The sequence below is a fragment of the Hyperoodon ampullatus genome (assembly GCF_949752795.1).
Source record: "Hyperoodon ampullatus genome assembly, chromosome: 3".
Classification (NCBI taxonomy): Eukaryota; Metazoa; Chordata; class Mammalia; order Artiodactyla; family Ziphiidae; genus Hyperoodon; species Hyperoodon ampullatus.
In genome coordinates this window covers 48,685,116-48,757,204 of record NC_136916.1, presented here as the reverse complement: position 1 = coordinate 48,757,204, position 72,089 = coordinate 48,685,116, and the positions used below count along the sequence as shown (strand labels likewise).

The following is a 72,089-nucleotide window of genomic DNA, read 5'->3' as shown; positions in this document are numbered from 1 at the left end:
CCACTTATTAGTTGGTAACCTTGGGAAATCCCCTTTCCTCTTGTGGCCTGAGTTTTACAATCTTTTTTTTTTTTTTTTTTTTTTTTTTTTGTGGTACGCGGGCCTCTCACTGTTGTGGCCTCTCCCGTTGCGGAGCACAGGCTCCGGATGCGCAGGCTCAGCAGCCATGGCCCACGGGCCCAGCCGCTCCGCGGCATATGGGATCCTCCCAGACCGGGGCACGAACCTGTATCCCCTGCATCGGCAGGCGGACTCTCAACCACTGCGCCACCAGGGAGGCCCCTACAATCTTTAAAATGAGCGTGGGGTGGGGTGAAAGAGGAGATCTCTGAAAGCCCCTGATGGTCTCCTCTGTGTTTGCTACCTAATCTGAAAATGGATTTGTTCCTTTTCTTTGGCTCCCTCTGCTGGGCATAGAGCAGGAGAACAGATTTGTGGCCGGAGCCACTTCAGATTTAATTCAGTTACTTTTGAAGGACTTGCCCTGTACAAGGGCATGATGGGCTCCTGGTTACCAGGTGGGGAGACTTAGACTAGAAGTGATTCTGAGTCACTTTCTGATCACCATTGAGCAAAGCAAATGAAGGTCTAAAGCAACTCAAGATTCTATTGTATATATGGAAATCACAGAATCAGAAAATGTTATAATAATGGTAATCATGGAAATAATGAGAGGTAATATTTATTAAGGACTGACAGTAGGCCAGGCACTGTCTAAAGTACTTTGTCTGCTTTCATTTCCATTTCATTCTTAAGTAACCCTATCAAAGATTCCATTTATTATACACACTTTGTGCTGGGAGGGAGTTTAGAAGGCAATCCCCTCTGTTACCAGATGAAGAAATTGAGGCCCAGAGACATTAAGTGACTTATCCAGAGTCACACAGCAGACGACTGTTAGCAAAGCTAAGACCAGAAGCTAGTCCAGAAATATTTTTATTCCTTCATCCAGAGTCTCTAATTTAAAATCTGGCTGCAGAGATAGGACTAGCATACCAAGGAATAATTAACAGGAGGAGGCATGTAATTAGAAGCTTAGATTCTGAGAGTTGAAAGGAGCCTTAGAGGCTAGTATGACTTCCTGCTCAGACAGAAACTTCTCTCATATCCCTGCAAAGTGGGTACTTAGCAATTGAGTTAAAACCAACCTCTAGTTCAAATTTTGTTCCCTGGAGCTGTACAAGATGTATCTAAGCCCTCTTTTGTACACTGTCTTCTAAGAATTTGTAAACAATTGTTGTGAAGTTATAAAACATCGTGTCTATGCTAAAATCATCAAATTTATTTGTCCTTCATGATATACATGAATCTTAGAATAGAATTCATTATAAACCTCGTTGCCTCCTCCAGTGGCCTCCAATGAACGATACGTCCTGGTATTCATGTCCTGTGTAGTCTCTCTCATACTGAATTTTGGCTGTCCTTTGACATATTTACATAGAATGGGCAGAAGTGACTGTGCCAGTTTTGGTTCTAAACCTTAAGAAGGATGAGCAACTTTTATGTTTGTGCTCTTGGAAGCTAGCCACCGTGTAAGAAGTTTGGCTACCTTGCTGAAGAGGAAAGGCCCCAGGGGATGAGAAGCCACGTGGAGGAGAATTGAGGCATCAGTTCTGTAGGTGAAGAAGCCGTCTTGGATGTCCTGCCTCTGGAGGACTCCTGTCCAGAGTACTCCAACCCTGGCAACCAACTGACTGCAAGTGCCAGAAAGATTCCAAGCAAAACCAGCAGAAGAACCACCCGTCTGAGCCCAATCAGCACAGACTCATGAGAAATAAGAATAAACTTCTTTTAAGCCACTAAGTTTGAGTGATTTGTTATACAGCAACAGATAACTTGAAACAACCCATTTAAAAAATATTCCCAGAAACAAAATTGATATGTCTAGTGCTGAGGATGGAAGGAATAGTGCCTCTGTTTATTCTGACACTATTAACACTGTCCTGGATTTAATTTACATTTAGCAACCACATCACCAGATTGAACCATAAATCCCTGGCATTTGTCACAGGGTGGCTGTTTGGCAACTTCTCTCCAATATCTTCCTAAGTGGTGTTATGGACCTAAAAAAGGACTTCAAATTTTTTTTTCTTAGTAATGTTCATCTTGTCTGTTGTGATTCATCATTCCAGCTTGATGAGATTTTTAGAACAAATCTTAGTTCTGTCATCTAATATAATAATTATCCCTTGTGTCCTCTGCAATTTGACAAACATATCATACATATTTTATCAAAATCATTGATAAAATTGATGAATAAGACCAGGCAAATTCGATCCATTTTCAGGCACCTGAGTAGATTTAGATACATTAATTGAGCAACACTTTTAGGAAATGGTCATTCCAGCTAAAAAATCTCTTCAAATCTGTCATCCAATGTATAATTATCCCTCATGTCCTCTGCATATTAACACATACCATACATATTTTATCCAAATCATTGACAAAATGGTTGACTAGGACAGGGCAAACTCAGGGTCCCTTGGCAGGGCACTAACATCCTCCTGCTGAGTAGGGTTTTTTCCGCTGATTGAGGAGTACTTTTAGGAAACGATCGTTCCAGCTACGGGTCTATTTAATCTGTTGTCCACCAAGCTGCTTTTCTTTTGATTCACAATGGCATTGCAGACAATGTGCCTTGCTAAGTCAAGGAATATTTGGCCTCTAGCCTTTCCCTGAACTTTCTGGGTAAAACTTTCCAATAAAGTGGCTTAAATTTAGTCTGACGTGACTGGCTGTTAATCAACTCATGTGGGTTCCTAATGGACACCATTTATTTCCTACACAGTCAAGAGCAATATGTTTTAGAATTTGAGGAGCACAAGTTTTGTAGTCAAACACACCTGGGTTGAAATCCTGGCTATTTTTACTGTGAACTAAGGCAAGTTACTCACCTTCTCTGAGCCTCATTTTCCTCATCTGTAAAATGAGGATAAGAATACTTTCTTCATAGGTTTGATGCGATGATTAAAATGAGATTATGTGTGGAAAGCAGACAGCATCATGCCTGGCATGTACTAACTCAGCACATGTTGAGTTTCATTATTGTTACTGTTCTGTTTTTTAATTGTAATGATAAGTTAATCTGTAGTTTCTAAAACTGATCTCTTTCTTTTCACTTTTCTGAAAATTTGAATAACACATGCCTATCCCTAATCTTATGGCACTGTGTTGAAGAATATAATAAAAATAAAATAGTGCTGCTTTCTATCTGCCATCTGTTAACTTGAACCATCTGCCCAGAGCTGTGGGCTTATCCCTTTTTTGTTCTTCCTGCTCAAAACATCGATTAAAATGTGTCCCCCATCTCTGTGCCCAACTTGAACCTTTTTCAACCCCAGCATATTTCACATGACTCAACTGTTTTGGGGCCCCAACTGCCATCACACAGACCCTTTGGGGCCATCTTTTGTTCCTGCCTTTTTGCATAGGTGTGTCACCACCAGAAGCGGGTAAGTCCAGACCTAGAGGTCATTTAGGTCTTCCAGAATGGGGTAGAAAACCAGTCAACATCAAGAAATTATGAGATCTAGGATTAGGGAGCAGGACTTGGAGAAGCAGGAAAGCATCCTAGTCATGGGGAAACTAGGACACCAGGAAGGGAAATGAAATAGGATAATAGTAACAAGGACCTGGCTACCAGGTCATAGATCCAGGCACCAGGCTGACATAGTGAGAGACCAGGAAGTACAAACCCACCTCTAAAGTTGGTGCTACTAGATCTTGGGTTTGAGTTGATTCTATGAGTAGTATTAGGTGGCCTAGCAGTGGGGGTTACTTTACTGCCCCAGCAGAGTCAAGCAAGGTGCTAAGATATCCTCCAAGAGAATTTTCAAGATTCCTGCCACTTGCTCATCCCATTCAGTTCTTCCAGCTGGTCCTGAATTAAATCCTGGAGAGCGCCCCTTTTTACTTGTTTCTGAGTCTTTTGTGAGATTACCTTATTGTAAGGGCAGTCAGAAATCTATCAGATGCCTTTTTTTTCAGCAGGATGACAGTATTTGACTACAGCTGGGTGGTATCCAGGTAACTGGTGACCCTCTGAGTACTCAAAGTGTCAGTTTAAGGCTAGGACAAATCTGATAAGAATGGAGCGAGGCAGTGATGGGTTACACTTCATGGGGTAGTCATTTTTAATCCACTTTAATGACTCAAGGGAATGGTACTGGTTGTAACTCTCTGGCTGTCTGTACCATCAAGGTGCCCTTAAGTGTCACTCAAAAGCCATCTAAGACTTTTCCCATTTTTAAATCTTTTAAAACTAAAAAAATATTAAAAAAAATTTTTTTAAGGAAATGGAGAAATAAACTGCATCACAATCCCACCTTCTGGAGAAAATCTGTTAAAATTTTGGAGTGTATCTGAGCTAGTTTCTTTCTGCCCTCCTGTCGACCCCCGCCCCATCTACCCCCTTTCTTGTCCTCTTCTTTCTCTTTCTCTCTTTGGACCTCAGGGGCAGAGAGTTGAGTTATTTATGCTTTTCAGTGATGACGCATTATCAACATTAGCATGTCCTTGGCTTTGCTTCTATTTCACTTTATTATTTTCCCCCTTTCTACTGAATCTTTACTCTCAGTCCCCCTTCCAACCACTGGTGGCCATTCTAAGATGCTGTATTCTTGCATTTGCACTCATCATTGAAGAATATATTGTATTTACGTATTTTCAATTTACATACCTGGTACTTGCTATAGGTCTTGTTCTGTTTCTTTTTATTTTTTAATGCATGATCTGTTTATAGTGCAGATGTCCATCTGGCTCATTGCTGCTTACAGCTGCATGGTGTTTGGTAGTATATATTCACCACATTTTATTTGTCTGTTTCCCTGAGTGATGGACTTTCAGGTTGTTTCTAACATCCTACTGTCAAAAACAACACAGTAAACATCCCCATGTATATACCCCTGTGCATCTGATTATCAGAAGTATATAGACAGGAGTGAGATTGCTGAATCATAGGGATACACATATTTAGTAGCACTAAGGTGTTCCAGATTTTTCTTCAAATGGTCATAACATTCTTTTTATTGAGAAATGATTCACATTCCATAAAATTCACGCTTTTATGGTGTATAATTCAGTGGTTTTTAGATTATTCACAGAGTGGTACATCTAATTCCTGAACATTTTCAGTTCCTCCAAAAGAAACCTGATAACTATTAGCAGTCACTCCCCATTTCCTCTCCTCCCAGCCCCTGTCAACCAGGGGCTGAAAATCTACTTTCTGTCTCTGTATATTTGCCTACTTTGGACATTTCATATAAATGGAATCATTCTGTATGTGGCCTTTTGTGTCTGGTTTCTCTCACTTATTAAACTGTTTTCAAGGTTCATCCATGTTGTAAAATGTATCAGTACTTCATTCCTTTTTATTGCTGAATAACAACATTCTATTGTATGGAGATAAAATATTTTTTTAATCCATTCATCAGATGATGCACTTTTGGGTTGCTTTTTGGCTATTATGGATTATGCTGCTGTGAATATGTATGTATAAGTTTTTGTGTGGACACACATTTTCAATTCTCTTGAAGATAGACCTAGGAGTGAATTGCTTGCTCTTACGGTAACTTCACTTAATTATTGAGGACTGTTCCAAAGCAGCTGCACCATTCCATGTTTCTACCAGCAGTATATGAAGGATCTAACTGCTGCACTTCCTCACCAATACTTGTTATTATCAATCTTTTTTATTACAGCCAACAAAGTATGTGGCTTTGCATTGTGGTTTTGATTTGCATCTCCTAATGACTAATTATTTTGAGCATCTTTCTATGTGCTTATTGGGCATTTATGTATATTAATTGGAAGGAATGTCTATTTAAATCCTTTGCCCATTTAAAATTGGCTTATTTGTCCATTTATTGTTTAATTGTAATGGTTTTTTAAAAAATACTATGGATAAAAGTTCCTTATCAGAAACGCTCCCAATTACCATTGCAACAAAAAGAATAAAATACCTAGGAGTAAACCTACCTAAGGAGAAAAAAGATTTGTATGCAGAAAACTATAAGACACTGATGAAAGACATTAAAGATGATACAAACAGATGGAGAGACATACCATGTTCTTGGATTGGAAGAATCAACATGGTGAAAATGACTATACTACACAAAGCAGTCTACAGATTCAATGCAATCCCTATCAAACTACCACTGGCATTTTTCACAGAACTAGAACAAAAAGTTTCACAATTTGTATGGCAACACAAAAGACCCCGAATAGCCAAAGCAATCTTGAGAATGAAAAACAGAGATGGAGGAATCAGGCTCCCTGACTTCACACTATACTACAAAGTTACAGTAATCAAGACAGTATGGTACTGACACAAAAACAGAAACATAGATCAATGGAACAGGATAAAAAGCCCAGAGACAAACCCAGGCACTTATGGTCACCTTATCTTTGATAAAGGAGGCAAGAATATACAATGGAGAAAAGACAACCTCTTCAATAAGTGGTGCTGGGAAAACTGGACAGCTACAGGTAAAAGAATGAAATTAGAACACTCCCTAACACCATACACAAAAATAGACTCCAAATGGATTAAAGACCTAAACGGAAGGCCAGACACTATAAAACTCTTAGAGGAAAACATAGGCAGAACACTCTATGACATAAATCACAGCAAGATCCTTTTTGACCCATCTCCTAGAGCAAGGGAAATAAAAACAAAAATAAACAAATAGGGCCTAATGAAACTTAAAAGCTTTTGCACAGCAAAGGAAACCATAAACAAGATGAAAAGACAACCCTCAGAATGGGAGAAAATATTTGCAAACAAAGCAGCTGACAAAGGAATAATCTCCAAAATATACAAGCAGCTCATGCAGCTCAATATCAAACAAGGAACCCAATCCAAAAATGGGCAAAAGACCGAAATCAACATTTCTCCAAAGAAGATATACAGTTTGCCAACAAACACATGAAAAGATGCTCAACATCACTAATTATTAGAGAAATGCAAATCAAAACTACAATGAGGTATCACCTCACACCGGTCAGAATGGCCATCATCAAAAAGTCTACAAACAATAAATGCTGGAGAGGGTGTAGACAAAAGGGAACCCTCTTGCACTGTTGGTGGGAATGTAAATTGATACAGCCACTATGGAGAACAGTATGGAGGATCCTTAAAAAATTAAAAATAGAACTACCATACTACCCAGCAGTCCCACCACTGGGCATATACCCTGAGAAAACCATAATTCAAAAAGAGTCATGTACGATGTTCACTGCAGCGCTGTTTACAATAGCCAGGACATGGAAGCAACCTAAGTGTCCACTGACAGATGAATGGGTAAAGAAGATGTAGCACATATATACAATGAATATTACTCAGCCATAAAAAAGAAATGAAATTGAATTATTTGTAGTGAGGTGGATGGACCTAGAGTATGTCATACAGAGTGAAGTAAGACAGAAAGAGAAAAACAAATACTGTATGCTAACACATATATATGGAATCTAAAAAAAAAAAAAAAAGGTTGTGAAGAACCTGGGGGTAGGACAGGAATAAAGTCGCAGACATAGAGAATGGACTTGAGGCCTTGGGGAGGGCAAAGGGTAAGCTGGGATGAAGTGAGAGAGTGGCATGGACATATATACACTACCAAATGTAAAATAGCTAGTTTGAAGCAGCCTCATTGCACAGGGAGATCAGCTGGGTGCTTTGTGACCACCTAGAGGGGTGGGATGGGGGGCTGGGATATGAAAGGTAGAAGGGAGACTCAAGAGGAAGGGGATATGGGGATATATGTATATGTATAGCTGATTCACTTTGTTATACAGCAGAAACTAACACACCATTGTAAAGCAATTATACTCCAATAAAGATGTTAAAAACAAAAAAAGTTCCTTATCAGATATATGATTGCAAATATTTTTATCCATTCTGTAGATTGTGTCCTTGAAGCACAAAAGTTAAAGTCCGATTTATCTATTATTTTTTGTTGTTGATTATGCTTTTGGTATAAACCACTGTCTAATCCAAAGTCATAAAATTTTATGCCTTTGTTTTCTTCTAAGAGTTTTATAGTTTTAGCTCTTACATTTAGAGACTTTGATCCATTGTGAATTAATTTTTGTACATCTTACAAAGTATTGATCCACATTCATCTTTTGCATGTGGATATACAGATATCCAGTTGTTCCAGCACCATTTGTTGAAAAGACCATTCTTTTCTCCATTGAATTGTCTACGTACCCTTGTTGAAAATCAGTTGACTATGAATGTGAAGATTTATTTCTGGACTCTCAATTTGATTCCATTTTTATACGTCTATCCTTATCCACACTGTCTTGATTACTGCAGCTTTGTATACTACGTTGTAAAATTGGGAATCATGAGTCCTCCAACTTTGTTCTTTTTCAAGATTGTTTTGGGAGTGTTTGGGCGTGTTAACCATCTGTATTAATTTTCTATGGCTCCTGTTATAAATTAGCACCAACCTAGTGGCTTAAAACAACAGAATTTTGTTATATTACAGTTCCACATGGATTCACCAAAATCACAAATTTCACATGGATTCATCAAAATCAAGGTGTTGGCAGGTTTGTGTTCCTCCCTAGTGGCTCCAGGGGAGAATCTATTTTCTTGTCTTTTCTAACTTCTAGAGGCCACCCTCGTTCCTTGGCTCCACGATATGCTTTTCGATCTTCAAAGCCAGCGGTGGCAGGCCTAGTCCTTCTCATGCTGCTCTCTCACACATTCTCTCTTTTGAGGGAGGCACACCTCCCTCCCAAAATAATGTTTTGTAGTTTTCAGTATACAAGACTTGCACATCTTTCATTAAATTTATTTGTAAATGTTATTCTTTTTGGTACTATTACAAATGGAATTGTTTCTGTAATTTTGTTTTCAGATGGTTTGTTGCTAGTGTATAGAAATAAAATCTATTTTTGTTTTTTTGATCTACCCTGCAAACTTGCTAAACTCATTTATTATATCCAATGATTTTTTTGTGTGTGAAATCTTTAGGATTTCCTACAAGGAATGTCATGTCATCTCAAAATAGAAGTAGTTTTACTTTGTGTTGTCCAATCTAGCTGTCTTTTACTTCTTTTTCTTGCCTTATTGCTATGACCTCCAATAAAGTGTTGAATAGATGTACCAGAGTGGACAACCTTGTCTTGTTCCTGATCTTTGGGGGAAAGATTTCAGTTTTTCACCATTAAGTTTGATGTTGCTTTGTGTTTTTATGTAGATTCCTTTTATCCCATTAAAGAAGTTCCCTTCTATTACTAATTTTTTATAATAAAAGTGTTTTGAATTTTTGTCAAATGATTTTTCTACATCTGTTAAGATGACAATATATCCTCCCATGTTTTTCCCTAAAAGCTTAATAGTTTTAGCTTTTATTCTGAAGTCTATGATCCATCTTGAATTATTTTTTGTGCATTGGGTTATCCTGAAGTAGGAATCAAGGTTTCCTTTTTTCTAGTTGTTCAGTACCATTTGCTGAAAACAGTTTCCTTTCTCTATAGGATTGCATGGGCTCCTTTACTGAAATCAATTTACTGCATAAGCATGGGTCAAAGTCTGAATTCTCTATTCTGTTCCATTTATCTGTTTGTCCCTCCTTATGCCAATAGCATACTGTCTTGATTACCATGGCTTTATAGAAAGTCTTAATATTATATAGTATAAGTCCTCTAACTTTGTTCCTCTTCTTCAAGGTTGTTTTGGCGCTTCTAGCTCCTTTATATTTACACATACATTTTATTTTTTTAAAACATCTTTATTGGGGTATAATTGCTTTACAATGGTGTGTTAGTTTCTGCTGTATAACAAAGTGAATCAGCTATACATATACATATATCCCCATATCTCCTCCCTCTTGCATCTCCCTCCCACCCTCCCTATCCCACCCCTCTAGGTGGACACAAAACACCGAGCTGATCTCCCTGTGCTTTGCAACTGCTTCCCACTAGCTATCTATTTTACATTTGGTAGTGTATATAGGTCCACACCACTCTCTCACTTCGTCCCAGCTTAGCCTTCCGCCTCCCCATGTCTCAAGTCTATTCCCTATGTCTGTGTCTTTATTCCTGTCCTGCTCCTACGTTCTTCAGAACCATTTTTATTTTTTTTAGATTCCATAGATATGTGTTAGCATACAGTATTTGTTTTTCTCTTTTTGACTTACTTCACTATGTATGAGTCTCTATGTCCATCCACCTCACTACAAATAACTCAATTTCGTTTCTTCTTATGGCTGAGTAATATTCCATTGTATGTATGTGCCACATCTTCTTTATCCACTCATCTGTCGATGGACACTTAGGTTGCTTCATGTCCTGGCTATTATAAATAGAGCTACAGTGAACATCGTGGTACGTGACTCTTTTTGAATTATGGTTTTCTCAGGATATACTCCCAGTAGTGGGATTGCTGGGTAGTATGGTAGTTCTATTTTTAGTTTTTTGAGGAACCTCTATAGTGGCTGTATCAGTTTACATTCCCACCAACAGTTCAAGAGGGTTCCCTTTTCTCCACACCCTCTCCAGCATTTATTGTTTGTAGACTTTTTGATGATGGCTATTCTGACTGGTGTGAGGTTGCCTGAACCTCATTGTAGTTTTGATTTGCATTTCTCTAATAATTAGTGATGTTGAGCATCCTTTCATGTGTTTGTTGGCAAACTGTATATCTTCTTTGGAGAAATGTTGATTTCGGTCTTTTGCCCATTTTTGGATTGGGTTCTTTGTTTGATATTGAGCTGCATGAGCTGCTTGTATATTTTGGAGATTAATCCTTTGTCAGCTGCTTTGTTTGCAAATATTTTCTCCCATTCTGAGGGTTGTCTTTTCATCTTGTTTATGGTTTCCTTTGCTGTGCAAAAGCTTTTAAGTTTCCTTAGGCCCTATTTGTTTATTTTTGTTTTTATTTCCCTTTCTCTAGGAGATGGGTCAAAAAGGATCTTGCTGTGATTTATGTCATAGAGTGTTCTGCCTATGTTTTCCTCCAAGAGTTTTATAGTGTCTGGCCTTCCATTTAGGTCTTTAATCCATTTGGAGTCTGTTTTTGTGTATGGTGTTAGGGAGTGTTCTAATTTCATTCTTTTACCTGTAGCTGTCCAGTTTTCCCAGCACCACTTATTGAAGAGGCTGTCTTTTCTCCATTGTATATTCTTGCCCCCTTTATCAAAGATAAGGTGCCCATAGGTGTGTGGGTTTATCTCTGGGCTTTCTATCCTGTTCCACTGATCCATATTTCTGTTTTTGTGTCAGTACCATACTGTCTTGATTACTGTAACTTTGTAGTATAGTGTGAAGTCAGGGAGCCTGATTCCTCCATCTCTGTTTTTCATTCTCAAGTTTGCTTTGGCTATTCGGGGTCTTTTGTGTTTCCATATAGATTGTGAAATTTTTTGTTCTAGTTCTGTGAAAAATGCCAGTGGTAGTTTGATAGGGATTGCATTGAATCTGTAGACTGCTTTGTGTAGTATAGTCATTTTCACCATGTTGATTCTTCCAATCCAAGAACATGGTATGTCTTTCCACCTGTTTGTATCATCTTTAATTTCTTTCAACAGTGTCTTATAGTTTTGTGCATACAAATCTTTTGTCTCCTTAGGTACATTTATTCCTAGGTATTTTATTCTTCTTGTTGCAGTGGTAAATGGGACTGTTTCCTTAATTTCCCTTTCAGATTTTTCATCATTAGTGTATAGGAATGCAAGAGATTTCTGTGCATTAATTTTGTATCCTGCTACTTTACCCAATTCATTGATTAGCTCTAGTAGTTTTCTGGTAGCATCTTTAGGATTCTCCGTGTATAGTATCATGTCATCTGCAAACAGTGATAGTTTTACTTCTTTTCTGATTTGGATTCCTTTTGTTTTTGTCTTCTCTGATTGCTGTGGCTAAAACTTCCAAAACTCTATTGAATAATAGTGGTGAGAGTGGGCATCCTTGTCTTGTTCCTGATCTTAGAGGAAATGATTTCAGTTTTTCACCATTGAGGATGATGTTGGCTGTGGGTTTGTCATATATGGCCTTTATTACGTTGAGGTAAGTTCCCTCTATGCCTACTTTCTGGAGGGTTTTTTATTATAAACGGTGTTGAATTTTATCAAAAGCTTTTTCTGCATCTATTGAGATGATCCTATGGTTTTTCCTCTTCAGTTTGTTAGTATGATGTATCACATTGATTGATTTGCGTATATTGAGGAATCCTTGCATTCCTGGGATAAACCCCACTTGATCATGGTGTATGATCCTTTGAATGTGCTGTTGGATTCTGTTTGCTGGTATTTTGTTGAGGATTTTTGCATCTATGTTCATCCGTGATATTGGCCTGTAGTTTTCTTTTTTGTGGCATTTTGTCTGGTTTTGGTATCAGGGTGATGGTGGCCTTATAGAATGAGTTTGGGAGTGTTCCTTCTTCTGCTATATTTTGGAAGAGTTTGAGAAGGATAGGTGTTAGCTCTTCTCTAGATGTTTGATAGAATTTGCCAGTGAAGCCATCTGGTCCTGGGCTTTTGTTTGTTGGAAGATTTTTAATCACCATCTCAATTTCAGTGCTTGTGATTGGTCTGTTTATATTTTCTGTTTCTTCTTGGTTCAGTCTTGGAAGGTTGTGCTTTTCTAAGAATTTGTCCATTTCTTTCAGGTTGTCCATTTTATTGGCATATAGTTGCCTGTAGTAATCTCTCATGATCCTTTGTATTTCTGCAGTGTCAGTTGTTACTTCTCCTTTTTCATTTCTAATTTTATTGATTTGAGTCCTCTCCCTTTTTTTCTTGATGAGTCTGGCTAATGCTTAATCAATTTTGTTTATCTTCTCAAAGAACCAGCTTTTAGGGCTTCCCTGGTGGCACAGTGGTTGAGAGTACGCCTGCCGATGCTGGGGACGCGGGTTCGTGCCCCGGTCTGGGAGGATCCCGCGTGCCATGGAGCACCTGGGCCCGTGAGCCATGGCTGCTGTGACTGCGCGTTTGGAGCCTGTGCTCCACAATGGGAGAGACCACAACGGTGAGAGGCCTGCGTACTGCAAAGAAAAAAAACAAACAAACCACCTTTTAGTTTTTTTGATTTGCAATTGTTTCCTTCATTTCTTTTTCATTTCTTTCTGATCTGATGTTGATGATTTCTTTCCTTCTGCTAACTTTGGGGTTTTTTGTTCTTCTTTCTCTAATTCCTGTAGGTGTAAGGTTAGGTTGTTTACTTGAGGTGTTTCTTGTTTTTTGAGGAAGGATTGTCTTGCTGTAAACTTCCTTCTTAGAACTGCTTTTGCTGCATCCCATACATTTTGGGTCATCGTGTTTTCATTGTCATTTGTTTCTAGGTATTTTTTGATTTCCTCTTTGATTTCTTCAGTGATCTCTTTTGTTATTTAGTAGTGTATTGTTTAGCCTCTATGTGCTTGTATTTTTTACAGTTTTTTCCCTGTAATTGATATCTAGTCTCATAGCATTGTGGTTGGAAAAGATACTTGATAGATTTCAATTTTCTTAAATTTACCAAGGCTTGATTTGTGACCCTAGATATAATCTATCCTGGAAAATGTTCTATGAGCACTTGAGAATAAAGTGTAATATGCTGTTTTTTGGATGGAATGTCCTATAAATATCAATGAAGTCCTTCTTGTTTAATGTATTATTTAAGGCTTGTGTTTCCTTATTTATCTTCATTATGGAAGACCTGTCCATTGGTGAAAGTGGTGTGTTAAAGTCCCCTACTATGATTGTGTTGCTGTTGATTTCCCCTTTTATGGCTGTTAACGTTTACCTTATGTATTGAGGTGCTCCTGTGTTGGGTGCATAAATATTTACAACTGTTATATCTTCTTCTTGGATTGATCCCTTTGCCATTATGTAGTGTCCTTCTTTGTCTCTTGTAATATTCTTCATTATTTTTAAATTAATTAATTAATTATTTTTTGCGGTACGTGGGCCTCTCACCGCTGCGGCCTCTCCCGCTGCAGAGCACAGGCTCCGGACGTGCAGGCCCAGCGGCCATGGCTCACGGGCCTAGCCGCTCTGCGGCATGTGGGATCCCCCCCGGAACGGGGCACGAACCCGCGCCCCCTGCATTGGCAGGCAGACTCCCAACCACCGCGCCACCAGAGAAGCCCCAATAGTCTTTATTTTAAAGTCTGTCTTGTCTGATATGAGAATTGCTAATCCAGATTTCTTTTGATTTCAATTTACATGGAATATCTTTTTCCATCTCCTCACTTTCAGTCTGTATGTGTCCCTAGGTCTGAAGTGGTTCTCTTGTAGACAGCATATGAACGGGTCTTGTTTTTGTATCCATTCAGCCAGTTTATGTCTTTTGGTTGGAGCATTTAATCCATTTACATTTAAGGTAGTTATCAGTATGTATGTTTCTATTACCATTTTTTAAATTGTTTTGGGTTTCTTATTTTAAGCCTTTTCCTTCTCTTGTGTTTCCTGCCTAGAGAAGTTCCTTTAGCATTTGTTGTAAAGCTGGTTTGGTGGTGCTGAATTCTCTTAGCTTTTGCTTGTCTGTAAAGGTTTTAATTTATCCGACGAATCTGAATGAGATCCTTGCTGGGTAGAGTAATCTTGGTTGTAGTTTTCTCCCTTTCATCACTTTAAATATGTCCTGCCACTCCCTTCTGGCTTGCAGAGTTTCTGCTGAAAGATTAGCTGTTAACCTTTTGGGGATTCCCTTGTATGTTAATTGCTGCTTTTCCCTTGCTGCTTTTAACATTTTGTCTTTGTATTTAATTTTTAATACTTTGGTTAATATGTGTCTTGATGTGTTTCTCCTTGGATTTATCCTGTATGGGACTCTCTGCGCTTCCTGGACTTGGTTGACTATGTCCTTACCCATATTAGGGAAGTTTTCAAGCATAATGTCTTCAGATATTTTCTCGGTTCCTTTTTTATTTCTCTTCTTCTTCTGGGGCCCCTATAATTCGAATGTTGGTGCATTTAATGTTGTCCCAGAGGTCTCTGAGATTGTCCTCAATTCTTTTCTTTCTTTTTTCTTTATTGTGCTCTATGGTAGTTATTTCCACTATTCTATCTTCCAGGTCACTTATCCGTTCTTCTGCCTCAGTTTTTCTGCTATTGATTCCTTCTAGAGAATTTTAAATTTCATTTATTGTGTTGTTCATCATCGTTTGTTTGCTCTTTAGTTCTTCCAGATCCTTGTTACACGTTTCTTGTATTTTCTCCATTCTATTTCTGAGATTTTGGAGCATCTTTACTATCATTACTCTGAATTCTTTTTCAGGTAGACTGCCTAGTTCCTGTTCATTTTGTTTGGTCTGGTGGGTTTTTACCTTGCTCCTTCATCTGCTGTGTATTTCTTGTCTTCTCATTTTGCTTAACTTACTGTGTTTGGGGTTTACAGGCTGCAGGTTTGTAGTTCCCGTTGTTTTTGGTGTCTGCTCCCAGTGGATAAAGTTGGTTCAGTGGGTTGTGTAGGCTTCCTGTTGGAAGGGGCTGCTGCCTGTGTTCTGGTGGATAAGGCTGGATCTTGTCTTTCTGGTGGGCAGGACCATGTCTGGTGGTGTGTTTTGGGGTGTCTGTGAACTAATTATGATTTTATGCAGCCTCTATGCTAATGAGTGGGTTCGTGTTCCTGTCTTGCTAGTTGTTTGTCATAGGGTGTCCAACACTGTAGCTTGCTGGTCGTTGAGTGGAGCTGGGTCTTAGCGTTGAGATGGAGATATCTGGGAGAGCTTTCGCTGTTTGATGTTACATGGGGCCAAGAGGTCGCTGGTGGACCAATGTCCTGAACTCGGTTCTCCCACCTCAGAGGTTCAGGCCTGACACCTGGCCATAGCACCAAGACACTGTCAGCCACAAGGCTCAGAAGAAAAGGGAGGGGGAAAAAAAAAAGAAGGAAGGAAGGAAGGAAGGCAGAAAGGAAGGAAAAGAAAGTTATTGAAATAGAAAAAAAATGTTAAAAATAAAAAGTAATAAAAAAAAGAAAGAAGAGAGCAACCAAACCAAAAAACAAATCCACCAAAATAACAAGCACTAAAAACTATACTAAAAAAAAAAAAAAAAAAGTACAGTCAGAACCCTAGGACATGGCAAAAACAAAACTATACAGACAAAATCACACAAAGAAGCATACACATACACACTCACAAAAAGAGTAAAAGAAAAAAGAAACATACATATATATATAAATTAAAAAAGGAAGCGAGCAACCAAATCAATAAACAAATCTACCAATGATAATAAGCTCTCAATACTAAACTAAGATAAACATAAAACCAGAAACAAATTAGGTGCAGAAAGCCAACCCCAAGTCCACAGTTGCTCCCAGTGTCCACTGCCTCAATTTTGGATGATTCGTTGTCTATTCAGGTATTCCATAGATGCGGGGTACATCAAGTTGATTGTGGAGATTTAATCCACTGCTCCTGAGGCTGCTGGGAGAGATTTCCCTTTCTCTTCTTTATTCGCACAGCTCCCGGGGTTCAGCTTTGGATTTGGCCCCACCTCTGCGTGTAGGTCACCTGAGCACATCTGTTCTTCGCTCACACAGGCCCGGGTTAAAGGAGCAGGTGATTAGGGGCCTCTGGCTCACTCAGGCCGGGGGGAGGGAGGGGTACAGAATGCAGGGTGAGCCTGTGGCGGCAGAGGCTGGCATGACGTTGCAACAGCCTGAGGCGTGCCTTGTGTTCTCCTGGGAAAGTTGTCCCTGGATCATGGGACCCTCCCTGGCAGTGGTAGGCTGCACGGGCTCCCGGGAGGGGAGGTGTGGATAGTGACCTGTGCTCGCACACAGGCTTCTTGCTGGCTGCAGCAGCAGCCTTGGCGTCTCATACCCGTCTCTGGGGTCCACGCTGATAGCCGCGGCTCGCATCCGTCTCTGGAGCTCGTTTAGGCGGTGCTCTGAATCCCCTCTCCTCGTGCTCCCCGAAACAATCGTCACTTGCCTCTTAGGCAGCTCCAGACTTTTCTTGGACTCCCTCCCGGCTAGCCGTGGTGCACTAGCCCCCTTCAGGCTCTGTTCACGCAGCCAACCCCAGTCCTCTCCCTGGGATCTGACCTCCGAAGCCGGAGCCTCAGCTCCCAGCCTCCACCCGCCTCAGTGGGTGAGCCTCTCATGCTGGTGAGTGATGATTGGCACTGATCCTCTGTGCAGGAATCTCTCCGCTTTGCCCTCTGCATCCCTGTTGCTGCGCAATCCTCCATGCGCCGAAGCTTCCCCGCCACTATCCCCCATCTCTGACAGTGAAGGGGCTTCCTAGTGTGTGGAAACTTTTCCTCCTTCACAGCTCCCTCCCAGAGATGCAGGTCCCGTCCCTATTCTTTTGTCCCTGTTTTTTCTTTTTCCTTTTGCCCTACCCAGGTACATGGGGAGCTTCTTGCCTTTTGGGAAGTCTGAGGTCTTCTGCCAGCGTTCAGTAGGTGTTCTGTAGGAGTTGTTCCACATGTAGATGTATTTCTGATATATTTGTAGGGAGGAAGGTGATCTCTATGTCTTACTCCTCCGCCATCTTGAAGGTGCCCCCTTGCACATACATTTTAGAACGAGCTTGTAAATTTCTACAAAAAAGCATGCTGAAACTTTGATGGGAATTGCATTAAATATGTAAATCATTTTTATTTTTGATAGATTTTTGGATAAATTTGGTAGCTCTATTAGGCAATTAAGTAGTTTGGTTAGCTTCTTTATTGAAGCTAGACTCTGTAATTCATGAACTAAGCATGGCCCTGTGCAAGTTCTTTGCACCTGAGTATATGAAGAAAACTGTCAAATCTAAGTCAGTCACATGACTTGGATTATTTAAGTGTCAGCAAATTTACTCTCCTGGAGATTTTTCTTCAGCGTTTTTTTATGTTAGCAATCAGATATACAGCTGAATTTGTAAATGTGAAATAGTAATAGAATCAGCTGACACTTATGAAGAGGAAAGTAAATTCCAGGCTCTGTGTTAAATGTTTCACAGGCATTTTCTAAATACTTTCAACAACACATAGAAAGCAAGTGCTAGTATCATTCCCATTTTATGGATAAAGAGGCTGAGGTTTAGAGGGTCACACAGCTATTCAGCGGTGGATCAGAATTCAGTCTGGTTGTCTGTAATGCCTGACCTCTTGAGGACTAGCCACTCAGCCACCAGCCTGTGATTGCACAGACTCCTTCCATGGTCTTGTTCCAGAGGTCTGTGATTCAGCAACAAAACATCTATTCCCCGCCCTTGGCCCCAGGCTAAGAGCAGGCTCCTGGATCATCCTCTTCGGTGCATGGTCCTCTTTGCTCCTTGATCCACAGAGGTCTTTCTGACTATAAATATATCATCTATTAAATTAGAATCTAATTCTCTGTATATCAGCAGATGAGATCTGCCAGCTGAGGACCATCAGAACCTCCTTTGGTAGAGGTAATTTCCTTCATGCAAAAGTTGGGAAGTATTGTGCCACTTTTTATTAGCTTTTATTTCTATAGGTCTGAAGTCATTGGGCAAAAAGTATAAACAAAAACAAACAATAAACAGGAAGTATCAAATAAATACCACAACTCCAGGTAGAGAAGCTTAGGAATTTTTAGGTTTTCACTTCCCTTAATCAGTCACTGTGACTCTCTTGCATAGGGCTGCATGGATGTTAAATATTTGGATTTCTTTCCACAGTTCGTTTCACCTTTTAAAGTATAAGCATTTTATGGAGTGTGCATTTTTTGGTGTAACAAAAGTCACTAAAGACCTTTTCTGCAATTCAGGTAAATTCAAGACTTCCTCTCTTTCTAAAAATAATTTCTTTCACTCCTGGCAGATGACTACTTTTAGTAATAGTAGACAAACACATTTTCCTTTTGGTATAAAAATGAAAATATTTTGCAAAAATCTGACAGAAGACTCTGATACAAGGGTAAAGAACTGAGGTAAACTTGTGCTACAAACTGACATAAACTTGTGCCCCATGTTCTCCTGAACAATTAGACATCAGAGTAAATCCCCTGTTTTCAGTTTTCACAGACTCCACATTATTAACTGGGGTTGAAGGACAGTCTCACTAGAAATGTGAACTGTGACTAGATATTTGATGTTATTAAGAAATTATTGATAATTATTTTTATGTATGATAATGGTATTTTGGTTTTTTTTCTGTTTTTAAAAAGAATCCTTATCTTTTAGATATACATATTAAATATCCATGAATACAATTATATCATGTCTGGGATTTGCTTCAAAAAATAATCCTAGGGAGAGTAGTGAGAAACAGAGAGGGGGTATTGATGAAAGCATGTTGACTATGTGTTGGCAACTGTTGAAGCTGGTGGGAGTCTGTTATACTACTGTACTAGCATGATACTATTTCCTACTATGGTATATTTAAAAAATCTTCCATAATAAAAAAAAATGAAGGCAATCCCACTGACTTCTGTTAAAGAGTGGAAAATGAAACTGGATCGTTAAGTATTTGAAAGATAGTTTCTGGAAGATACATGTAACTGAGAATTATTAAACTACGGAGAGTAAGAGAAGAGCTTGTGACCAAATTCTGATTTCCTCACTCTATGTCATCAAACTACAGCACATTAGAATGCCATTAATAATAGTAACAATAGCTGCTGCTACAGCAGCAACAGTTCATATTCATTGAATACATACCTTGAACCTGGAACTGTTTTAAGAACTTGGCATTGATTATCTCACTATTTTTAGCCCCACTTAATAGATGACTAAACTGAGGCTAAGTAACTCGGCTACTGTCCTAGTAGTAAAATCCTGAGAAACCAGGATTTGAACCCAAAGAGTCTCACTCTACAATCCATTCTTTCATTCATTCTCCAAACACCTATTGAGCAGCTACCATGTTCCAGGCACTGGAGCAGCAGTGGTGAATAAAAGAGCACAAAGTCCTGCAAGCATGGAGCTTCTATTCCAGTGGGAGGAGCAGACAAAACCCAACATGCTTAATAAGGAATATGTGTGTTTTACTTATTTATTTATGTTTTTAAAATATATATTTTTTAAATTTTTATTTATTTATTTTTTGGCTGCATTGGGTCTTTGTTGCTGTGTGCAGGCTTTCTTTAGTTGTGGCGAGCGGGGGCTACTCTTCGTTGTGGTGTGCGGGCTTCTCATTGCAGTGGTTTCTCTTGTTGCGGAGCGTGGGCTCTAGGTGTGCAGGCTTCAGCAGTTGTGGCACGTGGGCTCAGTAGTTGTGGCTTGTGGGCTCTAGAGCGCAGGCTCAGTAGTTGTGGCTCACCGGCTTAGTTGCTCCGCAGCATGTGAGATCTTCCCAGACGAGGGATCGAACCCATGTCCCCTGCATTGGCAGGTGGATTCTTAACCATTGCTCCACCAGGGAAGTCCAGGAATATGTGTGTTTTAGAGATGGTAGTAAGTGCTGTGGAAAAAGATTAAGAAGGGAAGAGGATAGGGAGTGACAGGGTTGTCAGAAAGACCTGAAAAATGTGGTGACATTTGGGAAGACCTGAACAACTGGTAAAGGGAATTTCAGGCAAGAGAAGCATCAAGTACAAAGGTCCTGTGGCAGGAGCTTGTGTGGTGGGTTCAAGGATCAGGACAGAGGCTTGTATGGCTGCAGCTGAGGATAGACAAGGAGTACAATAAAGGCAAGACCAGGGAGACCCACATATTACAGGGTCTCTGGAGCTTATGGCACCCCAGGACCTCCCTGGTTCCTTCTCAGAAGGTCAAGAAGGCCCTTTCCTGCTCAGTGCTTGAGGAGAGAAAAGGGCCAAGATGTGGATGGTCCCCATGGTCTCAGGCCTCAGACCTGGCCTCCAGAGTATCCTCACAACTTCTAGGACTTCCAAGGCTCTCCTCTGTTTCCATCTTTCCTCTGCCCTTGGCCGTGTTTCCTGAGACCCCACAGGCAGGGTGTTGAGGACCACAAGGAGGAAGAGGCTGCAGTATGACTGAGCTGTGGGACACCAGGGGGTGCGCTAGAGCCCAAGATGTTTTTAGCAGACCAGGAAAATGTTTTAGTGTCTTCTAACATGATATAAAACATAATAATATAGTCTAGCTTGCCACCAGTGCAGTCATAAAACATAATTTAAGCAATAAAATTTTCTGTGAGGAAAGGGGCCCATGAGTGCAAACATGCCTAAAGTCTACAAAAGACATAATGTAGCCCTGGAGAGAAGATATAGTCAAGCTATGCTTGGACAACATGTCCATCCTCACATAGTTCCGTGGATTCTCTCAGCTAACTCAGTTCACTTATTCATGTTCAGTTTTATGAGGGCCTTCCTTTATTAATCTTGAGACTACGTTTCTTGATAGAGCTACTCCATTTCCAGCAAGAAAAAAGAAGTTGGGGCTTGGTGGATCAGTCTATCTACCTGTCTGTCTGTCTATCTATCTATATCTATCTATCTATCTAAATAATCATTTATCTATCTATATTTATCTATCATCAACTATGTACCTATTTATTTTTATAGAGACTTAGAGAGTCAGTAAACCTGACCAGGTCTACCACTGTTTCACTCCATATACTGTGATAAGTAAACATGTTGTCTCAGAGAACTTAAATTCTCAGTTTGAGAATTGATAAACAACTTGATATAAAAAATTTCTTTGTGGGTGATATTTGGTAGGTTGAGTATTCTGTTTAACTTATCTAAATACACTTAACTAGGAAGTCTTTGATAAATTACCTGAGATTGAACTAACATCGCTTTTTGTAGGTTCTACACTTAAAACTTTTATAAAAATTTTTAGCAACAACTTGTCCCAAATTCTTTATCAATGGTTTTCAATTGGTGTCCCCCACCACACACACAGAGCTTCTCTTCAGAGACCCTTCAGTGGCTGCATTGGGGGTGGTGTGTGAGATGATATCACAGGCAGGATGAAACTCACATCCTCTTCCCTGCCCTCTTTCTATTAATAGCAGCTCTGGTTTACTTGTGGATACCATATAAGATTTTATTTGAACAATAGGTTCTGTGGCTAAACAAAACTTGTAAACCATTCTCTATAACTGGAAGTTGTAATTCTTTTTCCATGATGAAATTTTTGAACACTGACATACCTTTAAATAAGGCAAGTGTGTGTGTGTGTAAGCAATTTAAAGGAAATAATAATTTATATCTTAAGGACTGGATTTTTAAATGTGACATTTTTACCCCACATGTTCTGGTCAACAGTTGAGTGTTAACTTTGGCTCTTAAAGGTTAGAAAAGTCCTACAACCTTTGGCATGCTCTGAGATCTCAACTTCTTGGGGAATCATAGAGAAATTCCATCTTTGGCATTAAAATAAATGCTTCTATTACGTTTTGTGATTGACAAGGAAGAGAGGAGGGAAGATGTTGCAATTCTACCTCCTAAAGAATCTGTTTTTTAAAGGTAGGTATTTGGCTCTAACTGACTTCTGACACATGTCATTCAACCCTATAGAAATTCTCTTGGATAAGAACCTGACCCAGGCAAACCCACTTGTAAACTGGGAAAGGGGGAGGATTTGAGTGTAAGCACCTTGAACCAGAGGACATTTTTTTTCCATTTAGAAAAACCTTCCTGAGGTTGATTTCCATAAGTGTACTTTTCCTCTTCATAATTATAGTCATTAATCACCAAGTAGTGTTTAAGAGCACCTGCGTGGATCACAGATTCCACAGTCCAACCTGAAAACTCGAATTTGGGATTACTTCTTGCTCTGAGAAGTATAATCCATTCCCAGGGTCTGCCCCTGACGCATCTGGCATCTCTGTTTTTGAAAGAACTTGGATCAGGGCACAGGATTTCATTGTCTTCTCTTACTCCTCTTTCCTTGAATCCAGGGTCTCTTAACCTCCGCACTATAGACATTTGGGGATGGATACTTCTTTACTGCAGGGGAGGGCTGTCCTGTGCATGGTAGGATGGTTAGCAGCATCTCTGACTTCTACCCCACTAGGTTCTAGAAATGCTCCTACCCCAGTTGTGACAACCAAAAATGTCCCCAGACATAGCCAAACGTCCCCTTGCAGAGGTAGTAGGTAGGACTGTGAAGGAGCAAACTGTTCCCTACTGAGAACCACTGCTCTCTAATCCCTGAGGATCCCCAAACTGAGAATCCTACCAGGAATTACCCGGTCACCACTAGACATGGTTCTCAAGGATACCCATGTACTTTAACCAAGTCAGTGTTCTCAACGCTGGCTGCACATTAGAATCACCTGAGATGTTTACCAATGACCAACTGAGCATTAGTGTTTTTTTAAAAGCTCCCCAGAGATCTCAATTTGTAGACAGGCCAGACAACCTCTGAACTAAGTGTACCTAACAATCTTAATACTTATTAAAACTCCAAAAAAAAAAACCTCACCCCAAATTTATTTCAAATAGGAAATGCCAAGTAGTTTCAGAGAAATAAAAAATTCCATGTATCAATCTATTACAGTCTATTATAGGCCCCTGGAGATATTCACATGTGCTTTTTGTTGTTTTGTTATCATCACAAAGCAGTTGAGAAACTGGATAACTCTGGGAATTCTGAGCTTTATAACAGTTTGACTGAAGGTGCATCACTTGATGTAGAGCAGTTTCTCTGGTGCTTGTAATTCACAGACTTTTTTGACCAAAGTGACAGGGAGGAGCCTGACCAAGAGGAAATTCCTGGAATGTACAATGTTGGAATTGGCAGGGAAGGAAGATCAAGACTTAGCAAGACTAAGTGTGGCCTAGAAAGGGAGGCCTCTGATAATGTTCTTCAGCAGATGAAAAATAGGATCTAATGGCTGCCTCTTCCCTTTGTTAGTGCTTCAGTAACAGTGGGAATAAAACCAGACAATGGTGGTCTTCGTAACTTAGGATCCAAAAGAATGATGCCCAGAAGGTGTATATGTTCTGGCAGCTGCCAGTCCCACTTCTGGCCAGCCAGGAGGGGCTGGCCAAGGTTTTCATCCAGTTATTAATCTTCTGAAAGGTATAGGATGCATTCAGTGATGTTCAACTTTCCGTGTGACCTTAGGCAACTCAACTTCCCTGAGATTTTGTTTCCTTATTTGAAAGATGAGCAGCGTGATATTTACCCCAGACAGTGACTCTAAGGATTAAGTTAGATAATATGTGTGAAAGTGCTTTGTGAAGTGTAAAGCCCAGTAGGTAGCCAATTGTAAACCCAGAGCTGAGTGTGCTATTACATTAGCACATTAAGTTCATGTTTCTCTGGTTTGTCCTCTGGCTGTTCTTCCTCGCAGTCTGGGTTAGGATCCGGGTGGTGGATTTCAATGACAAGAACATAGATGAGGCCTCCAGCGATAGCACCAACAAAAGGGCCCACTACAGGAATCCACCAGAAGTTATTTCCAGCTCTGAAATCAAACAGAGAAATTAGTGATACACCACTTGGCCTTCTTCCTGGTATTACTGCTAGTTATTCACTAACCAGCTAGTCATTTCTCATGCTCATGACTCCCTTTTAAATCAGCAAGAGCTCAGTATAAGGACACTCACTGTAGCTTGGCAACCATCATCCTAGATTTTGCAGTATACCTGATTTCAGATGATCTACTCCATTGTCCTGTTAGTACTTGTGAGAGAAAGTCCCATTTATTTTCCTTTCAGAAAATATAGTCCCCGAACCCATGGCTACAATTGAGGGCATTTAGGGAAAGTTCAGGTTGATTATTCAGGAGTTGCCTTCCCCTCATCCTGAAATAATGAGTCCTGGGGATTACGAATGGTTGGGAGATGTGGAGAGATTCCTGGACATGATTGGTGTATGAGGGCAATTACAGAATAAACCATCAGGAAACATTTGCCAATAAGTGAATTAAAAAAAAATCAAAGGTAGAGATATGAATTACCTACTAAATATAATTTAATTCAGTACTTATATTTTGAGGTCACAGCTTACTTAAACTTACTCTCTGATAAGGACTTTCTGCCATGTTTCCCTCTCCCCTCCAGAAATCCTCAATGTCAGCACATTGTATTGGAGGTGTAGTTCTGAGAGAAAGCAGGTGCCTTTGTGAATTGTCACCATCTCTTTTGGAGATAGAAAATCCATTTAAATAATTCCATAGAAAGGACCATGAGTGGTCAGAAGCAAGTAAAACTATACAATATGTTGTTTAAGGATATGTACATCTGAGATAAAACTTTTTAAAATCAGGATAATTATGAACAAAAAATTCAGAGTAATGCAGAGCGGGCAGAGGAAACGAGGAACACAACTATGCATGGGAACTTCACAGTGTTCTATCTGGGGGAAGGGTTCATGGCTGCTATTTTTTTTTTTAATCTTTTTTTTTTTTTTTTTTTTGCGGTACACGGACCTCTCACTGTTGTGGCCTCTTCCGCCACGGAGCACAGGCTCCGGACGCACAGGCTCAGCAGGCATGGCTCACGGGCCCAGCCGTTCCACGGCATGTGGGATCCTCCCGGACCGGGGCACGAACCCATGTTCCCTGCATTGGCAGGCGGACTCTCAACCACTGCGCCACCAGGGAAGCCCCATGGCTGCTATTTTTATTTTTATTCCTAACAACTATACATATTTCCATGGGACCTTTTGTTTGTATCAGTTTTTTATTAGAAAGGATAATAAAAGAAATAAGCACAAAACAGGGGGCCTGTCCTAGAATTCATGAGATTTAGTTCTAATCTCAGGAGGGTCCAGAAGGTCTTTGGGCAAAGTCTCCTCATCTCTGAGCTTCATTCTTCCATCTGAACAGTGGTCCCTTCCACCTGTATCATCCAAGCACTCTCTTAGATCCTGAATCTCAGATCATCAGTGCAGGCTCACAATAAGATAATAAGTCTTAGACCATAAACGCAGGCTCCGGGGAAGAGCACCATGATTAAGCACAGTGGCCAGCAGATGTCACTCTTACTGCACTGGAAAGAGGTCACTGCATTCAGCTGTTCTCACAGCGCCCTTTCCCACGCCTCCAAATCCAGGCGGAATTTTCTATGAGAGGCACCTGGGCTTTAAAGAACTAGGAGGCTTCTCTTCAGGTAAGCACATGAAGCAAGTTTAAGCCACCTTATTTGGTCCATCACTTCCCTTCTTCCATCATGTGCCTGTGGCACATCTTTTACTGTCATTTAACAGATTAGGGTCCAAGATATCTGCCAGCACACATGTCCTCCTTTCACTGGCTGGACCCTCTTGAGCTGGATTTGTTACACCAGGGTCACAGGGCTTAAATGGAGGAGCTCTGATGCGGTTCCCTGCCTGGCCTCACAGATAAACAAGGTCATTTGCACACTATGATTTGGGGGATGCCAGCAATATGTCTGTGTTAATTGCTTACGGTACCGTCATGAGGGATTCATTCCTTTGGTTAAACTATTTTTAAAATTAACAATACCCCTGAGATCCTTCATCCACTAAGTTATCAACACTTTAAAGTGAATTAGTGAAGACCACTTGCTTACATCCTAATACTTAAGGGAAAAGCAAGGGTCAGCCAGGGTCTGTCTTGCCCTTGTCAGACCTCCTGGAGCCCCACTCCCGCTGTCATCCTCACTCCGTGCCGTACAGGGGCAAGTGAGGATCCAAGGCAGTCTCGGTTTTATCTGAGACCTTGGGTGTGGATCCAAACTAGAAAGTCCCCTGAGTTAGCTTGGATGTAGAACCCTGAAAGGATGGGACACTTTAGGGACACTTTGGAGTCCTGTTATCCCTCAGCGGTTTCCTTGGGAACTTTTTGGTTGAGGATTATCAGTCCGTCTAGCTATTTCCTAACTGGTTTCTGCCCCCTCTACTCATTTTTAATCTGTTCTATATAATAATGTCGGATCAATTTTGCTAAATTGAAGTTCTAAACATGTCAAACTTCTGCCCTAAATCCTTTGTTGCTCCCTATAACCTACAGAAGAGGGAGCAGCAAAAACCCCAAAGTCTCATTCTGGGAATCTAGGTCCTCTAATGGTCTGAAACAATTGCCCTTCCAAGCTTCTTCACGCACTCTTCCAACTAAACTAGATCATGTGTTATTTTAACGTTCTGTCTTGGGATACAGAATCCTCTCTGCCTGAAATATCCTCTCTGTCCCCTGTTTAAGCCTGTCCAAATACTACAAAATGCCCCTACTTCCACCCCCATAATTCTCAAATTAGGAGCTACAAACCTCTCAACTCTTGGAGTTAATTAGTCGAATCTCTTTAATGGCGCAGGGCTCAAATAGAGGTCACATCACTGTGGGGCACCTTTTTCTCGGGGTCTGTGTGAAACTCACACAGGTGTCTTGCTGGTGGGGGCAGTGGTCTCCTGGAGTCAACCTCAGGAAATTGGGATTAAAGGAAACTCACGGGCCAATTCTGGGCTTTGGAAATAAGGAGATCTTTAACATATGCTTTTGACAGTCCATTGGAAGAATACAAATGATCCTTCCTAGTTGGCATTTTGTTCAACCTTTTCACGTTCTAGTATGATCATTCTGGAAGAGAGCTCCTCAACTGTGGCACTCTTAACATTTTTGGCTGAATAATTCTTAGTTGTGGCGATCTGTCCTGGATACTGTAAGATGCTTAGCAGTACCCCTCTACTGGCCTCTACCCACTAGATGCTGGTGACAACATCTGCCCCCACCCTCCCCAGTTATGACAACCCAAAGTGTCTCTAGGCATTGCCAGATGTCCCTGAGGGCAGTATCACCTCTGGCTGAGAACCACTGCTCTATAAATTCACTGCATTGTTTGTTTCTTAAAGATAGGGAATGTGGGGCTTCCCTGGTGGCGCAGTGGTTGAGAGTCCGCCTGCCGATGCAGGGGACGCGGGTTCGTGCCCCGGTCCGGGAGGATCCCACATGCTGTGGAGCGGCTGGGCCTGTGAGCCATGGCCGCTGAGCCTGCGCGTCCGGAGCCTGTGCTCCGTGATGGGAGAGACCACAACAGTGAGAGGCCCGCGTACCGCAAAAAAAAAAAGGAATGTTTCTTGAATCTTTTTTATCCCTCATCTCCTAGGACATGTGTGTCACATAGCATTTATCCATACTTTTATTCAATAGCTTTTATTGAGGCTTTCTATGCGCCAGGCCACATCCTCGTCACAGCAGACACAGCAGTGAAAACATGGTCAAGGTCTCTGTCCTCATGATGCTTATGCTGTAGCAGCTCTAGTGCTGTCTGTGGTGGTGATCAGAATGGTGTCAGTGATTTCAGTAGCTTGTGTTTCATGATGGTGAAGGCAACCCAAACTCTTAAATAAATTCATCACTTGTGTACAGCTATATACAGGTCAGCCTTAGCGACACTCAAGTGTATTGTTCTCACAGCAGACATTAAACTAAAATTTGCTCACACGTGTTTTCCCTGCTTCTCTTTCTCCATGTTAGAGCCCTGTTTCCTGGGGAACAAAGGTGGGTGCCTTTCCCAGAGAGAGATGTGATGAGTGGTTGGGGACTGGCCACCATGACTTAAGGGGGGACGGTGGGAAGGAATTAACGGGCAAAGTTTGTCCTGGGAGCTTGGTACCAGCAGTTGGCATATTTTATCGGCACATTCTGAGGTGTAAGGCACGGGGTCTTGCCACTTCCTGTGCACGGGCTCTCTTTGATGCCTGTTCCGCTAGGAATTTCTTATGCTTCAAGAATTCAAGAACCAGTGATTAGGACTCTGCGCTTTCACTGCCGAGGGCAAGGGTTCGATCTCTGATTGGGGAACTAAGACCCCGCAAGCCACATGGCATGGCCAAAAAAAAGAAAAAAGAATAAGCTCAGCACTCACTTCTTCTGTGGTGCCTCCCCCAACTTCCCCGGGTAGAGCTAGTCACTCCCTCATCTTTGTTCCCTTAGCACTTTGTTTCAGGGGTTACCAGAGCACTTGTTACATTGCTCAAGGCCAGTGTCTTATCTGATTTTGAAATTTCCTTGCCTAGCACAGTGACCACAGCATAGGTGGTGATTAAGGTAGATCTGTTGAATGAATGAATGAATGAAGCGAAGCTTACTTGGTCTCCTAGAAAGAGCCCTATATTAGTATCAGAAGATAGAAATTCTACCCCTTTGTCACAAAGTGAATACATAGACAAGTTATACATCTAAAATAGTCACATAAAGCCATATACCAATTGAGAAATTATTATCATTATTATATAGGACAAACCTATCTCTTTGAATCTATCTAGAGCCTCTCTATCTTTCTCTGTCTCTTTGTCTCTCTCTCTGTCTCTTATTATATCTCTGTGTCTGTCTATCTCTTTGTTTCCCTCCCCCTTCTCTCTCTCTCTCTCTCTCTCTCTCTCTTTCCTACACACACACACACACACACACACCGTATCATAAATCACCAGTGATACGTTCCACACTTATGATGAGGATGCACTTAACCTCATCCTCCCATTTGCACTCTCTTGGATCTCCAGGTCAAAGCACAGCCCTCCCCACTGAGGCACATGTGAACCTTCCTCCCTCCTCCCTGACCGTTGTTACTTACGTGAAGACCTCAAACCCCCAACCTGCCAAGGCAGTGAAAAGTCTGGGACTCAGGTCTCGAGCTGGGTTCATGGCACAGCCACTGTTCATTCCCAGAGAGGAAGAAATGACAACAATCAGGAAGCCAATGACAATGGGCTGTAGGCCTTTGGAGACTCCCAAGTTTCTTGAGTCAAAAACGGCAAAGATGACAATGAGGAGGAGCATGGTGGCCACTACCTGGGGAGGGAGAAAATATACAAGGGATTTAGCTTATATTCTTCCCCCTTGCCCACCTCAAAGTTCACCCACTCTCATTAAAAACAAACCCAGTAATAAGAAACGTACGCTGGGTGAGCACTCTGTGCCAGACCCTTATTGCAGCAATCCTAGACATGGGTGCTGATATCATTCTCCTTTACAGATTAGTTACCTGCCCAAGGTGACACAGTTAGTGACAGGTGTGGATACAGAGAGTTCAGCTCTAGAGACTGTTATCTTTCCTACACTATCCTGCTGAGCTACTACCAGCTAAATGGAGAGCAAGCTACAGGCTGGAAAAATGAACAAAGGGGCTCAAATTGGTGAGAAAAACAATGTGAGACATCAATAGATGAATGGGCAAAGGAAATGAAAAGAAAATCCATAAAAGAAAAATAGATTTAAGAAACAAATAAGAGGGAAAAACTGATTCACAATGAAAAACGTGCAAACAATACCAAGTGTTAGGGAACTGATACCACTTCTCTCAGGCTTACCTAATTAAACTAAGCACATGCTACACTTTTGAAAGGCAATTTGTCAGTACTTTAGCAACATGCATTAAAAAAATCCATAAGATTACATACTGAATTTGACCCAGTTGGATATTTTGAGAACCACATCATGGAAATAATCTAAAATATGGAAACATCATAAAGCAAATATGCAAATAAATAATTAAACATCATTTATAGTATTGAAAAACTGGAGTCCACATCAATAGGGAGAGGGCTAACTATATTATGAAGTGTCCATTCTATAGTCTATTATACAGCCATTAAAAGCTGTATAAGAGCTATCTGATAACATTTTAAAATGCTTATGATATTAAGAAAAATATGTGCATTATATTTTATACTTGAAAACAGCATAAAAACAAGTGGTAAGAGATTATACAAACAATGACAGCAGGTATTCTGAAGTGGTGTGGTACAGTGGGTATTTTCCCCACTCTCTAGTTTCTAAAATTTCCAAACTATTATTTTACTTTAACAGCTAAATGATAGCTTCTATTTACCAGACACTTATTATGTGCCAGGTACTTCATATGCTTTTTCTCATTAGAACGTCACACCAATCGGTGAGATAAATCATATTTATTCACAGTTTACAGATGAGGAAATGTAGATAGAAGGAGGTTAAGAAACTTGCCCAAGGGCACACAGCTCATAAGCAGAAGAATCAGGATGAGAACCAGACAAGTGATTTTAGACCAGAATAGTTGTGCTATTGGCTACACAACAGATGCTTGGATGCAGCTAGTTTAAATGTCATTAAGGCAGAGACACTTCTAGCTGCCTAGAGAGTCTGGATAAACCTATACACGTGGGGAGACACAGAAGACCTGTGATACTCTAAGCTCAACTACTACACTTCACAGTCCTTGAACTGAGATCACAATGTCTTTTCTTGAGGCCTCTACGTTTAGATCATGTGCACAAAAGAGTTAGGTGGAACAAACCCCATTTGCCCCTACAGGGGTTGAAATGTCCAGTCATGCACTTTTCTCTGAAACTTGACTGATGTGGAACAAGTGTATGTATTAAAGAGGAGGCAGGAAACCCTTAGTGGTATGAACTTCGGCAAGGGCAGAAATTTGTCAACAAAGCTTGGGTTATGTGTAGGGACCTCTGACTTTGGAAACACAGCCTTTCCTTTCTGATAGGCCTATAATGTTCCTATGCATCCCCCTTATTAGATTATGTCTTTTCACCAAAGTTAGGTCTTTGTTGAATGTACACTTACTTGGTCTGCAAGTGCGTTCACCAGAGACAGATATGGAGCTGGGTATGTTGCGAAAATGTGTGCTGTTGCGTTTTCTCCCACGACGAGCAGTTTTCCACCAGCAAAAGACAGAAATGCATCTATGGAAGACAGAGCTCTGGCATGTTAGTGTCCTCTGGGCAGGGGGGAGGTAGGCCTATGCCAGGTCTTGTGCTGAACAAGTACAGGCGAACCCTCAGGTTCAGCTAGGCAGATCCGTATCATTTGCCTCTTTTCACTTCACAGTATGGTAGCTTTAGAGGTACCCAGAGAACTCCCAGGATAGCACGTCAGAGAGAGAAAGCCCCGGCTACCCTTGATGGTTCACTCCACGTTTGTGCCAAATCCTTATCCAGTGGGTCTTGGGAACCATTTTTCTTTGAGGGGAATTCTTAGAATTTTCAAGATTGACTAAAAGGGAAAGTGAAGCTTGGACTTGCTCTGTGTAGAGCTCATGATTCCCAGAGGGTTCTCAGTAACCCCTAATAGCAGTACAGAATTTGAGGGCATCAAGGTACAGTGAAGATGCCCTTAGAACAAGGAACACAGAAGTCCCCGACACAGCCAGCACCACCCACAGGCCTCTCTGGCCATGGCAGCTGGTTCTCTAGGTTTCCGGTCTGGTCTTGAGTAATTCTTTAGTCTTCTTACACTCTAATTCTTAGGATACTCTGTGGGAAGAGGTCCCTTTCCACAGTGTACCTCTCAGGCTTGGCTCATAATTCTAGTTCCTAAGGGCTTCAGTTTGAGAGTCATAAAGTATTAAGACTTACCTTGGGTTAGATAGAAGGAACTACTTTAACACTTGATTTTATGGAACCCCAAGGTTTTTTAGTTTGAAGGGCCTAAGAAGTCACCTACTAGTTCAATTCCTTTATTTTCCAGCAGAGGAAACTGAGACCAATAAGGTCAGATGACTTACTGAAGTCACACAGCTACGTACTTAGTTCACATGGAACTAAAGTCTGGGTCTTTGATCGTCAGTACTGTGGTTCCCCCAGGACTGTTGCAGAATGGATGCCCTGGCTATTGGATGGAAGGGAGAAGAGGTTCCCCACCCAGCCCATTTCTCTGCTATGCCTCTTCCTTCAAAGACTTTGTTCCAGATTCCTTCTTTAAGTACTTACTCATCATTCTCCTTGCCACAAGTCAACGGCTCCCTTCCCAGCCAAATCAAAGAAAACCATGGAGAAGCCAGTGGCCTATTGCTTACTTTGGCATTGTTCACAGTGTAGTGCTGGTTGGGTCTAAAAATATACTTCCTTTAAGTTCTGCCCTCCGTTTAAGTTGTGACCATTTTCATTAAGAGGCGTCCTGAACGTGCCCTGATGATAATGTTGGCCCCATTGTTTAGAACTTAGGACTCTTAGAACTGCGTGTCAAGTGGAGAACGTTTCCTGTTCTTACCTCATCTCACCTCTTCCTACCAAGTAATTCTGACTTTCAACTTATAGCCAGCTCTCCCTAATCTCTGGACTCAGGGGCCCTACTTACCATAATAAATGCCAAAGAGGGTTGCAGCCCCTACAAAGGCTCCCAAGAGCTGGGCCCCCACATAAAAGGGGAATTTGAACCACTTCATCCGTCCAAAAAGACACATTGCAAAAGTCACAGCTGGGTTGATGTGGCCACCTGCAAGGAAGATTAGGAAAGTCAGAGGGCAGACCAGGGAGAATTATTGTGAAGGAAACCTTATCTAGGGACTGCAGGCAGAATTCAGTCTTCTAGGTGAGGAACTGTATGTGAGGAGACAGAGGGGTGTGTGTGTTTGTGTGAGTGTGTGTGTGTGTGTGTGTGTGAGTGGAGAGGAAAAGAGGACTAATAATCCTCATGGCATCATTAGACACTGTTTAGGAAGTTTAGCTTTCTCAAAAGAAAGTCAAATATATAAAGAAACTTGTACTCAAGTGGCTCATTTTCTCTCTCTCTCTCTCTCTCATCTTTCTCTCTCTCTCTCTCTCTCTCTCTCTCTCTATCTATATCATCTATCTACTGGGTTTTGCCTAACTATAAAGCAATAACCCCAAAGAGATTGATATAAACTGTTAACTTCAGTATATTTGTAAGTCAATATACTTATATACTTGTAAGATTTAAATCTATATCTAGTCATTTCTAAGTCCATGTCCAGAGGATATAGAAACAATCTTAGGACTGAAAAGAGATATCTCTTTAAGGGGAAATGGCCCTTCCTTTGTGAGCTGTGCCTCTCACTGAGGTAAGGGGCTCAGTTTATTTTGAGGTAGTCACAGTGTCTGAGTGGATTTTCTGTAGTTTCTCTGCATAAACGATGTTTATCTCACACACACAAGTGGAGCAACACTTCCTCCACTCCAGCCTAAACTCTGACTAGAGAAATCAGCCTCTTTGATTCTAACCCAGTTGCAAGGTCAGGTAGAGGGCTTGCTCTGGGGTAGGTTACTGATATCCCCAGCTGGCTTTGCTAGTAACAACAATAACAACAATGCATATTGAACACTTGCCAGATGCTGTCATAGGGGTATTACATGCACTTGATCCTCCTAAGAACCCAGTGAGGTGGGTACTAGTCCAGTTAACTGCTGAGGAAACTGAAGCACAGAAGTAAAGTAACATTTTAAGGTCACATGGCTAATAAGTGGTAGGTCTAGGATTCAAATTCAGGTTTATTTGAACTCTTGGGCCTATGTTCTTTTCTAGACCTTCTTTACCAAGTTTATAAAGGTTTCTCTGCCTTAGAAGGCAGGGAAGAATTTTTCAAAGATCATCTTTGAGCATATGGGCTTGATTCCTAGGGATGAAGGACACTCATATGAAGAGTGCCAATGATATTTAGTGTGGAGGGGGAATTAGAGTAACTGTCAATGTGACCACACTGAAATGTGGACCTCTGGGTTGTGGAAATCGTTGTAAACAAAGGAGTGATTATGATAATGACGATGATGATGACGGCACTTTGCCATTTGACCCCCCACAGAACATATTGGTGTTTTGGGAAGGCTTCCCCCCTCTCCCCAGTCGGTGAAGAAAGCTTTGCTTTTCCTGAGTCTCTAAGTCAAAGTGGGCTTGCAGTGGGGAGGGGTTCTGACTGCTGACTACACCGTGAGGGTCCTTTCGTCACCTGCCTCTGCCACTCGGGGGCTAATATGAACAAGAAAATGCCAATATATCAAAGCACAGGTGACTTCCTGAAGCCTTACACACACATCACCTGTTTTGTTTTACTTTTAAATCTAAGAGAGTCACAATTCTGGAGGCTGGCAGGAGTACAGCTTCCTAGGGAAGCTGGAAACAGGGGTTAGAAGAGGGGAGCGCCCAGGGCAGTGGAAAGTTCCTGGAGCCAGCCCTGTTCCTCTTCTCCCAGAACTGGTTGGAGGGTAGCCGCCACCCAGCCAGCCTGGAGGAACCCATTGTGAAAGGACAAGGGGATGTAAGAAATCACCTCCAATCAAAAATGTCTCCCCTCAGATGAGTCCACCAATGGGAGAGTTACTGTTTAGCAAGCTCCTCTTCCAAAACAAGACTTGCTGTAGGTAGGTTTATGCTTTTAACCCCTCAAAAACACCCTGAGGCAGGAACTATTGTTCACCTTGACCTTGACATGCTGCAAGGCACTTAGTAGGTTTTCAAGATATGAAAGTTGATATTTGTGGGATCTAAAATATGGCATAAATGAACCTATCTACAAAGCAGAAACAGACTCATAGACATAGAGAACAGACTGGTGGTTTCCAAGGGGGAGGTGGGGAGGGAGAGGGAAGGACTGGGAGTTTGGGGTTGGTAGATGCAAACAATTACATTTAGAATGGCTAAACAACAAATCCTAATGTATAGCACGGGGAACTATATCCAGTCTCCTGAGATAAACCATGATGGAAAAGAATATAAAAAAAGAATGTCTCTATGTGTATAACTGAGTCACTCTGCTGTGCAGCAGAGACTGGCACAACATTGTAAATCGACTCTACTTCAATTTAAAAAATTGAAGGAAAAAGAGATATGAAAGTTGAAGAAATAGTCAGAGGTCTTTATTCAGATAGCTCAGACTACAAAGATCTACAGAGGGAAAGTTGTTTGGGAGTCAGAGAGGGTGTGCCCGGGAGGGTGCTTTGCAAAGCAACGAGGAGAGTTTCTCCTTGCAGAGATGCGTGATCACTTGGCTTACCCGAAGGACAAAGCAGAGCAGTGTAGTGGAAAGAACATGAGTGCTAGAGTCAGAGAACGCCACACTCACATCTTGGCCCTGCCAAGGTGGTTGTGATGATCAGATTATTCACATAAAGAGCCCAGGGGGATAGCTGGATTCCCCGAGGCCTGAGATGAAAGTCTTACATGAGCAAGGTGAACTCTTTCAAGGTTCTGTCCTAGACGAGTCTCCTCCCCACCACCCACAGACAACTCTGTGATAGAGATCATCTTAATATTTTATTTGTCATTAAGCAAAGCTATTTTGATTTTTCAGTGAGTTTTTATTGCTTATAAAAAAAACTACATCAAAAACAACCGCCATAGTCTAGGTACAAGCTGGCAGTGTAAACACTTCGTGGGGGATGGTGCATAATTAGGGCATTATGAGTTCTGATTGGCCAGATTGGATTGCCAGACTACTGGCAAGTTCACAAGGGAGAGGGCGCGGTAACTGCCATGCAGTAAGGTAATGCTTTATGTTCCACAACCAGATGTCAGCTGACCTTACCAGTCTGGACCACAGAGTGGGATCCCATTTATGTTTATGCCTCATATACATTGGTTATTTTTGGAATTCCCAAAGAGGGCCTCACATATGCCCACAAACCAGCATGTTAGCTGCAGCCACTGTGAGAAAGTCACCTCCCCTACATAGTCTTCCTCTCCTATTCCTGGGCTGCTGAAGCCAATACTGAGTCTGCAGTGATGTCATCAGTGGGCCAGTGTGTTGTCTGTGCATGTTCCCCCCAGTTCTCAGGGAGCCTGAATATCATTTCCAAACAGAGATGGGGAGATAAGCTCCTTTTCCAACTCAGTGCTACCTTATATCAGCCGGGCTCAGAAACTGCTCACCTTGCGTTTTGAGATCTCACAGTCTCTCATAAACAATTTGGACAGCTCCCAAGCCTCACCCAGAAGCAGCCTCTAGTGAAAACAGTCCCATCAGCTCTGGCCCTTACTCTGAGCGCAGGGGCTTAGTCCCAGTCTAAAGGCCAGATGGGAAGACTCTACACCATCCTTTACTCCCTCTTCTCCTTCCTGCTGGTCCCTGTCCCTTCTCCTCCTATCGTGACTCCAAATATGTCAGTGGATGCAAACAGGCATTGACAGCGCTGGTGGTAAAGGGTGTTAGCTACATTGGTAGGGTCTGGGACCAATTTATCCTAAGTAAATATTTGATGAAGTTTAATTCAGGGTGTTATGCAGGTGAAATACTGCAAAACCACATCTCCACCTTTAAAAAAATCGCTGAAAATATGCCTACATTTATATTGCATGGTTTGTGGAAACAACATCTGTGTGAATGTAGTTGGGAGCGTGAGGAGAGGCAGTGGAGCATCCTGCATGCTTATTTGAAGCCAGGAGTGTGTTCTGTGTCTGGTGTCAAGACCTACAACTGTAATTAAGCCTTAGCACATTCACGGTGTTCCCCTGGTTATTCTTGTGTCTTAGGTAGGTAGTACAGTGCTGGGATCACAGCAAAGGCTCGGCAAGAGTTTGAACAGAAACACTGCTCATGCCAAACAAACCACATGTATGGGAATCTGTAACCTGGTCTGCCCCAAGATCTGAGTCCACCTGTGATATGGAAAGGCTGAGAGCTAGCAAATGCCTGTTCCAAGTGCCCAGCCCATGGATGCCCTGTCGGGGTCGGGGCAATCATTCTTTAGTGCTCCAGTGGCAGCACTTGTCACCAGTCCAGCCAGCTCAACTGCAGGATCCTCCAGCTGGATCATACTGCCCATAGGCCCTGCCTGTACTGTCCTTCCCATAGTAGACCACTGGAAATGTTGTATAATAATGGGGACCTGTGCTTTGCTGTCGTATCGACCAGGGTCAAATCTTTGATCTGTCTCTTTGCCAGCTGTGGGACTTCTGGCAATTTACTCAATCCCTTGGAGCTCCAGTTTTCTCTGTAGAATGGACAATAATACCGGCCTCAGAGTGCTGCTATAGAAGTGAGAGGAGATAAAGTATGTACAGTACCCAGTACAGTGCCCAGCAGGCAGGGGGTCCCTTCTTCCGTTATCACCAACAGTCTTGCCTTAGTCCTCTGAGCCCCCAGACGAGGCTGCTGAGGATTCTGCAAGCGTTTGGGAAGTGGATCATTTCCACAGTTCCTTCCTGAGGTCCCAGGCTGTATTAAATATCATTTCATTTTGCTTCTCAGAACCTTGAGAACGGCTTCTAATTAGCCTACCACTCAGGACAGAATTGGACCAAGACCTTCTGACTAGCCCTGCACCTCCATGAACACACTAGCTATTTTGCAAATGACCTAGGCTCTCTCTGATTGCTGTGGATAAAGGTCCAGGGAATTGCCTCTGTTGGAGTGATATTCACTGGGCTATTCACAGCATACCTGGGAAGTGGTTTCCAAGCGTGGGGTAGAGTTAGTAAAAGATTCTATTGATAGATAAAGAATACTATTCAGTAGCCAGATTTAGGAATCAGTCAGTTCTGAGTTCCAACCCTCATCTCTGTCTTTTGCTAAATGTTGCCTTTGTGCCAGTCACTTACCATTTGCTGGCCATTTAAATTTTGTCATCTATAAAAATAGAATCAAATACATATTCTTGCAGGACTGTTGAAGTCTAAAAATATTAAGGTCTGTAAAGTACCCAGACCTGCGCTAGTACATTGGAATGGTTGAGTTAATAGCAGCTGTTATTATTATTATTTCTATTACTTACCAGAGACACCTCCAGCAACATAAATGGCCATTACTATTGCCAATGAAAATCCAGTATAGATAGTGATGATTCCTCCATGATGTCCTCGACTGAGGACAGCTTGGGCAACAGAGCCACATCCAAGGACCTGGAATGAAAGGGATCTCAACAAGTAAGTGAAGATGGCCACTATCAAAGACAATGGAAAGTCAGAGTAACAAGAAGCATTATTCAAGCACACTCATGGCTTGGACTGCCATAGGCCTCGTGCAAATCAAATTATAATCTTCCAGCTGTGCACAGGTAGCAAACGATGGTCCCAAGGCTGCATCTGGCTTATGGATGAGTTTTGTTAAGACTGCACAGTGTTAAAATTTTGTATGAATTTATAAACCAAGTAATTTGGTAATCATTTCATAATATATATAAATATCAAATCATTATGTTGTAAAACTGAAACTAATATAATGGTGTATGTCAATTATACCTCGGAAGGAAGGAAGGAAGGAAGGAAGGGGGGAAGAAAGGAACATTTGGTGAGGGAGGGTTATTGGGAAAGATGAAACAGTCATACAAGTTTGGTAGGAAAACAACAGGACAACGAATGACCATCAGCCTTTGTCACTCTGGTTTAAAGAGCCAGTGTGGTCCTGGAGGAATAAGTTCTGGGCTGCAGGATCATTAGATCATTGCTCTTAGATGTCAAGTAGCCACAACTTTTCGTAGAATACAGGTTCTGTTTTGGGTTTTATAACTAAAGAAGAGCAACCAACTGGAGGGAGGGCTCAGCATCAAGTAGTGGATATTATTTAAGGGCATATGAAGAAAGGTTTCAGAAACAAACGTATTTAAGGAACAAGAGATTAAGAATGTGAAGACTTCTTATCAGGAACATAATAACCAGCTCTTGTGTCCCTTCACAAAAGAATGAGAAAGGAAGTCTGAACCTGGAATATGAGAAGTTGCACATAAACCATTTCCTGATAGTGATGAATTAATTCTAAATAGCTCCCTTGGGACCCATTTGTGGAGTCCTTCAGAGAAATACAATTTACAAACAATGGGTATTTAATACATATAGAATGATTTTGGTTTACTCCTCCCTGAAGGCAGAGAAATTACCTAGATGATCTTTTAACATCCACTCCAGTCCCTGATTCTAAGATATATTGATTTAGCTCTACCTGCTAGACAGTAGGGAGAAGTAGGACTTGACATCTCAAGGGGAGCACAGGGGCTGCATATCACACGCACAGGGCTGTCTTTGACGTTAATCACAGACTCCAGACCCTGTACTGAGAGCTAAATAAAGTTGCAGCAGGAACATGTTCCCTTTTCCCTTTCCAAAAAGAAAAAAATCCCCTGGGTTCATTTCACAGCCTACCATTTCACCTAGGCTTGACATTATTTTTTTCTAGGGTCCCTATCTGTTATAATAACTGTCAGAATTAAAACAACACTGCTGTCTTCCTTTTTAATTTATAGCCAATTAAATGCACCTGGCACAACTTCCAAGCTAACTGGCATTTTGGTAGCATCTTCTGAAAAAAGGAAAAAAACATTCCTGACAGCTGAGATGACCTGATTTAGACAGCCGGGGGTAAGAAGAGACACATCCAGACACTGGCCAGTCCTGAGCTATTACTACTTTCCACATAAGCTTCTTCCCTCTTTTATGGTCTGATGTTCACGCACTTGTGGTAGTCTACAGGGGGCATAAAAGCTTTAAATGGCGTGAGTGGACCTGGGGAGGCTTCTGTCCTGTCAAACTTCATTGTGATTAATACTCTCCTCTTCTACCCTAGATGTTGAAATTGCTTTTTTGTTCTTTTCTAGAGAGGATAACTGATGCCGTGCACTGCAAGAAAGGAGCAGAAGGAGAAATGAACAAGGTAAGGACTTAAGTTACTCTAGTCAGAAATTGTTACTCAGAAGATTTCAGCCCAACTTGACATCACTGCTTCTTAATTTTTAAACACATTCATACAGCCTGAAAATCAATGAGGAAGACAGGTAATTGCCTGCTAGTATCTTTCCTTGCCTGCTTCATCCCACCTGCATTCACAGCACCAGGGAAGCAGATCTGGGATATTCTAATGTTATCATGGTCTGATTGCTAGGGAATTGGTCACCCACTCTGGTTTCCTTCTTCTGTGTGCCCACTGTAATTTTTTTTCCTTAAAAAAATGAGAGAACTGTTGTTTATGGTATTACTGATAGAATTTCCAGCATGATTCCGTGCTCTAACCTTTAAGAACTGCCGTACTTTCCCCCTTCTTAGACACAGAAAGAGCCAACCTGTCTCAATTTTTCTGGTCTCCCTATCTAGAAATCTTTTTTTGGACCCATCACCCTTTCATATTCTTCTCACTAAACCTAACCTCTTTTCTCTGAAATTCACTTGTACTGTCTGTACTGAACAATTAATACTTAGTTGTTTTCCAGATGCCTGATCTTGATTTCCTTATCTAGAAAACAATCTCTAAGATTCCTTTACATACCAACAGGCAACAATATGCTAGTCTATCCTGTTTTATTCTGTTTCCTTGGGTGTTGTGTTTCCCAAGTCCACCACCCATATGCATGCCATCCACAGACCTCCAAGGTCTCTTCCACCTTCTTGTCAGGATCCAGCACCTACCTTCTCCAGGTAGGTAAAAAAAATCACAAAACCATGTAGGGGAGGGAGGGTATTACAAAGCCATGGATCTAGTCTTCACTGTGCCCTGAAAAGTCTTCGTTCATTTCTCATTCATATTCTCCCAATAGTTTCATCAAGCCTTCTCTTCTCTCATTAGCCCAAGGCACCTGAGCCCCCTTCTGCAAATAATATCTCCTTCTACTTGACTCAGTACCTGTAGGTGGCTTTGAAGATCAATGGGAATTCAGAAGATCACATAAACACTGTGTTCTGGTTATTCAGTGCTATGAAACTAACTACTCCCAAACTTAGTGGTTTAAAATGGTAACATTTATTTTGCTTGTGAATCTATCATTTGGGTAAGGTTTGGTAGAGCATCTTACGTCTGCTCCATTTGGTATCAAATGTGATGGTTCAAAACTTGAAAGACTGAAATTATCTGAAGGCTCGCACAGTCACATGTCTAGTGGTTGATGTCAGCTGTCAGCTGATGCCTCAGCTGGTGGGTTGGCCAACACACCTACAAATGGTCTCTGTGTGGGTTGGCTGAGTTCCAGGGGTGAGCACTGTACAGCCTTCAGAGCCTGCGTTCTTAAACCCTGCATCATGCTACCTCTCAGCCATAGCACTACTTTGGTTCTGAACTCAATAGCACACAAATTACAGCATCCTTAATAGGCATTAACTTGGCCCATGTTGGTTACCTTTAGGAACAGGGAGCTTATTACCCATCAGGTAGCTTGTTCTAAATATTTTTGGTGTTCCAGTAGTTGGGGAGTCCTTCCTTATATGAAGTTGGAGTCCTTTTTTCCTGTAACTTCTGTTCATGAGCTCCTGGCTTACTCTTGGGACCTCAGAGAAGAAGCCTCTTTTATACAGCAGGCACTCCATTAAGTAGAGGGAGCAAAAAGTCCTCCCTGAGTTCTTTTCTGCTGGATGTTTGTCCCTTCACCTTTGATCCCTAGGGCTCCTCAGATTCCCAGGGAGTCTCACCTGGACAAGCTCTAGGTTGTTAGCACCCCTTTTAAGCACGGAGCCCAGGAATGGACACAATCCTCCCTTATTTTTTTTAAGCTTTTAAAAATGTTTATTATTTAAGATGAAAAATCCTGTGCAGGCTCCTTGTAGAGAATATGAGGAATATATAAAAATATAAAGGAAAAAACCCAATCACAATGCCTTTACCTATGAACAGACATTATAAACATTTTGGCTTATTTCTCCCCAGTAATTTTTAAAATATTTATTTATTTATTAAAGTATAATTGACCTAAAACACGATTCACTGTTTTCATACATTACAAAATGATCACCACAAGTCTAGCTACCATCTGTCACCATACAAACTTATTACAGCATTACTATGTTCCCCATGCTGTACTTTTCATTCCTGTGACTCATTTTGTAACTGGAAGTTTGTACCTCTTAATTTCCCTCACCTATTTCACTCATCCCACCACCGCCCTCCCCTTTGGCAACCACCTGTTTGTTCTTTATATCTATGAGTCTGTCTCTGTTTGTTATATTTGTTCATGTATTTTGATTTTAGATTCTCTGACTTATTTTACCTAGCATAATACCCTCGAGGTCCATCCACATTGTCACAAATGGCAAGATTTCATTCTTTTTATGGTTGAGTAGTATTCCATTGTATATACATACCACATCTTCTTTATCCATTACTCTATTGATGGACTCTTAGGTTGCTTCCATATCTTGGCTATTGTAAATAATGCTGCAGTGAACATAGGGATACATATAACTTTTCAAATTAGTGTTCTTATTTTCTTTGGATAAATACCCAGGAATGGAATTGCTGGATCATGTGGTAGTTTTATTTTTAATTTTGGGGGAAACCTCCATCCTGTTTTCTATAGTGGCTGCACCAATTTACATTCCCACCAACAGTGCATGAAAGTTCCCTTTTCTCCACATCCTTGCCAACACTTGTTATTTGTTGTCTTTTTGATGATAGCCATTCTAACAGGTGTGCAGTGACACCTCATTGTGGTTTTTTTTTTTTTTTTTTGCGGTAGGCGGGCCTCTCTCTGTTGTGGCCTCTCCCCTTGCGGAGCACAGGCTCCGGAGCACAGGCTCAGTGGCCATGGCTCACGGGCCCAGCCGCTCCGCGGCATGTGGGATCTTCCCAGACCGGGGCACGAACCCGTGTCCCCTGCATCGGCAGGCGGACTCTCAACCACTGCGCCACCAGGGAAGCCCTCTCATTGTGGTTTTGATTTGCATTTCTTTGATGATTAGTGTTGTTGAGCATCTTTTCATGTGCCTGCTGACCATCTGTATGTCTTCTTTGGAAAAATGTCTGTTCAGGTCCTATACACATTTGTTTCTTTGATGTTGAGTTATATGAGTTCTTTGCATATTTGGGATATTAACCCCTTATCAGTTATATCATTTGCAAATGTCTTCTATTTTGTAGGCAGTCCTCCCTTATTTGTGCATCACATTATGACATGGTAATTAATCATGTACCTTCTGCTCCTTGCTTCTATTGCTATCTAGTGGAGCACTTAACCACAGGATGTAATTCAACTGTTCAAATATTAATGCCTGGTTTTCCCAATTTTGTAAGATGCTTAAGATTGTGTAATAAACTTCTTTGCCTTTTAACAGCATCTAGTATATTGGACATAATTAAATAACCAGATCCTACATGTTATTTCCAGTTATGACACTTGGTGTCTGTGTCAATGAACATGTTACTTCCCAGCCTCAGCTTGCTCATTTATTAAAAAAATAATACCTGCCAGACTTGTTTCATAGGATTGTTCAGTAAAGGTTCAAATGGGATAACCTTAATGAAGGCACTATTTAAACAACAAAGGACAATAATAGGTGCAGGATATTATTGCCTTTGGTATAAACTCAAAAGGAAAACCCCAATTCAGGGTGAATAAATTAAAACAAAGGGACTCATGCACTGCCAAACCACTAATGCACTGCCTGGCAATAAAAATGGGGCAAAAACACATCTATGACAGATATTAGAAATAGCTACTATTTCATTCCAAACGTGAGATCAAAATTTTGGGGGAGAGGGGAAGTGAGAAACTGACAAGAACTTCAAGGTGTTTTGCGTATTTGTGATTACTCTTGAAAGATAGGTCGTTGCATAGATGGCAAGATTTTAGTGCTTTTGGTAGTAAAGCAACACTAGAAAAGAGGAGGGGGTAAATACCGTTGTTATCAGGTTCCTTGCATGGCAGGAGTGGGAGAAATAATTTCAGTGCAAAAGGAAGAAAGACATTTGAAAGGCAGAACTCCTGTAAAAGATTGATTGGTGAGTGAGGTACCCCCAGTCATTCCCAGTCACCCAGGCCATACATTCTGGAATCTTTTGGTATTCCTTCCTCTTCTCTCTCTTGGCTACCCATAGTCAATCATTCCCAAATCTGCGGAGTCTTCTTCTGTGGCCTCTGACCAGTGTCCCCACTTCCAGTGTCTCCCTACTCAGTGACCATGCCAGATGAAGCACAGCATACATACACTCCCACCCCTAGTGCTCAGGAATTGCCAGCATAACGAATTGCCCCTTAACCTGGTACTCAGGGCCTTGCCTCACAATCCCCAGCTACTTTCTGCCCAGGGTTCTTCAGCATAAGTCTCTGCATCAGCCAGTCACTTTGAGTCCTTTGAGCTCATGACACTCATTTCCACCTCTGCACACCTGCTCATGCTATACCTTCCAGCAGAATATCTTTTCCGCATTTTTCCCCATCAAAACCAATCTATTCTTAACACTGAGCTAAAATGCTACCTTTTCCCTAGGGCTTTCTCTGGCAACTGAAGCCCTCAAAGTTCTCTTCTGCTTATTTTGCCATGTCTTTACAATGTCATTTCATTTTATTTCACCTTGCCTTGTGGCACCCCACCAAGGCTGTAATGTTCACCAGGGCACTCATGCTTCTTTGTATTCCATGCTCAAACAATACTTATGAAAAAAATTAAAATATCTAAACAAGCAGGAAAAAATCCTGCATAAAATGCCTTTTCAAGAGAAGAAGTTAATTTGAGGGTAAGATGTAAAAAGTGGGAGGTGTAATTTCTAAGACATACCACTTGGGACTGCCGGGAAGTTCGCAACTGAGCCATGAACCCTATGACAGGCTGATTAATGGACACAGTGAAATGCTGGAGATGAGGAGAGAGGATAATGAGTCCACAGATTTTATTTCATTTGAGCCTTCTCAAATCCCCTTTGCATATACTACCTCCTTTAAAGTGAAAGCCAAGATGTTCTGAGCACAGAACAGAGTGCAAAACAGGCACTCAAAATATTTGTTCAGTGAGTATGTAAAAACTGAGCCCTTTCAGAAAAGCAGTTAGCGAAGGTTAGGGATTACTTAGCAAAATGTTGGCAAATGCATGCACCCTGGAGCCAGGGATCACCTGGGAACCTTCTAATTATCGCAAGAGGTCTGTGATTCCCTGTGCACATCAGTGTTATCCAAAGAAGGAAAAAATTAACATGTCTTGTATCTACCTTTCTGTTTCAGTATTTTCAGAATTAATGGATACTAAAAGAACAGTTTCTATCCTATAAAGCTCCTGAAAAAATTTTAAAGTCGAAAGGAGCTCCTTGGGAAACATTGTCATAGACTTTGGAATAAAGGCTGTATGAAATGTTAACTATCTTTACTCATCTGTTTAGGGTAATGTGAGTAAAGGAATACAAATACCAGCTACTATCTATTTGGTGTGTGCTTTGTGCCAACTTCCATGCTAAGTGCTTTACCTGTATTACTTCATCATTATTCCATTAACTTATGATCACCCTGAAGGGGAAGTATTATTATCTCCATTTTATGGATGAGGAAATTGAGGCTGGGAAAGGCCAAGCAATTTTCCCAATGTTACATAGTAAAAATAAAGGAGACAGAACCAGGATTTGATCCCAGGTCTTACTCAGAGGACTGTGCTCCTAACCATGACATATTGCCAGAGCAAGAGGTCATCAGAACCAACCAATGCCCCCAAGAATTCATGGAAGTTTTCAGGGAGGACACTGGGTTTTCCACAGGAAGTGAGATGGGGCACCATTTTTCCTATCTGCGTACTGAGAGTAAAGGCTGTCTGGGAATGTTGAAGGATTTGGAGAGCCCAGGCAGCAACCATCTGTTACCATCCACCCAGTATAAAAGGCCTCCCTGCAGACCAGATACAGTCTGAGGAAAAAAGACTGAGGTTGAAGCTCATTTGGAAGCTTCCTTGTAGACCCTGCTCTTTGTGCCAGGACAAGTGGCTTTTCTGCTGACAACATATGTGATCACTCTAGCTCAGAAAAGTACCCAACACTTGTACTTTTTCTCTAAAGCTTCCCATGACCTAGAGAAAAATTCTTTTCAGCCCCGTTTCCCTTCCTTTCTCAGAGATCAAAGAGACATGTTGGTGATTAAGTGCAGCTTTTTAGTTTATGCAAAACTTTTTTTATGGATTTCTGTTTGCTTGATTTCTAGCTCCCTTTGCAGAGACAACTTCCACTAGATGACCAAGTGCTCATCAGGGAAAACTAGACCTGAAGGCAGAGTTAAACCTTTTCCTCTCTTGTTCTCTTTTGCTCGTTTTCTTTCCTCATAGTGTCTCCCAATTTTGTAGTCATCAGCAGAAATCACACTCCTCACCCTAATGCTGACAAAACCTGCCTACTCCTGGGAGTCAGTGGGCTGAGAGAATGGTGGGGTAGGCCTTTTCTACACTTAGAAACCACACCCACGAGCCATGTGGATTTCTTGTGGAGCTGGCCAAAATTTAGGGCACTTATTTAGCATTCAACCTATTCACAACACCAAGACTCAAGAAGTCAACCAATTCCACCTCTCCCTCTCTGCCCCAAATGCCCCGTTAGTACATTTTACTGAAAAAGAGCCAAAGAACTAACCCAGGTGGCCATTCTAAACTGCTCCAGTATCTCCAAAGCACACCTGGCTAGTGTTTATTTACTATTGTTCTTTTAAAAATGTATCTAGGAAGCCAATATCCTCCTTTAATCCAGTAATGTCAGTTTGGGTCATGTTTGCTATGTGCCATGTGGGCAGCAACAACGTGACCCGAGACATGAACCATGTATGACTATTTACCTTATGTTGCTGCAGGTCTTCTTGGAAATAGGTAAGGAATATATTTTGAATGAAAAGTATTCTTCAGTAGATAATTTGTCATTAAATTACACAAATATTCATAAAACAGAAGTCAGCATTAAAAGGGCATATCTGTGGCAACACATATTTTAAATAAACTGAGTTGTATTATGTGTAGGTGGATGAGTATAGATGTATACACACACCCACCCACCCACGTATGTATATAGATATAGATATGTTATAAATAATCTTATTTAGTCCCAATAATAACCTAAGGGGGAGGAAAACTCTGCTGTTTTCATCTAAAGAAAACTTAGGTCAAAGAAATTAAGTAATTTGCCTGAGGACTATAGCTAGTGAGAAGATCGTTTTGAACCTAAAATTAACATTTCCGTCCAAAGTTCATGTTCCTTCACTTACATAAACAGCCCTCAAGTGTACCTGAGCCAAATAAGTCATTTGTCCAGATTTGAACTTCAGAAGCCTGTCTTTCAAAAGATCAAATTGTGGGAAATGAAGATCTCCAAACCTACAAATACCTCTCACTGGGAATTGGCATTCACTTTTCTTCATCCATTCCTCCCTGTTCATGTACATTCAAAAATTCTAAGTGCCATGCACAGTGCCTGGTGTCATAGGGATGCAAAAAAACAGACACAGAGCCTCCAAAGTTCACAGACCGGTAGGAGAGGTAGGAGCTGGGAACTGGTAAGAATCACAAGAACAGTATGAAGTGATTCCCTGTTGTTTTATGATATAATCCTGTTATTCGTGAATGGTTTAAGTATTTATGCCTAGGGAAAGTGTGCATGGGGATGTGGTTTTATAATTCAGCCTTACTAACTAGGTGATGGAAATTTTGACATTTAAGTCTCCCCAAATTCTTGAATTACTTGATTAATACCCCAAATTATTGAGCCACCTGACAATACTATTAAGTCCAAGATATATATATATATGTGTATATATATATATATATTTTTTTTTTTTTTTTTGCGGTACGCGGGCCTCTCACTGTTGTGGCCTCTCCCGTTGCGGAGCACAGGCTCCGGACACGCAGGCTCAGCGGCCATGGCTCACGGGCCCAGCTGCTCCGCGGCATGTGGGATCCTCCCGGACCGGGGCACGAACCCTTGTCCCCTGCATCGGCAGGCGGACTCTCAACCACTGCGCCACCAGGGAAGCCCCCAAGATATATTAATATATCACGAGTGTATAACAGATTGGCCTCATGAGGAACTTGACTATAATAATATAAGATCAAGATTTATCTTCTGATATTGCCAGAAATAAAATTGTTTTCACCCTATTGCCTCAACCAATTTTACCAGGGGGTAGGATGGGAAAAAGAAAGGACCACAATATTGCATGTAGGACTTAGATTTCTAATAGCCAGGCCTCCTGTAAACAGACGATATTGGACAGTAGCCCTCACAATCTCTCCATTTGCGCTTTTCTGGTGAGAATATTTTGTCTTTGTAGAAAGTGGTTAAGAACACCTTCAGGGCAGAGTCACAAACTGGTAGTCCATGGCTAAAGACAGACTATGAGTAGGATTGACTCAAAGATGTGTTTTGTTTGGCCCACATGGTGATTTTTTATAATTTTAGAAATTGTTACCAGTATTTAAAAATAGAAAAATTGGGCTTCCTTGGTGGCGCAGTGGTTAAGAATCTGCCTGCCAATGCAGGGGACACAGGTTCGAGCCCTAGTCTGGGAAGATCCCACATGCCATGGAGCAACTAAGCCCGTGCGCCACAACTACTGAGCCTGTGCTCTAGAGCCCACGAGTCACAACTACTGAAGCCTGCGCGCCTAGAGCCGATGCTCCACAACAAGAGAAGCCGCTGCAATGAGAAGCCCGCGCACTGCAGCGAAGAGGTAGCCCCTGCTCGCCACAACTAGAAAAAGCCCGCGTGTAGCAGCAAAGACCCAACACAGCCAAAAATAAATAAATAAATTTACTAAAAAAATAGAAAAATTACAGATAGAACTCTGGATTACTGACCATTCCTGAAAAACTGGAATATCTGATAAAGCCTTATCCCATTCCTGCTTAGCCACAGTGGAGACGGTCTGGGTGGCAGATGCCCCCCTGAGACATGGCATACACTGTCCACTTCCTCCCTAACTCCACCATGCCCATGTCACTCAGATATCTTACCTGACTGGTGTCAATAAGCTTTGGGGCTATTGAGTACCATCTTAAGTCCTAGAAAGAGAAACCCATTGAGATTTTGGGGCCAGTGACTTCCTGGCCCCACAGATACCATGGAGATAACCTACCTGGGCTGAGATGCAGGACAACCTCCCAGTTCCTGGAGGAAGGATTGTTGGCTACCTTCAAATGAAGGAATAACTATGGACAAAGCTTTATCTAGGGAGGTAGTAACAGGGAGACCGAAAACACAGTCCTATTCTTGAGAAGAAAGTCATTTTCGGGCCTGCCACGCGCTCTCCTCTCCCTGTAAGTGTTGTGTCTTTTGTAACTGGAGAGGAAGAACAAATCCCAACCTGTCAGTACACTGGTCTCTGCAAACCTTGTCCCTCCGGCCTGTGCTGTAGGTATGTGTTACCAGAAGTCCCACCTCCTACTCCATCTGTCTATATATACCAATTTAGTTTATGTAACTGTGTCCATTGGAACATGTAATGATAATAGTAACAACAAGAAAAACAATAACAAATACTACTTATTGGGTATAATAGCATACATTAGCCCATTAATCTCACAAAGACCCTATGAGTCAGGTACTCTTAACTGTCTCCACTTTACATATTCAGGAAACAAAGCTTAGAGAGGTTAAGAGGTCAAGAGAATTTCTCACATACACACAGGCAGTAAGTGATAAAGCCCAGGTTTGATTGCACATAATTTTGGCTGTTGGGTGGATGAATGAACAAACATTTACAGCATGTATACCATATACCGCCAAGCATGCTCACTTCTATTACTTCTGTTATTCCTCCCAACACTTAATCCTCATTTAAAAAGTGAAAGACTGGATGGCTTAACAAAAAATCCTATAGCTAATAAGTGGCAGAATCTGAGTCGGGAGCCAGGTTCTCTGAGTCCCAGTCCTGTGTTTCTCCTGAAACAACTTCTGCTACCTTGGTGGGGCTACTTGGTCCATTTATTAGGACAGAATGCCTCTTCAGGCACGGCTTTCCAGTCAGTTAAGTTTTCCAACTGGAAAATAAAACTTTCTCAGTCATAACAAAAATGGTCACAAAGAACCAAGACTGAAATCTGGACATTCCAGTTAAAAATAAAGTATTGGGTGGCACGTAGCCTGAGATAATATCAGAATGCAATCAGTCACCTCTCAAGAACCAGCTGTACTTCAAAAGAGATGATATTAAGGCAGGTTCATCAAAAGAGAGGAATCTGAGATTTGAGAAACAGGTGAATGGGCAAATGGCCAATTTTATAGGTCTCCAAATAGAAAAGAGTACCAAGAACCAACACAGACCTCAGAAATGAGAGATGACTAAACTCCACTATTTCCACTAGGCTGAAAAGAATAGTGCTCTCCTTTTCTGATCTACACCAGGCATTCACTCCTCCCTCAGCTCATCCCAGATAATGCTAGCTTGGACAAGAGCTTGATCTTGATCCCAGGGCCAGAATAAGAAACTAATTATTGATTAAGGTGTGTGTGTTCGTATCAGGATAACCATGGGGCTGAGTGTGCTGGGTGTGGATAGGGGGTTGCTGAGGACAATTCTCTCTTTATTCAGAGTGGCCCAACAAAGTCAAGTATACCTCGGGTCACTCTCAATCTGGAAGAGCACTGAAGATGGAGGAGTTTGGGGCACTGATTTGTTTCTTAGGTTCATTCCAGGGCTTGCAGTTCCCAAAGTGTGTTCCACAGTTTATCAGTTCTGTGAGGTGCTCCTCAAAAAAAGTGGTTTGTGGTCAAGTAAGTCTGGGGACAACTGTATATTCTAGTCCCCTCTTAGAAATTTACAGTGAAGATTAAAGGCTCTGATAACTCCTACAGTTAAGAAAACTACTTAGCTTGGTTTAACCCAGTGTTTGCAAAGCATATCTGGGAAGGACAGCATATTTTCTTTCATGTAGTTCTTGTTTGCATTTCACAGAACTAGTGTTCTTCAGAACACAGTTTGAGCATCTCCCTAAATCACTTGGAAGGGATAAATTCTGCTGAGTGAGCTCTTTTGTGGGGAGCAGAGAGGTGAAGAAAATATACATGAACATTAAAAATTTTTCGGGCTTCCCTGGTGGCGCAGTGGTTGAGAGTCCGCCTGCCGATGCAGGGGACACGGGTTCGTGCCCCGGTCCGGGAAGATCCCACATGCCGCGGAGCGGCTGGGCCCGTGAGCCATGGCCGCTGAGCCTGCGCGTCTGGAGCCTGTGCTCCACAACGGGAGAGGCCACAACAGTGAGAGGCCCGCGTACCGCAAAAAAAAAAAAAAAAAAAAAAAAATTTTTCAATTACAAAGGGTATATGATATAATGTAAGAATTCGTGGGACTTTCCTGGTGGTCCAGTGGGTAAGACTCCATGCTCCCAATGCAGGGCACCCCAGTTTGATCCCTGGTCTGGGAACTAGATCCCACATGCATGCTGCAACTAAAAGTTCACATGCCGCAACTAAGAGTACACATGCCAAAACTAAAAATCCCACATGCCGCAACTAAAGATCCTGCATGCTGCAACAAAGATCCCACATGCCACAACTAAGACACAGCACAGCCAAAATAAATAAATAAGTAAATATTAAAAAAACAAGAATCTGTGTCCTTCCCAGCCCAGATTTCATATTTTATCCTCTATAGGTAACTAATATCAATACTTCCTGGTGTATTCTGTTAAACGTATGTGTATATGTGTGTGTGTTTATACAAATGGGAGTTTTTATACATACCATTTTCTGCCTGCTTTTTCACTTTAAAAGCTTAGCGAGTCTTTCTATATCAGCATTTATAGGTTGGCCCCATTATCGTTAATGGCTGCATAAGAGTCCATTGCAGCAATGCACCCCAATTTCTTTAACCAATTACCTGTTGATAGAGGCATAGGTTTTTTTTGGGGTTTTTTTTTGTTTTTTTGGTACGCGGGCCTCTCACTGTTGTGGCCTCTCCCGTTGCGGAGCACAGGCTCCGGACGCGCAGGCTCAGCGGCCATGGCTCACGGGCCCAGCTGCTCCGTGGCATGTGGGATCTTCCCGGACCGAGGCACGAACTCGTGTCCCCTGCATCGGCAGGCGGACTCTCAACCACTGTGCCACCAGGGAAGCCTGAGGCATAGGTTTTAAGGGGAGATTTCCTGCTAAGAAAGTTTTACACAGAGTCTAAGCCATGTGGGCCAATTCTAGGATGAGAGGGACTAAGCCCTTGGGTCCTTTTTGGTCTTTGCTGACTATCCCAGACCTGTACCTTAGAGCATATCAGCCAATCTATCAAGATGGCTGAGGGGGGGGCAGTGCATATTTTGCTGGCATATTTTCTTTTAAAGCATTTCCTTTGCTTTCCAGGGTCAGTGAATGTAGCAGTTCTACCTCAGATGTGAAATAAGGTGCCCACTAGATGCATGGAGTCACTGCTGGGCTCTTTCAACATCTTGATATGTTGTCTCACTTCTGTGAGGCTTCCCTTCCTCAAAGGCCTCACTTTATGCCATATCTACATCACAAGGCTGATGAGTAAGGAGGAGCCAGCTTCTGCTCTCATCCCATGTTCTCCTTTCTTGTCAAGTAATGAGAACATGTTGCAGAAAACTTTGTCATTAAAGAAAAACTAAGCAACTCCACTCTGGAAAGTAAAAAACAAAAATACTTCCCCTTTGAAAGTAATGAAAATAGCAAGTTTTCTGGGTCAAAATTGAAACTCAGGGATCACAAGCACAGTTTTGTTTGGCAGAATCAAATTTGGCTTTGAGTCTGCAGCCCTTAGATCAGCGACTCAGAACAGACTTTTCTCCCCCGGTTCTTTGGAACTCTGAAATTTCCCAAGTTAGTCTGGCCCTTCATGTTCACTGATGATAAGGGGAAGCCCGCAGGAAAATCCTTCTTCAGCTGATACTGACTCAGGGTCTCAGGACTTGAAGAGGATCAGCCTCATTTAGAGAAAGCATGGGGTTTCCTAGTCACTCACGGTCACACATCCCATGTGGGAGAAAGGGAGCAGGGAGCTGTTCTTCAGAGTGACTGCTCCTCACCACCACACCCACGTTCATCAGTCTTCTTTTTTGTCAGTTTTCCACCTCACAGTAATCATTTCTGGTTGGTGATATACCTGGACACCCTAGCAAAAGCAAATGCAAACCTGTTCTGGAAGAGCAACTCCACAGTTGAGGCTGTACAGATTTCCCACACTGAATAATAAACCTTCCTGAAGAGCTTACAATACAAATTTACAAAACACTAAAGGAAATGATCCTTTGTGAATGAGACAGTGGATAAAATAAGCAAGATGCTTAGCAACTCCAAAACTTGAGATGATGGAAGTAAAATATCATAAAATACTGTAAATATGTTAGGCTTTAGTAAGTTAAACAGATTAAAAATAAACACATAAGGAGGGAAAAGAAAAGCAATTAAGTAAAAGAACCAAATAGAACTTCTAGAAATGAAAACATATTAATGAAACTGAAGACTTAATGAATGTATTAAACAGAAGACAGGATATAACTGAGTAGGAAATTAGTGAATCAGAAGACAGATTTGAGAACACTACAGAAAATTCATCATAGAGAGGTTGAGATAGATTTATGAAAGAATGGTTAAGAGACATATAAAAAAGTGAGAGGGTCAAGCATATATACAAATATAATAGGAATTCTAAAAGGAGAAAATAGTCTGGAGGAGAGGAAAGGTGATAAGCTGAGAATTTTCTAGAATTGGTGAAAATTGCAAATCTTTACATTGAAGATGAACAATGAATCCTGAGCACTACAAAGATTCATTCCTAGTCATATTATAGTGAAGTTTCAGGAAAAAAAAAGAAACTTGTAATAGTAGGCAGAGAAATGCAGGTTATTGAGGACAAAAATTAGACCAGTAACAGACTTGTCAATAGCAATAATAAAGACATTGGGATGACACCTGTAAAATGATAAACAAAACCAATCATCAACCTAAAATTTATCAACTTATTTATCATTGAACCTTGAGAATGAAATAAAGACATAGACAAACAAAGACTGAGAAAGTTTATCCGTAACACACCCTTCCTGAAAAATTTCCTTAAGAAAGTTTATTTTATTGCACAAAGAAAATTGCACCTGAAAAAAAGTAATGAATGGATGCAGTAATGATTAGCAAGTAAACTGGTAAATGTTAGTAAATTTAAATAAGTATTCACTCTTAAAAACACTAATATTAAGAATAATGAGAGTAGAATATTAGATAACAATGGCATAAGATGGAGTGGTTGATTACAATGAGGCTTTTAAAAAGTTTTTGTGTTGTTCAGAAGGAAAGAGATATTAATTCACTTTAAAGTTTGTGAATGCAATAATAACATTTTTTTTAAATGTAAGGATAAGTACTTAAAGAATAGAAAGTGTAAGCAGAGGAGAAAAGGGAGAAACAAAGAAATCTGATCAACTCAATGGGAGAATATAAGAAAGGTCAAAGCAGAAACTACTAAGTGGAAAACAAAGAAACCACATTAAAAATTAAAGGGCATCACCACAGGTACAGAAGAGATTTTTAAAAGCTGTAAGCAAATACTATGAAAAATCATCTCAAAATTACTGCTTTCACTATATTAATTTTGAAAGTATTAACAATTTTGAAAAACTACATTTGAAAACAGAAATGAAGTACAGTTCCCTAGGAAAAAAATAAATTGCCAAAATGGAATTAAGAATAGAAAATCTAAATGAGACATAGCTTTAGAGAAACCTTCTCTCACACATCTCTCTCTCTTTTTCTCTCTCTTTCTCCCTTTTTCAGTTCATATGCTAAGTAATCTTTAAGAAACATAATCCTCATTTTATACAAAATGTTCCAGAAAACATAAAAAGAGGGAAAAATTCCAAAACATTTCATGAAGCTAATATAACCTTGGTAATAAAACTAGACAAGGGCAACATAATAAATGAAATTATAGTCCAGATCCTTAGTAAGACATTGAAAACTAAATGCTGCATGAGTAGGTGGGAATTAATCTCAGGAATGTAATGATGATTTAACCCAAAAATATTTATCAATGTAATTTTCTTTATCAACAGATAAGAAAAGAAGCCCTTGTGCTTATTTTAATAGATGTAGGAAGGTATTTTTTAAAAATTCAACAATCTTTCCTAATGAGAGTTTTAGTAAATGAGGAACAGACAGGAGTTTCCTCTCTCAAATCAAGAATGTCTACCAGGGCTTCCTGGATGGTGCAGTGGTTGAGAATCTTCCTGCCAATGCAGGGGACACGAGTTCGAGCCCTGGTCTGGGAAGATCCCACATGCTGCGGAGCAACTGGACCTGTGAGCCACAATTACTGAGCCTGCGCGTCTGGAGCCTGTGCTCTGCAACAAGAGAGGCTGCGATAGTGAGAGGCCCATGCACCGCGGTGTAGAGTGGCCCCCACTTGCCACAACTAGAGAAAGCCCTCGTACAGAAACGAAGACCCAACACAGCCATAAATAAATTGGGAGTATCATTCTCTGTTAAAAAAAAAAAAGTCTACCAAAAACTTACAGAAACTATCATGTTTCATGGTAAAATACCAGAAGCAGATTTTTGAAAGTTGGGAATATAACAAGAATGCTGCAATTATAGCTTCTAATAACATTGAAAACGAGGTTTTAACCACTATAATAAGATAGAAGAAATTAACAATTTAAGGACTAAAAAGAAAGAAAATAAAAACTCTCATATTCTCAGAAAAAAGTATTATCTGTGTCAGCACAGTCCAATAGAGCATTTTTCAGTGAGAGAAAAGTTCTACATCTGTGTCATCCAATATGGTAGTCAGTAGTCATATATGGCTCTTGAGCGCGTGAAGTGGAACTAGGAAGACTGAGGAACTAACTTTTTTATTTTATTTAAGATTAATTTTAAGTAGCCACATATGGCTAGTGGCACTCAAATTTGATGGCCTTGATCTATACAGAATAGCCAAGATAATCTATAAACTTATTTGAATTAATAAGAGAATTACCAAGTTTGCTGAATGTAAAATCAATATACAAAAATCAATATTGTTCTTAAACCCTAGTAATAACCAATTAGAAAATATAATTTTTAAAAGGTACTATTCACAATAGTGATAACCATAAAGTAGCTAAAAATATATCAAACAAAAATCTATATGACTAATACCAAGTAAATTATAAAACTCTGGAAAGAAATATAAAAGCAGACCTATGAATGAGGAACTATTCATGGTTGAGAAGATTCAATATTTTAAAATGTCAGTTCTATCCAGAATACTATAAATTAAATTCAATTCCAGTCAATTAATCTTTTATTTGAGATTAATTTCCAGAGGAGAAAAATCTTAAGGTTCAGTAAACATGAAAAGATCGACTGCACTAGGAATTCATTAAAACTGCTAGTGAACTTCTATTTCCTACATATCAAATGGGCAATAATATAAAAGTTGGATCATATCAAGGTGTTGGTGAATGTATGGAGATGGGGACTCTTATGTTGCTGCCTGTAGTATAAATTTGAAACCACTTTGGAGAGCAATGTTACAATGCACATAAAGATGAAGATAGACATGTCCTAAACCACAAAACTCACTTCCAAAGATGTACTCAAGAGGAACTCATGTACCAGGAGACCTGTACAGGATGTTCATAACAGCAGGGTTGGTAATTGCAGCACATTGCAAACAACATAACAGTTCACAAGGTGAATGGATATATACACCTGCCGTACTACACAACAGTTAAAATGAATTACCTGCATCTACATGTCCCCAAGTAGATTAATCTCAAAAAACATCTTTGACATTTGTATACCTTCAAATTGTAGAAGGTATACAAGTTATAAAGCCACGCATATAAGTTTGTAAAACATCTGAAACAATAGCATAGATTGTCATGGGCGGCAGTAATAAAAGTTCAAAGGCATGCACAAGAATGCAGAGAAACCAGAGAGGTTTGATTCTAAATCCAGCTCCACCACACATTTGCCTGTGGGCAAGATGTTCCATCATACTAAGCCTTAATTTCCTCACCTGTAAAATAAGAACAATTTCTTTATCTCACTAGATTTTTCCGAGATTAAATTGAGTGTTAATGCTCTTCACCATCTTTTGTCCTCATCACATAACCATATTTGGAGTGAGAGAACCTTCCGCTTCAGGCCCCTCTACACTCCATTGAAGGCACTGGGCAAGAACCCACATAAGAGCTCGTGTTTGGTTCTTTCACAGTTCAGATTTAGAACCTTGGACTTCCTTAATGTGACAGAACACCCAGATGCAGAAGTACAGATCCATGAAAGGCAGAGTACTGGACATAAATCATAAGTAAATAAAAGAAGCAGGTAGGGTTGGCCATGGATGTTCTCTCTGATGTCCTGCTGTGGTAGAAAGAGCATTTGACAGAATTCTGTGAGTAAGCATGAGGGTCTTTGTTTCCTCATCTGAAAGATGCAGGGGCCAGACAACAGAGACTACTTCATCCCAGTGTGTGGGGGCCTGAGGACAGAGCATCCCTCCATGGCTCTGGCAGACAAGCCATCCGAGACCAGCAGAGGCTTCTGGCCTATCATCGGTCAGCAAACCGACAGCTCTAGCTCCGTGGGACTCTCAGTCATGGACATCCCAGGCTTGGAGTGGGGCACGGCTTTGCAAAGCCATAAGCTAGAACCAAGCAGATAGAAGACAGAGGGCAGGGGGCTGTCGAGACAGTAAGCAAGAAGAGTTACCGAGTCTCTTGAGGGCCACTTCCCTTTAGGTCCTTTGCTCTCCTTGGATATATATATATATATAGACATATATATATATATATAGAGAGAGAGACATATATATATATATGTCTCTCTATATATATATGTCTATATATATATATATGTCTCTCTCTCTCTCTCTCTCTCTCTATATATATATATATATATATATATATATATATCCAAGGAGAGTTATAAAAGTAAGCAACAGTCCAGATGAAAAAACACTCTATGCCTCTTAGAGGAAAAGCACAGTGGAAACCCAAGACCATGTATGTGCATGAGGCATGACAACTGGGCTCCATATTGACTCCTAGGACACATGACTGCACCAGTCCATGCCTCAGCTTCCCCATCAATGAGATGGGCCCAGGACGTTCACCTCACTCTTATCTCATAGGTGTCCTACCAGTCTCTGGGAACTCCAGATAAATAATGTAGTAGACCAGAATTGTCTTGAATTACACCCTGCAAAGCAGACTTATTTTAAGAACTGGCTAATTTTAAGAACTCTAAATGCTAACCATATATTCTTTTCTTTTTCTTTAACATCTTTATTGGAGTATAATTGCTTTATAATGTTGTGTTCCTGCTGTATAACAAAGTGAATCAGCTATTCGTATACATATATCCCCATATCTCTTCCCTCTTGCGTTTCCCTCCCATCCTCCCTTTCCCACCCCTCTAGGTGGTCACAAAGCACCGAGCTGATCTCCCTGTGCTATGTGACTGCTTCCCACTAGCTATCTGTTTTACATGTGGTAGTGTATATTTGTCAGCGCTAGTCTCTCACTTCCTCCCAGCTTACGCTATATTCTTTTGTTTCAAAAGCTCCCTAATATGGAATAGACCTATTCCAAGATCTGAGGACACTTTGTAACAATCATTTTAAAGCCCCAGAATTTCTATAGCCAGCATATATGAAAACCCTTCCAGAAACAGTGACGAACTTGGTGACTCTGTCAAAGAGAGAAGTTTGGTCATAAAGTCATGAAGGCAGGATCAGATATGGGAAACATGGTGGGGTCTGAAATTTCTCCATCCATCTCATTTCCTCCCTCCCTCCTGCAATGCCCACTCCCCTCTGCCCTCCATATCCTGTGTCCCAGGCCTCTGCCCTTTCTATTTCCCTTCAGGGCACAGATCAAAGGTATTACTTTTAGCAAAAGTACTTGTATTATTTCATTCTTAGATATGCCAAAAGATAGGTTGTCTGATGTACAAGCTTGATGGGGTGAGAAAAAAAATGTAGGCTCTTTCGCAATACACAAGTAGATGCTACCCACTCATAAGTGCAGAACTGGAAGGATGCCCTTCCACCACAAGAGGAAATATGGCTGCTTGCTGGGCTGTTCACCTCAGCATCCTCAATAGGATGAGCTCTGTATCAAAGAATCCTGAAATGTTTGGAGAGAGAGGAGGGTACACAAAAAAGCGACGAGTGAACATAGCTCCTTCGAAAAATGATGAGAGATCTTGGGAAGTTCAGCCCCTAAAAGGAATTATTTAATTCAACACACATTGACGGGGTCCCATACGTGTATGGGCAGAGTTCCGTAGTCCGTGCTAGGGAAAGGCATGGGCACGATGCCCAGGAGGGGACAAAGCAGCTGTTTTAAAATACTACAAAGACTCTCAAGTAAAAGAGCAGAAGGATTGAGGGGTAAGGGAACTAGCATGTAATGAGCATCCTATGTCAGGAATTTTACACGTAGCGGATATTTAATGTGCAACTTGAAACCCACACACCATGGGCCCACGTGCAGGGGGCTGAGAAGTGTGTTTTCTGCCTTCACCTCAAACCCTTCCACCTGAGTTGAGTAGTCTTTTCTGCTTAGGGGTGCAACTAATGGTCTGGTCTCATCAGGTGCTCATCAATTAAACTCCCATGCCCATAGTACTAACTCAAGGCTCCAATCTATGGAAATATTAAAGCAGAGTCTGATTTACTATCTATCAAGAACATTTGCCAAAGGAATTCCAGCAATGGGTGGAAGTACGTGGAAAGCGTAGCCTCTAGAATTAGAAAGAATCCCAGTTCACTGCTTTCCCGGTTTTGGCCAGTTACCTCATCTCTTTGAGCCCTCACTTCTCCAACTGTTTATGGGTGATAATAAAGTCTTCGTAATGCAGCTACCATAAGGATTAAACAAATGTAGGTAAAGAAGCTAACAAATGGTAGGTACTTAACACATACTCCCTACCTTTTCAGCTCAACGCTTCTAAACCTCTTCTCTGTGATGGGGAAGATGCATTGCAAACTTTCTTCCTGGCACTAGCAAAGGCATAAAGGCCTACCTATCCCAATGTCTAAAAGGCCAAATTAGAGCTAGTTTTTTAGCTTATGACTTAATTATTGTTGTTTTTAGTTGTAGTCTACAGAGAATTTTTCATGGACCTGCTCTTTCCTTAGTGCTACCAGTAGCCCTTATTAGTCATTTATACCACAGTGTGAGTGAGCTTGAGATGCTTCCCTTAAGAGCAGTTTTTGAGAAGAGGGAGGCAAATGGCATCAGACTCCCAGTGTCTGGGGGAAAACTAATTTTACATATGAAAGACCAGTGAGTCCTGCATATACTCTGTCATCTTTTCAGTGCTCCCTTTGTTCCATGCCATATCAACATGCAAAGCTTTTTACTAGAGAAAGTAAGGCAAAATGCATATTTTCTAATAAAGCAGAAGCAATTACTTTGAATAACCTTTGAGAAAAACCATGTAGATTTATTAAAAATTAAATTTTTCATTTACATGTATATTAAAAATTGTGTTTTTGCAGAAGTTTCTTGTTTACACATCCCCACAAGCCTCAACAAACTTGCAGCTTATACTCACCATGAAAGATTTCATCAGGGTTTGTTTTAGAACAGTATAAATAGAAATCAAACCTTTCAGGAAATTATTGGCTTTAGCCAGAAGATACAAAGTTTAACTTTTCAGCGTACAGTATTAAGATATTATTTCTTTAGCTCCCACCTTGAATAGTAGGGGAAGACACAATACTATTTGCATGAGTAGAATAGTGAATGGCTAAAAGCCACTTTCCTTTACTTAACTCAGACAGGATGGGATCATGAAATAGGTTCTTGTTAAGAAATAAAGAGGGTTTTAACTTTTTTGGTTACAAAATACGTAGATGTTTAGTTCACTTCCTCTTCTGTAGTACTTGCAGAGCACTTAGAATTATAACTGAATTTGCCTCACTTCTCTGTACCACGGATCACCTTGAGGATGAGGTTAGGCCCGGGGCAGCAACCACTCTCCCCTTTGGGACCAGATTGTCAAGTAACATGACCCCAGGGTTTCTGTCTCCCTGAGAGCGATTTTCCAGTGAAGAGTGACAAGAATCAGAAGAATCTTGGACTTTTATTTTCTCTCTCTTTTCCTTCCAGTGCCCTTCTCCCCCACACTACCCCCGCCTAACAAGTCACCATAGATGAGAGGTGAGGATGGTCAAGAGGGAATGTAGGAAATTGCCCTTAACCCCTTGAAAATACTTGAACAAATCAGGTACAAAGAGGTTTTCAGAGACCAGAAAACGTATTGCTCTCTCTTATTTTACACTAGTTCCATTTTTTTTTAATTTTATTTTTATTTTTTTTGCGGTACGCGGGCCTCTCACTGTTGTGGCCTCTCCCGTTGCGGAGCACAGGCGCCGGACGCGCAGGCTCAGCGGCCATGGCTCACGGGCCCAGCTGCTCCACGGCATGTGGGATCTTCCCAGACCGGGGCACGAACCCATGTCCCCTGCATCGGCAGGCAGATTCTCAACCACTGCGCCACCAGGGAAGCCCCTAGTTCCATTTTTTGAATTCACATTTGTTTCTCAGTGTTGGCTTAGTCTCCTAAAGTATTATTATGTATTTACCCAATGCAAAGAACTTTTTAAAAAATTAGGTATAATTAGCATATAACAGTTTATTAGTTTCAGGTGTACAACGTACTAATTCAATATTTGTTTATATAATGAAATGAGCACCACAATAAGTCTAGTTAATATCCATCACCATACATAGTTACACATTTTTTTTTTTTTTTTTTTTTTTTTTTTTTTTTTTTTTTGCGGTATGTGGGCCTCTCACTGTTGTGGCCTCTCCCGTTGCGGAGCACAGGCTCCGGACGCGCCGGCTCAACGGCCATGGCTCACGGGCCCAGCCGCTCCGCGGCACGTGGGATCCTCCCAGACCGGGGCACGAACCCGCGTCCCCTGCATCGGCAGGCGGACTCCCAACCACTGCGCCACCAGGGAAGCCCTAGTTACACATTTTTTAATCTTGTGATGAGAACTTTTAAGATATACTCTTTTAGCAATTTTCATATATGTAATATGGTATTATTAACTGTAGTCACCATGCTGTACCTTACCAAAGAACTTTTAATGCACAAAGTTTATGGACAAAAATAACTTTTTGTTATTTTTTTATAACAGAAATCAGAAAATACTCACAATCATTATAAATGTGCCCAAGAACTCGGAGAGCATTTCTTTAGCTAAGCTGCTCTTCAAGACCAGTCTCTGCTTCAAGCTTTTTTTCTTTTGTTCCATCTCACTTGCGGCTTCTACAAGGACTACTCTTTTCACCAATACCTGCTTCTTCTGGTCCCTATTTCACTGGCACATGGAAGTTTTAACAACTGCTCACAGATTCCTGGAGATGCCTGATTAGATAATATGGCTGTACAAATCCAGTCCCAATTAGAGCCTGTGGCTTAATCCTCTTCTGGTGAAATTGTCATTCCCTGTTTGTTGCTGTTTATTTGAAATGGCGTATTAGAACCTGAAATCCTGAAAACAGTCCTTTTTGTACCTGATGGATTAATCATTACCTTTATTTTCAAGGTATCTTTTTTTTCTCTGTTGGGTTTTTTTTCCAAGAGATGAGAAAAGAGATGTTTTGGTTGCGTTGCCAAACCACAGTGATGGGCTCCAGTCCAGGAGAGATTTACATGTTGCACAATTGCAAGCTTCTGATTTTTTTTTTCCTATTCAGAATTGGTTGGTTGAGGTATAGTTTGGAATTGTCAGATCAGGTATATACACATCTAATGTAAACATTCTTTTCTGAAGGAGCTTTCATGCAAATTGGAGAACAAGAAGAAAAATAAGATGTGTTGTTCAACAAGATTAATCACTCTTTTTTTCTTCCAGTAACATTTCAGTGATTTAATTACACCTCCCTGAGGGTGTTAAGAACCACTGCATTCGTTCTGGAGATGAAGAAATTAACGTACAGAGAGACCATTCCAAGCCTCACATGGCAAGTCTGTAGGACAGGATGGGATCTCCTCCTCGGTTACTGTAGCTGGGGTTCATCTACTGAGGATAGCTTGGGATCAAGAATCAGAAAGATGGAGAAGCCAACTTCTTAAGAGGCATTCTAGTTTGAAAACCAAGTTACTCTCCTTCATTTACCATGAAATATTTAGGCAAAATACATACAAATAAACAATAGTAGCTTGAAAGTCTATACTGCTTGGAGATCACTAAGCCAGAAGGAGGTCAATCTGAGTATATGTCACCCTAATTAAACAAGAAAGGGAGTAAAGATGCCTAAACAAGGCTCCTAGATTATATCTTTTAAGTTTGATGAATTAACATCCTTACAGGCAACAAACTGTGTTCAGGACTAGCTTCTCATCATGTCATATATTCATGCCTTGTTTTTCAAAACTAGTTTGTGAGAAGAAGTAGAATCCAGCAGTTGTTTCTGAATACCAAGGCAGTCCCATGGAATTAGTACCCTTGCTGTGTGCTTCCTCCCAGTCCTCCCACAGAAAAGCCTGCTCTGTTTCAGACCCTCCCCTATCTTTGCAGGAGGCCCGCAGTCATTCCCAGTTGAGGAGGCAGGCTGGAAGAGGGGCCTGGAAAAAACAGCTGTACAGATTTCAAGGACAGAAGACGTACCTAGTCTGTAGGTGAAATCAAGAGTTAAGGCCTAAAGAGGTTATAACTTGCCTGAGGGCATGCCATTGCAGAGCCAAAACAGGAATGAGCATTTTGACTGTAACTCCTGGTTGAGTTATGGATCTCATCCCACTACTGGGCATATACCCTGAGAAAACCATAATTCAAAAAGAGGCATGTACCACGATGTTCATTGCAGCCCTATTTACAATAACCAGGACATGGAAGCAACCTAAGTGTCCATCAACAGATGAATGGGTAAAGAAGATGTGGCACATTTATACAATGGAATGTTACTCAGCCATAAAAAGAAACGAAATTGAGTTATTTGTAGTGAGGTGGATGGACCTAGAGTCTGTCATACAGAGTGAAGTAAGAAAGAGAAAAACAAATACCATATGCTAACACATATATATGGAATCTAAAAAAAAAATTGTTCTGAAGAACCTAGGGACAGGACAGGAATAAAGACGCAGATATAGAGGAATCGACTTGAGGACACAGGGAAGTGGAAGGGTAAGCTGGGACGAGGTGAGAGAGTGGCGTGGACATATATACACTACCAAATGTAAAATAGATAGCTAGTGGGAAGCAGCTGCATAGCATAGGGAGATCAGCTTGGTGCTTTGTGGCCACCTAGAGGGGTGGGATAGGGAGGGTGGGAGGGAGATGTAAGGGGGGGGATATATGTATGCATATAGCTAACTCACTTTGTTATAAGGCAGAAACTAACACACCATTGTAAAGCAGTTACACTCCAAGAGTTATTTATGACCATGCTATTCCCAGGTCCCAGTGGATGGACCAGAGAGACAGGACTTTATTGTGATTACAGCTAATACCACACAAGGGTGTTCTGTGGTCTCTCCATTCCCTCACCTAACAAATATTTATGGCATACTCATTATGTGCCAAACACTGTACTTAACAAAAGCACGTGGGGTTCTTGCCCCTTACAGAGCTTAGAGTCTCATGAGGGAGAGAGACGTGAGTGAACTAATCATAAACACAGAAATATGAAATTACAACAGAGATGTATGCTCTGAAGATAGAGGACATATTTCTGTAAGCAGATGTAAGAGGGGGATTTCATCTTGCCAGAGATCTCTGATAGCTTTTCCAAGGACATCATGTCTGAGCTGAGATCAGAAACAAGTTTAGTGGGGAATGTCTTGTGGGCTGGGGATGGGAACAGTACGACACGTATCCAAGAATGAAAGAGAGGCAGCAAAGGAGCACAGTGCGGAATGAACCTGGAGCCGTGGGCAGGGATCGGACCATAGTGAGCCTTGTAAATCAAGTTTAGGGTAACAGCAATAATAAGTCACTGAAGTGGTTTAAGCAGGAGCAGGACACCATCAGATTTGAGTTTTAAAACTCATGTCCATGGCACGTAATGTTTGAATAAACGTATGTTGAGGTAAGGAGTGAGGAGAACCCTCATCCTAGCTGTGAGGTGGAGAGGGGATTGATGGGGGCCTAAGGTGGGCATATGTAGACATTGGGGGATATTCCAGAATTCCAGGACTAGGTGGTGGCTTTCACAATGGAGAGAAATGGAAGGACTCAAGAGTTCTTTATATCTTAAAATTGGAAGGACTTGATGGATTGGATATGAAGGATGAGGAAAAGAAGCTCAAGTTTGATGGCTGTATTCCTGGCTTGTTGGGGAAGGAGGTGCTAAGCCTCCAGAGAGGAAATGCTGGAAGAGGACCAGGACTGCAAGGGAAGGTCATGAATTCTGCTTGTGCAGGTTGAGACCTCTGGGGCTCTCTGGTGCTTCTGAGAGAAGATGTCAAGTAGGAAATGATATGGGTCTGTATTCGGAGGGAAGGTTCTTGTGCTCATCGAGGTGATAACTGAAGCCATGAATAAAGATGAGGTTACCTAAAATAAAATAAAATTAAATTAAATTTTAAAAAAAGATAAGGTTACCTGAGGGGAGAGTTTGAAGAAAGCACAGGTTAAGCTTGTGGTATTGAACATTTCAGGCTTAAGTGGAGGAGATGAAATATTTATCATTTCTTTCAGTCTACCTTCAGAGGACAGTTACACTTTTTACCTGCATCACCATGAATTCATCATCAGACCTAACTCACTCACACACCCCCTTTGCAAAGCACCCTCATGCCAAAGTTCCTGTTAGAAATATGGGGCTGCTTAGTTTCTTTCATTCATTCAGAAAAACCTTTTATTATTTACCATATGTCAGGCACAGCATTAAGCAGTAGGGATTCAAAAATAAGGAATACAAATCTCTACTTCTAAGGAGTTATATAGTCAAGGTGACAAGTACCTCCAAATAAACCCATCATATGGTAAAATAGAAGCATGTGCAAAGTACTGAACCAAAAGTCCAGCTATCACTGCATGGATATCCTAGAGGTTACCGTGCATTGCCAACATATTGACTCATCCTGAAATTGACGTATTGACAACAGTCCTAAAATTGTGCTTACCTAGACACAGTGCCATGCTGAATCTATGGAGCTAGCCTACCCAGCTCTTTTATTTATTTATTTTTTGCCTCAGTTTCCTCGTCTTTTATTTTTTTTAATTTTTATTGGAGTATAGTTGATTTACAATATTGTACCCAGCTCTTTTATTTCTCCCTGACTCTCTCCCTCCCTGACCCCGACATTCTCCTCTCTGCTTTTGCCTTGAGAAGAGAAACCATCTTTGCCTCCATCATGGGATTCAACAAGTCTGTTGTTCGTAAGGATAATCATCTCATACTCTGACCTTTACTCCCCCAACCTCTTCTACTTTGGCCAAATTTATCCCCACTCTAGTTCAGGAGCCCCTTTCATGGCCACTGTTGGAACTGTGTCACCATCTCCTCTCTCAAAATCTTTCATACCAAGACACATCCCACTGACTAAAACTTCCAGTTCCCGCCTTTCACCCACTCTCTTTCACAAATCTGCTTTACATCCTCTTCACAGATTACAGTTTCTCAACTCCTCCCTCTTCACCCAGCTCTTACCTCACCGTCACCCAGGTTAATGATGCACTTACCAGCGTCTCTGGTTCCATTGACCCCTTGACTTTCTTCTACACCCGCATTGCCAAAACCCAACTCTGAGTAAATCCAGAGTTCGATTTTTCTCAAATGCTCTCTTCCCACACTGTGAATAATGCTGGAAAAATTATATAAATGTATCGATTGACCCTAGAGATAGTTGCGATCTAGCATCAGCAGTGGCCCCATATCCTTAGTTAACCTTTTATTTCAAAGGTTCCAGACTTTAGGGTGCATTTGGACACCTAACTTCAGAGGGTATGATTTGGTAGATCTGGGATGGAGCTCAGGAATCTCACACATACACCTCATAGTCCAGATACCATGCACTATTTCATTCTCTGCAACAGTAATATAGCTCTTCCATGCCCCCCAGTTCCCTGTCCCAATCCTCCTACTCAGCTGATGACCTTTTCTCCCAATCCACTGGGAAAACACATGGGTTCATTAGCTATAATACTTTTGTACCTCTTCTCCTCAGAAAGTTGCTCTAATTTTATTTATATTGTCCTTCTTTCCCTTCCTTCTTTCTAAAGTTAGCCCTGATGCTGGTGTACTGTCCCAGCCCCTCTGAGACCTTGGCTGATTAACATTCTCCTCACTCTTTCAATCTCTTTCCTCCATTGGCTTCTTTCCTGGGGCCTAAAAACAAGCTCAAGTCTTGACTATCCTGAAAAAGGTTCCTTCAGAATTGTTTCACCTCAAATTCCACAGTCTTAGTCAATTTGGGCTACTATCTCAAGACCCGTAAACTAGGTGGCTTAAGCAACAAGCTTCTATTTCTCACAGTTCTGGAGGCTGAAAGTCTGAGAGTAGGATACCAGTAAGGTTGGGAGAGGGTGAGAGCTCCTTTCCTGGGTATAGACAGCCACCTTCTTGTTGCATCCTCACATGGCTGAGAGTTCTAGTCTTTTTATCCTCTTTTTAGGGTACCAGTCCCACCATGGAGACTCTACCTCCATAACTTCATTCAAAACCAGCTTCCCCCAAAGTCCCCCCACTCCAAACACCACCACATTTGGAAATTAGGGCCTCAATGTATGAGGACACGAACATTCAATTCATAGCAACCATTTCATGTCTCATCTGCTTTTTTTCTTTTCTAGTTGGGGTAAAAAATAACCACTTTACCTTGAGCAAAAAATCATACTAAACTGAAAAAAAAATCAAAAGTATTTAAATTAAAAGAAAAATCTCTCATAATCCCAGCCCTCATAGATAACCACTGTTAACAGACTGAAATATATCCCTCCAGAATTTTTTTCAGTAGATCTATATAAATATTTTTTTTCTAAAACTGGGATTATATTATACATACTAGATTAATGTGTTTTCTCTTCAGAATTTCTGTCTTCTTTCTATTCCAGTGTGTAACTCATCTTTTTAATGACTGTAATATTCAATTGTACAAATGCGCCATAATTTAAACAACTTCCTTTCAATAGACAATTGGTTGTTGCTATTTTCCCCCCATTAAATGAACATCCTAGTGTATATAATTATCTATCTATCTCTTAGCACAATGGCCTAGAAGTTGAATTACTGGTCAAAGAATATGCATATATTCTGGGTTTTAAAAGTACCTATTTCTCCGGGACTGCCCTGGCGGTCCAGTGGTTAAGACTCTCTGCTTCCACCGCAGGGGGCACAGGTTTGATCCGATTCTGCATGCCGTGTGGTGCGGCCAAGGGGGGAAAAAGTACCGATTTCTCCCATTCTCTTTAATATTGGTTAATGTAAATTCTAATTCTTTTGAGACTACAGCAGTTAAAAAATTACATTGTTTTAGTAGACATTTCTTTGGTTAACAGTGAGGTTGGGCATCTTTCATGTGTTAGCTATTTGTGTTTATTCTTTTACACATTTTAGAATTATATGTGTTTATTCTTCTATACATTTTAAATTTATGTCCTCTACCTCTTTTTCATCCATTTTTTATTTATTAATTTTTGTCACTCTTTATAAGAATATAAATCTTTTTTTTTTTTTTTTTTTTGCCGTATGCGGGCCTCTCACTGTTGTGGCCTCTCCCGTTGCGGAGCACAGGCTCCGGATGTGCAGGCTCAGTGGCCATGGCTCACGGGCCAAGCCGCTCCGCGGCATATGGGATCTTCCTGAACCGGGGCACAAACCCGTGTCTCCTGCATCGGCAGGCAGACTCTCAACCACTGCGCCACCAGGGAAGCCCAAGAATATAAATTTTTTATCTGTTATATGTGGCAAATCATTTTCCACTTAATCTTTTATCTTTAATTTATAAAGATGATGTGTGCCTGCCATAGAGAAGTTTATAAAATTTGTGTACTCAACTCAATAAATATTTCTCTGTATGGTTACCAAATTTGGTATTTATGCTAAAAAGACCTACTCTATCCACAAATTACAAAAATATTAAACTTTGTCTTATGTTTTATTCCAATATTTTCATGATTTTACGTTTCACACAAGTTTTTAATTTTTTTAGAATATATTACGATGTACAGTATAAGGTAGAATTCTAATATATTTCCAAAATATTTTGACAAGTTTTGCAACACTGTTTGGTTTGAAATTCCATCTACACTATATAAAAAAATTCCGGGAAGTAGAATTGTAATTTTTTTAACATCTTTATTGGAGTATAATTGCTTTACAATGGTGTGTTAGTTTCTGCTTTATAACAAAGTGAATCAGTCATACATATACATATGTCCCCATATCTCTTTCTCTTGCATCACCCTCCCTCCTACCCTCCCTATCCCACCCCTCTAGGTGGTCACAAAGCACCGAGCTGATCTCCCTGTGCTTTGCGGCTGCTTCCCACTAGCTATCTGTTTTACGTGTGGTAATGTATATATGTCCATGCCACTCTCTCACTTTGTCCCAGCTTACCCTTCCCCCTCCCCATATCCTCAAGTCCATTCTCTAGTAGGTCTGTGTCTTTATTCCTGTGTTCCCCTATGTTCTTCATTACCTTTTCTTTTTTCATTCCTTTCTTTAACATTCCATATATATGTGTTAGTATACAGTATTTGTTTTTCTCTTTCTGACTTACTTCACTCTGTATGACAGACTCTAGGTCCATCCAGCTACAAATAACTCAATTTCGTTTCTTTTTATGGCTGAGTAATATTCCATTGTATATATGTGCCACATCTTCTTTACCCGTTCATCTGTTAATGGACACTTAGGTTGCTTCCATGTCCTGGCTATTGTAAATAGAGCTGCAATGAATGTACTGGTACATGACTCTTTTTAAATTATGGTTTTCTCAGGGTATATGCCCATTAGTGGGATTGCTGGGTCATATGGTAGTTCTACTTTTAGTTTTTTAAGGAACCTCCATACTGTTCTCCATAGTGGCTGTATCAATTTACATTCCTACCAACAGTGCAAGAGGGCACCCTTTTCTCCAAACCCTCTCCAGCATTTATTGTTTGTAGATTTTTTGATGATAGCCATTCTGACCGGTGTGAGATGATATCTCATTGTACTTTTGATTTACATTTCCCTAATGATTAATGATGTTGAGCATTCTTTCATGTGTTTGTTGGTAATCTGTATATCTTCTTTGGAGAAATGTCTATTTAGGTCTTCTGCCCATTTTTGGATTGGGTTGTGTTTTTTTGATGTTGAACTGCATGAGCTGCTTGTAAATTTTGGAGATTAATCCTTTGTCAGTTGCTTCATTTGCAAATATTTTCTCCCATTCTGAGGGTTGTCTTTTCACCTTGTTTATGGTTTCCTTTGCTGTGCAAAAGCTTTTAAGTTTCATTAGGTCCCATTTGTTAATTTTTCCATTTATTTCCATTTCTCTAGGAGGTGGGTCCAAAAGGATCTTGCTGTGATTGATGTCATAGAGTGTTCTGCCTATGTTTTCCTCTAAGAGTTTGATAGTGTCTGGCCTTACACTTGGGTCTTTAATCCATTTTGAGTTTATTTTTGTGTATGGTGTTAGGGAGTGTTCTAATTTCATACTTTTACATGTACCTGTCCAGTTTTCCCAGCACCACTTATTGAAGGGGCTGTCTTTTCTCCATTGTATATTCTTGTTTTCTTTATCAAAGATAAGGTGACCATATGTGCGTGGGTTTATCTCTGGGTTTTCTATTCGGTTCCATTGATCTATATTTCTGTTCTTGTGCCAGTACCATACTGTCTTGATTACTGTAGCTTTGTAGTATAGTCTGAAGTCAGGGAGCCTGATTCCTCCAGCTCCGTTTTTCATTCTCAAGATTGCTTTGGCTATTGGGGTCTTTTGTGTTTCCATACAAATTGTGAAATTTTTTGTTCTAGTTCTGTGAAAAATGCCAGTGGTAGTTTGATAGGGATTGCATTGAATCTGTAGATTGCTTTGGGTAGTAGACTCATTTTCACAATGTTGATTCTTCCAATCCAAGAACATGGTACATCTCTCCAACTATTTCTATCATCTTTAATTTCTTTCATCAGTGTCTTATAATTTTCTGCATACAGGCATTTTGTCTCCTTTGGTAGGTTTATTCCTAGATATTTTATTCTTTTTGTTGCAATGGTAAATAGGAGTGTTTTCTTAATTTCACTTTCAGATTTTTCATCATTAGTGTGTAGGAATGCTAGAGATTTATGTGCATTAATTTTGTATCCTGCTACTTTACCGAATTCATTGATTAGCTCTAGTAGTTTTCTGGTAGCATCTTTAGGATTCTCTATGTATAGCATCATGTCATCTGCAAACAGTAACAGCTTTACTTCTTTTCCGATTTGGATTCCTTGTATTTCTTTTTCTTCTTTGATTGCTGTGGCTAAAACTTCCAAAACTATGTTGAATAATAGTGGTGAGAGCAGACAACCTTGTCTTATACCTGATCTTAGAGGATATGTTTTCAGTTTTTCGTTATTGAGAAAATATTGGCTGTGGGTTTGTCATATATGGCCTTTATTATGTTGAGGAAAGTTCCCTCTATGCCTACTTTCTGGAGGGTTTTTATCATAAATGGTGTTGAATTTTGTCGAAAGCTTTTTCTGCATCTATTGAGATGATCCTATGGTTTTTCTCCTTCAATTTGTTAATATGGTGTATCACATTGATTGATTTGCATATATTGAAGAATCCTTGCATTCCTGGGATCAACCCCACTTGATCATGGTGTATGATCATTTTAATGTGCTGTTGGATTCTGTTTGCTAGTATTTTGGTGAGGATTTTTGCATCTATGTTCATCAGTGATATTGGCCTGTAGTTTTCTTTCTTTGTGACATCTTTGTCTGGTTTTGGTATCAGGGTGATGGTGGCCTCGTAGAATGAGTTTGGGAGTGTTCCTCCCTCTGCTATATTTTGGAAGAGTTTGAGAAGGATAGGTATTAGCTCTTCTCTAAATGTTTGATAGAATTCGCCTATGAAGCCATCTGGTCCTGGGCTTTTGTTTGTTGGAAGATTTTTAATCACAGTTTCAATTTCAGTGC

At 40.9% G+C, this 72,089-nt stretch overlaps 1 protein-coding gene across 1 annotated transcript; it reads right to left on the bottom strand.

The window, feature by feature from the left end:
- Window positions 1–24,046: 24,046 nt before the first annotated feature.
- On the bottom strand, window positions 24,047–62,284 carry AQP9 (aquaporin 9; the record flags this gene model as incomplete). The annotated part of the gene is made up of 6 exons (XM_079701173.1): window positions 24,047–24,221; window positions 29,293–29,510; window positions 31,278–31,396; window positions 32,790–32,927; window positions 38,156–38,282; window positions 62,186–62,284. 6 exons carry the CDS (start codon window positions 62,282–62,284, stop codon window positions 24,047–24,049), a joined length of 876 nt encoding a protein of 291 aa, XP_079557299.1.
- Between the last annotated feature and the right edge of the window lie 9,805 nt (window positions 62,285–72,089).